At 41.0% G+C, this 72,089-nt stretch overlaps 5 protein-coding genes and 1 long non-coding RNA gene across 6 annotated transcripts in view; 4 read left to right on the top strand and 2 right to left on the bottom strand.

Annotated features, from left to right (window-relative positions):
* Positions 1–8,002: 8,002 nt before the first annotated feature.
* On the bottom strand, positions 8,003–16,020 carry LOC306736494 (DNA-directed RNA polymerase III subunit RPC8-like). Its single transcript, XM_079218139.1, has 6 exons — positions 15,780–16,020; positions 10,465–10,561; positions 10,042–10,128; positions 9,473–9,536; positions 9,108–9,342; positions 8,003–8,773 (listed from the first exon to the last, which is right to left on the bottom strand). The coding sequence occupies exons 1-6, from the start codon at positions 15,888–15,890 to the stop codon at positions 8,723–8,725; spliced, it is 645 nt and encodes a 214-aa protein (XP_079074265.1). The 5' UTR covers positions 15,891–16,020; the 3' UTR covers positions 8,003–8,722.
* LOC306737009 lies at positions 14,072–14,793 on the top strand. Its single transcript, XR_013770995.1, has 3 exons — positions 14,072–14,302; positions 14,412–14,456; positions 14,551–14,793. It is a non-coding gene; the product is annotated as an uncharacterized lncRNA (long non-coding RNA).
* A 10,981-nt stretch (positions 16,021–27,001) lies between the features above and the next one.
* Positions 27,002–32,917, top strand: rem1 (RAS (RAD and GEM)-like GTP-binding 1; the record flags this gene model as incomplete). The annotated part of the gene is made up of 5 exons (XM_079218618.1): positions 27,002–27,054; positions 29,620–30,029; positions 31,603–31,685; positions 32,325–32,532; positions 32,640–32,917. Exons 2-5 carry the CDS (start codon positions 29,654–29,656, stop codon positions 32,915–32,917), a joined length of 945 nt encoding a protein of 314 aa, XP_079074744.1. The 5' UTR covers positions 27,002–27,054; positions 29,620–29,653.
* A 4,584-nt stretch (positions 32,918–37,501) lies between these two features.
* LOC306736999 (protein SSUH2 homolog) lies at positions 37,502–48,451 on the top strand. The gene is made up of 13 exons (XM_079218704.1): positions 37,502–37,528; positions 38,270–38,358; positions 39,276–39,353; positions 39,488–39,563; positions 39,716–39,845; positions 40,687–40,747; positions 41,299–41,420; positions 42,177–42,239; positions 42,382–42,461; positions 43,321–43,413; positions 43,693–43,795; positions 44,229–44,336; positions 45,308–48,451. The coding sequence occupies exons 2-13, from the start codon at positions 38,346–38,348 to the stop codon at positions 45,446–45,448; spliced, it is 1,068 nt and encodes a 355-aa protein (XP_079074830.1). The 5' UTR covers positions 37,502–37,528; positions 38,270–38,345; the 3' UTR covers positions 45,449–48,451.
* A 12,315-nt stretch (positions 48,452–60,766) lies between these two features.
* st3gal8 (ST3 beta-galactoside alpha-2,3-sialyltransferase 8) lies at positions 60,767–65,859 on the top strand (the record flags this gene model as incomplete). Its single annotated transcript, XM_079218549.1, has 8 exons — positions 60,767–60,917; positions 61,114–61,237; positions 61,323–61,461; positions 62,400–62,593; positions 62,680–62,859; positions 63,801–63,846; positions 64,556–64,675; positions 65,221–65,859. The coding sequence occupies 8 exons, from the start codon at positions 60,767–60,769 to the stop codon at positions 65,386–65,388; spliced, it is 1,122 nt and encodes a 373-aa protein (XP_079074675.1). The 3' UTR covers positions 65,389–65,859.
* Positions 65,860–70,187: 4,328 nt separating this feature from the next.
* Positions 70,188–72,089, bottom strand: part of unm_sa1614 (un-named sa1614) — a gene marked incomplete at both ends in the record, with an annotated part of 15,397 nt that continues 13,495 nt past the window's right edge. The window contains 3 exons of the mRNA XM_079218040.1: positions 70,188–70,262; positions 70,548–70,673; positions 71,475–71,629. Coding sequence (XP_079074166.1) covers positions 70,188–70,262; positions 70,548–70,673; positions 71,475–71,629 — 356 coding nt within the window. The remainder of the gene's footprint in view (positions 70,263–70,547; positions 70,674–71,474; positions 71,630–72,089) is intronic.

Genomic DNA, 72,089 nt, shown 5'->3' with positions numbered 1-72,089 from the left:
TTGTTCGCCCCAGGTCAAACGTTCTGTTCGTGAAGTAATTTTGTTTTCACCTGTGTTTTATGTAGTTTAATATTATTTATGCAAATCTTTCCTTTATAAAATCTTCCAACGCGTCTATCTCGCCGCACATTCGCGCCGCAGCGTGTCTGTGGATTGACTTTACATGTAAACTGGTCGCGCCGCAAATTCGCGTCGCGTCCGGTGTGAACACGGCATTAGGGCCAATCTCAATCTCCACCTTTACGGACTCACGGACTTTGAGGCGCGCTCCCGCAAAGTCCTTGAGGGTTTAGGGGTGTCCCGTTGTCACATCATAGAGGGCTTGAGGGCAGACATGTTGAGCCCTTTATGATCCCTTTCCCTAAGTAAGCATTAGATGCTGACTTTGCCTAAGGGAATTACCCACAAGTCATACCAATGTGACGTTAAACACGTAGTTCCCAATGGAAGCATGAAGACGAAAAAAAAAAAAAAAAAAGAAAGGTGAACAAAGAGACATTCATCAAACATTTTATTTTGACAAAAACGAGTAAAGGAAAAAAATCTCGTCAGGAAGATGTTCAAATCAGTGAATAAAAAGTATAAAATAAATACACAATTGTACACAATATTTTTTTATGTAGTCACAGGATATGTTGCAGCAAAGCCAGCGGTGAAACTACCGAACTTCCGAAGATGGACGACAAAAAGCGCAGCTTAGATAGTTCGTACGTTTTTTTACAGTGTTGTGCCATAACGACATAAACAACCCGGTTCAAAGTATTACTTTATTAACGAGATTGGAATAGAAATGAACGAATATAAAAGTGGTATTTTTCACAGAGAGTACAAAGCTACTAAACTCTCTTTGTTTAGTTTCAAACATGCTGAATTAAATACGTTATCCCACAACGATGTGTGTCATATAAAAATATGCAGACAACAGTTTATGAAACATCACACAACTTGTGTTGACGTGATATGTTTTATTGTAATGTGACAAAATAGTTGATTAAAAAGATGATAATCAGAAACATGACTCAGACTGAAGAGCTCATCCAGTTTAACTCTTTCATTAAAGCTTCTGTAACTGAAGTCAAATACAATAAAAGAGTGAGGGCTGAAGCTGCAGTTCAACACCAGAGAGAGAATATAAAATACATCAGTTTGATCACTTTACAGCAGTTTTCAGCAACGTAACGTTCGTTTGCCAGCCGGTTTAACAGATTATTGAAAGTATCCCCAAATTATAGCAACGGTTATTTTCATGATCTGCGTTTGTCGGTCATGATCGTCTGTTCTCGTGAACGGCCGAATGATACGTCACTTTAAATGTTGCCGCCGCAAGGAATTGTGAGTCTCTCCTTTCCTTTCGTAAAGGAAGGTCCAGTGGTTCCTATGCTAAAGGAGCTAAATTAGGAAGTATTGAAGCTCCTTTCCTTTGCGTTTGGACAATTCGACCGGCATTTATCATGGCGGCCACTTAGGTACTTCCGGGTCATTTCACTCAGTTAGGAAGGTTCCTAACCAAAATGGACTATTCGACCACAGCCAAAAAACATACTTCCTCGCGTCTACTCTGCTCGCTTGGTTTCCTTGCGTCTCTCCATACATCCCTGGTGGGAGGGACTAAAACGCAAGGAAAGGACGCAAGTGAGGGATACGGGGATGCAATTTAGAGACTTACGGGACTCATGGACTTTGAGGCGCGCGCCAGCGAAGTCCTTGAGGGTTTAGGGGTGTCCCACTCTCACATCGTCGCGTGCTTGAGGGCTCTCTGGCAGACATTTTGAGCCCTTTATGATCCCTTTCCCCAAGTCAGCATTAGATGCTGACTTTGCCTAAGAGAATTACCCACAATTCATAACAATTTGACGTTAAACACGCAGTTCCCAATGGAAGCATGAAGACGTAAAAAGAAAAAAAAGGTGAACAAAGAGACGTGATGAAATAAATTTACACTACAACATTACGGATTAAAGATGCAAGATAAAAACACACGAAATCAGAGAAATGTAAGCAGAAAAAAAATATATGAATAAATATTTCGTTTCGACAAAACGAGTAAATAGATCATTTAAAATGACTTCTCATCTTGTGGGGATTACATTCAAATCAGTGAATAACACGTACAAAATAAATACACAATTGTACACTGTACAATTGTACACAATATTGTTTTATGTAGTCACGTGATATGTTGCAGCAAAGTGCTGTCCCATTCATATTCACAGCAGTTCCCTCACAGACTCTCACACTCAGCCAATTAGCAGCTGACGTCAGTGCGTCCCCGAGGGTTCAGGGTTTGAGGGTTTAGGGGGGAGATTGAGATTGAGATTGGGCCAGACTGTGCAAAGGTGTTAAAAAGGAGGAAATAACTAACTAATGGGTGGCCTTAAGCTCCGTGAATGAGACCTGTAACTAACACACACGTGAGAGCACTGCCCCTTTTCCCCCCGAGATGTGAACTGGACAGGACCTGTGGAGTCCTGCATTAGGTGTATCGTCATCATTTTTATTAAATCAACTCATGGACATTTTCTCCACACGACCTCCTAGGATTTTTGAGCATAATTATTTAGTACTGTGTAGCAGAAACCTGTGGCTTACTGGTAGTTTTGTGAGTTGACCGCTGGAGGTGGTGGAGGGACTTCCGGCTGGCGAAAGCACCCCGGCAGTTGGCTGCAGACTGATCATTGCAATGTGACGTTAAACACGCAGTTCCCAATGGAAGCATGAAGATGTAAAAAAAAAAGTAAACAGACACGTGGGCGTTCAGTCCGATAATATAATATAATACATTTACACTACAACATTACGGATTAAACATAAAAACACATGAAATCATAGGAATGCAAGCAGAAAATATATATTATAATATTAATTTATACAATGCAACCCCTCGCACAACCCATCAGATACCAGATACCTGGATACCTTTCATTTAGCTGATGCTTTTTAGTCAGCGAGATGATCAGAGTACTGCGGCGTGAGGGACGCTACTCCCAACTCTGCGTGACGCGATAAGGAGTTTATGTTGAGACCCAAGTAATCATAATACATTGCTCAGGTTCTACTCGACTCTTTCAAAAAGACATTAAAAAAACCTATTGCATCATAGGTCACTGGCTCAGGGGAGGCGCTCTGAAATGCAGGGAGATTACTTTGCAATTTATTTCGCACTGGCAGGAATTTCAGCGTGTAATTATGAGCTGGCCTGGTGATTGTAATCCTTTTGGCATTAACATGGAGCCCCTTGCAGCCCTTAATACCCCGCATGGAAGGGGTAGGCCCTTTCCATGCGTCTCAGCTGGCCGGTGATTGTAATACTTTTTAAAAAATCGGCCTAATGGGCTCTGCCTCCTGGGCTGTGACACGTAACTCACTCACCATACTTAAGAATGTGTTCTGGTAAAGAGTTGGTCAGATAATAAAGACCTTGATCTTCTTTAAATTCAAGTTGTGTCACGCCGAGGCTCGGAGAGAGGACCCAAATGCAGAGATGTAGTGAAAAAATTATAATTTCTAAACAAAACAAGGCTTCAAAAACACTACGATCTAACCGAAAGGAGGAACACACAGTCCGATCAGACAAGGGAACAGAAGAAACACAGGGTTTAAGTACACGGGGAAGGTGTGGGTGATTAGACACAGGAGGAAACAATCAGCAGACAAACAGACAGGAAGTGCAGGGCACACAGGACACACGAGACAGGACTTCAGAATAACTCAAACCGTGACAAGTTGTCTTGTTTCAGTAGAAACATATGCACTGTATTTAAGATCCAATCAGCAATGTGCCTCCCTCGGTATTTAGGAAGGCACAGCCATACTTCAGAATGTGTCCTGGGAAAATTTCGGTCAGATGTTGATCACGTTGACCTCTCTTAAATTCAAGATGCCTTGTTTCAATAGAAACATATACTCTGTAATCAAGAAACGTGCAGGTGGAGATGTCAAAAACACTCTGCATTTTAGTTTTGTTCAAGTAGTTAAAAAATCCTGAAAAAAAACTGTTACTTGTCAAAACTATGAACGTGACCTGGATTTGGTCTAATTTATGAATCTTTACGAGTGAGCAGTTTGATGAAATCAAAGCCACTCAGAGGAATCTGTGACCAGCCAAGGAGCGCGGGAGGACCGTATTACACTAAACTAGCTTGTTTGACTGAGAAAAAGGCGGCTAACGAACGTACGCTAGCTAACGTTACTTGGCGGTGCATATCGAACCAGCAGAGGAGCACGGGGGGACAGTTTTCCACTAAACCAGCTTGTTCAACTGAGAACAAAGGCAGCTAACAAACGTACGCTAGCTAACGTAACTTAAGGGGGCATTTCAGACTTGAAACCGCGGTCTTCTTTTCAGTCAAACAAGCTAGTTAGGTCAAATACCGGCCATACATGATCGGTTACTGGCAGGAAGCGCAGGCTGTAGTCATTGGCACTGAGAGGAGGATTGAAAAGATTTGCCGAGATGTCCATCAAGTCGCGGATCTCCTTCTGATGGGATTTGTTCAAATATCTTCCACAGACCTTTCCCCCATCATTTACTCCAATCAGCAATGTGCCTCGCTCGGTATTGAGGAAGGCACAGCCATACTTCAGAATGTGTTCTGGTAAAGAGTTGGTCAGATAATAAAGACCTTGACCTTCTTTAAATTCAAGTTGTCTTGTTTCAGTAGAAACATATGCACTGTAGTCAAGAGACTTGCAGGTGGAGATGTTAAAAACACGCTGCATTTTTGTTTCGTTCAAGTAGTTTCAAAAACCCAGAAAAAAAACGTAGCCTCACGTAGCTTGTGGTTCTATTCAGCAAAAAGAGCATCCTTCTGGCGCTGTCATTCTTCAACACCAGCCTCAGCTAAGGGATCCCACACACTAGCGTCCCGTCTTACGTAGACTGACCTGTTGACCTGATAGATCACAGTGGAGGCTTGAGGTGCTCTGCAATCATAGCGCTGGAGGCGCTCTGAAATGGAGGGAAATCACCTTGCGATTTATTTCCGGATGCTGTCGCACTGGCAGGAATTTTAGTGTGTAATTGTGAGGGAACAGAGATGGAGTGAACTTCTCTATGGACTTGTCCACCATCTGCTGGATGTTATCTTCCTCCTTGTGACTTACATTCGTTCCACAAATCATTCCAACTGGAGATACTCCCAGTAGCAGCGTCCCTCCCTGCTTACTCATGAAATCACAGCCGACGGTTAGAATGTCGTTACGGAAATCCATATTGACATAAATAACTTTACCGCTCTTATTTTAAGAATTTCTGCATCAATATTATCAATGTATGCTCCATATTGATAACTGCCGATGTTCTGGCTATCGATCGTTGTTCGCTGAGGACTGCGGTGTAATGGGGAGCGGCTTCTCCTCGGTAGCATTAACGTGGAGCCGCTTGCAGCCCTTGCTACCCCGCATGGAAGGGGTAGGCCCTTTCCATGCGTCTCAGCTGGCCCGGTGATTGTAATCCTTTTAAAAATCGGCCTACTGGGCTCTGCCTCCTGGGCTGTGCCTCCTGCCTCCTGGGCTGTGCCTCCTGCCTCCTGGGCTGTGCCTCCTGCCTCCTGGGCTGTGCCTCCTGCCTCCTGGGCCCTGCTTCCTGCCTCCTGAGCTGTGCCACGTAAGTCACGTGGCTCTCACGTAGCTTGTGGTTCTTTCCTGCAAAAAGAGCATCCTTCTGTCGCTGTAGTTCTATAACATCAGACTTGGATAAGGGACCCCACACACTAGCGTCCCGTCTTACGTAGACTGACCTGTTGACCTGATAGATCACAGTGGAGGCTTGAGGTGCTCTGAACTGTAGGGAGATTACCTTGAGATCAGGATAATCGGTTACTGGCAGGAAGCGCAGGCTGTAGTCATTGGCACTGAGAGGAGGATCACACCTCTTAAAGGTGGGTCAGACCTTGACTCGATAGCTACTCATTCTGTGACACAAACATCTGCCTATCTGACTATAACAAGAGTTATAAAGGCTATGTTAGACTGCACAACAGTAACTCATGGGGAGAGATCACTTAGCTGGTTTTAAGTGTGCGTTAGATTTGTGTTTCTAAAGATCCCTTGCTGTCAGTCAGTCAGCAAATCTTTCAAAATGTCAGTCTTCCAATGGTGATATTTACCGAATAATGATAATGACACGGACAATGCTTTTTCCAAATTTCTCTCAATGTATAAATCGAAAACAATCAGTACAATTATGCGAGCTGGTGAACAATGAGGATTTTATATCAGTCCTGCAGTGACTTATGAGCTCCATCACGGCTACATGCCTTGTAAACTTGTATACAACTGTTGTTATATTTAATGATATAGTATAATTCCCACATTAATAATGGTATTGTGTTTAAGTATTCTTTGCTGAATGTTCGGATACAATTTGTTTATTTGGAGTGAGTTGTATTTTGTTTAAATGTGGAATGCTCTATCAGAATAGTTTATTCTCTTGTTTACTTCAAATGCTTTCCTCTCCTGATACCAAGGTCATCATCTGCTTTACATTTGGCGAAAAGATACTATCCTCTGAGTCAGATATCTATCACAATTTTGCTCACTTAATTGTTAGCCGCAGAAAGCTATAACGCTAACAACAGTAGCCTATATTTTGGAGAAAGTGGATGCTTCACAACCTTTATAGGAAGTGATTTGTACTCAAAACTTCTCAATGCTCACCAAATAACCAAAACATGTATTTTGAATTACTTTTCTATCCTGCGTGGAAGACAGCAGACCCTCAGAATGCTATTTATTCTGACATGCGAAGTCTCCCCGTCAAGGTACCGGAACCAGGGAGAAGATACAGTCAGAGTTAGGAGCAGATGTGGGCTGTAGGCGTGTGCATCAGGCGTCATCTGACATTCACTTCACATTCACTCACAGTCATTTAGCAACAAGCCTTTCATACCCTCTCTTCTTTTTTATCCTCAATCCACATCATTCAATCTCCACACAGAACACGAGGACAGCGATTCTGTGGCGAGAGCTGCCAGCTTAAGTTAAGAAGATATTCACTTTCCCACAATGCAGCAGTACATCTCTTTCTCTTGTCACGACAAGCTGTTTGGTTCATTTGAAGTTGCTCTCAAACGCTTGACACCCACAATATTTGCACCTTCCGTGTAGGTAACGTACACCGGTTGTGAGCAGATCATCACAACATAGGATGAGCTACGATAGCAAAGCCAGGTATATTCTTTTATATTCACAATAGACATGAAGCACATTAGAGTTACTAGCACATTCAGAAATACAGTTTTTTCCTCAGTGACAAATGAAACTCCAATGTTGTCATAATGTTGTATTAATATTGTATACCTCTAAGGCAGGGATTCCCAAAGTGTGGTGCGCGAGAGGAAAAATGTAATGGTGGTCTAATGGTGTAATAATTAATATTAAACATAATTTTTAAAAAAATTAAGTAGGATTTTTTAATTATAAAATTTCCCTTTGTAAGATTTAAATTTAAAATTAAAAACGACAATTTAATAAATAGATGCACTTCCGGTCCGGCCGCCAGACTGTCTTTTACGTACACACTAGCTAGCCTAGCTTGTGCACCTAACGTCATTTCATTCATTCAGCAACATCCATGAAAATATGTTAAACTGGCTGAAATCGGGGAAGCTGTCAGGTGGGACATCTGAAGCTATCAGGGGACAAAAGAATGACTGTAAATGTCTAATACTGGCATGTGATGAAAGACACAATGTCAAGCTTTCTGTACAGAAGACATTTCTGCAAGGAGGTTCACATGCCCCGTGTTTGTGTTGATAAAAACGCCATGATGTCCCACAACAATCAACCCACCCCATGTCTGATTGTACAACAAACACGTGTGTGTGTGTGGGGGGGGGGGTGGGGGGGGGGGGCTAAACTGACACCAACATTAAAGAGTGGACAGAGCAGCTCTGCTTTAAACAAGCAGGACGGCGGCCTTCAAACTGTGGGATCGACCGGCTGGCCACTAATCCCTTTTCTGATACACTTCCTATAATCACACATGACAAATCACAACCACTCACGCTGATGATAGGCCTTTTTACTGAGAGGCAAAATAAGATAACAGAATAGTACAAGGCCGTTTCATAAACTGAGGAAGCGAGCACAAAAACCTGTTTGAGGAAACATTTCAAATAAGTTAATATTTTAAGCTTGACATTATTTTATTTTCAATCGTAGCAATGTTGTTCGGATCTTGAAGATACAAATGCGGTATAAATTGTCCCGTGGGTCTAATTTCTGAACAAAAGTATCACTCATGCTTATTTCTCTCATGTCCGTAAGCTCTCAAAGTATCATCAGGCCCCACATGTATTCATCCCTGCTGTTCATTGTTCAACAGCACCTACTTTGACCCATTAAATCAGATTCTGTGACCTGTGTATGTCTGTGATGAAATTATAACTCAAATAATTAATGTTTTCCTTCAAATTGGGGGGTTCATTTTCATGTGCAATACACTAAATGAACGGAAATGTCAATCAAATGAATCTGTTTTGAAATACATGGTCAATCCCACACGTCAGCACGGAGCTGGTATGTTCAGGGCTTTATTTACAACACAATCAGTCTCAATGTGGCAGAGCACGTCAGTCACTTCACACCAAGAGCATCTCGGTTCAGAGAGCTCTGCGTTCACTTCTGGATCCAAACTTGGGGGCTGTGGGCCTCCAGCCGACCGTCGCGCCGGTCGAGCAGCTCGTAGCCGCCAAATGTCCTCGTTCCTCCTGCTGCGGCGCTAACTGTTCCACCATGACAGCAGCCCCAGACCCGGGTCACAGATGGTCCCCTGGAACAACAGCGCAGTAGGTGAGGATGGAGCTACTTTTGTTTCCATTTTGGAAGCCTTTAGTAAACCCACACAGGTGTTTTCTGTCATTTTGATAGTCTGAATAGTTGTGAAAACAGCATCCTGTGTTTTTAGGTTAAACTACAGCACACAGGAGACAGATATTTGACAGGAGTACAAATAAATAAATAAATGTAAAAGTGTGCCCCTTAACTGATACATAATGGAGTTTGGATTACTAGTGAGAAACCCCAATTTTCACAGTTCAGACATTTTCACGTGAACAGGTCTCCTGCTGATGTAAATGTGCGTTAGTCATGAGTCGCGTTCTTACGATCAGAGTGTACGGCGGCTCTTTCTTCTCCACGCCGGCCTCTGCCGGGGGAGCCGTCGACTGCCCCGGTTGCGCAGGCGTGTCCGTCACGGCGGCGGCCGGGCCCGTTGGCGAGGTGTCCAAAAACACTTCATCCGTCACCCGAAAACGGATCTCCTCCCCTTGGTCCATGTAGAGGTCATGGGCCCCCTCGTCCGTCTCGTATTCCCAGAGCCAAACTTGCTCCGCTTCGTCACTGGAGGCCGGAGCTAAGGGTCAGTTCTGCGTGATGATCTGCAGAGTATGTGATGCGACGCACATTGCAAAACTGTTCTTAAGATCAAATCACAGCGCTTTGTTAGCAGGAACACTTTCTGTCAGGATACAATTTTGCGGGCTGCTGAAGAGACTCTGGTGGAATGAGGATGTCATCGAAGAAGCCCATCGTCACTGTGAAGCAGAAAGGTTACGGTCTTACAGGACTTCTGTGTACGCGTACGCAGAGACATGGGAACGTAGTTTATACCAGATCTCATGACCATTCCAACATTGATGTTATACTTTATAAAAAGTCACATGGGACGTCGACAGCTACACGAGAACTTTGGTACCAGAGGTGAGAAAAATATTTACACTACCGCACTACTAAATGAAGAAAATATGTCAAAAATAAATCAATAAATTACGCAGACATAAAATGTCATTTGCTACATTAGAAAGAGCTGGTAAATGAAGTCACATATTTTTAAACAGAAGCGCAGAACATTTGCTATTTCCAGCTTCTGCTATGAGAGGATTTAGTGCTTCTTTGTTTTAAAGTATTGCAAATTCAGTATCTTTGGGCTTTGGACTGTAGGCCGAACAAAACCAGATGTTACGCCACCTTGAGAATAACTCAGCGAACACATTTCTGGAGATTGAATCAAACATGCTGAGGTGGAAAGACAGAAGTTACCGTGAACTCCCTCTTGACTGCAGTACTTGATCTTGCCGAGCAGGATCTCATCGAGAAACGGGTGAAAGACAACGTACCTGAAATGAACTGAAAGAAAAACCAAAAGGAAGATGGGGAACGTTCAGAGGGCGAGAGCGAGGTGAAGTTGTTCGGAGTACAAACAGTGACAATAAGGGGGTTCCTCCATCCATATGCAAGCCTGTCAAAGTGTTTTATTATTGGATAGGAAATCTATATCAATATGTCCTACAGGAGTTTACTCTTAGCAGGACCCTGAAACACCAAACTTATCACAAAGTACTAAGAAGAACTAAGAGGAAGGACCTGCGTTGCAAACTGTGGCAATGTGTCTAAAGCTGTCGTAAAAAACACAGTCCATGACTTTGAAGAAGTGCATGAAGAAACGAGAGAGCGTCATCGTACCTTTAGTGTGTGAGGCGCCGTCTCCGGGGAATATATAGGAATCCTCCAGTTTGGTGACATCGTACAAGCAGATGCACAGGCCAACGTTGTAGACCACCTGAAGTCATGAGGAGAGGTCAGAGTAACGCAGACAGGCTGACATTACAATAGTCCACACTTCCAATAAGCAAAACTCGGAGTACAAATATGTAATACACTTTGTGGAAGACGCAGAACAGAAAAAAAAAAAAACTGAAGCTCAGTTCCAATTATCATTAGTATGGATGGAGGATTTATTCAGCATTTAATATCCGACAGTCTATATCCGCTTGTTAAGAGAGATCTGGGACTGCTTCTGATGCCATTATTGTGCTCATTTCTCCTGGTGCACTCACAAAAGAGATGACAAATAAAACAAAGTTATAATAATAAACATGACTGGTTTTATTTGTGACATGCCCCTGTTAGATGTTGAAGTAACGTCACTAGATCCTTTCCCGGACGCCGTTAGCTTCCTTTAGCCTTTTCCGGACGTAGCCGACGTGACGCAGTTTCCGGTCTTTTTGCCGGCATTTTCACCGCCGATCGCCAGAAAAGTGTAAGTAGTATTACTTTATACATATCAAAGAATCTACGTGTTAAATTTCATGAACATATATGGACGTTTACATGTCTAAATACTATAGGAAAGTAACTTTGATGAGAGAAAGCAGTAAGAACGCTCGGGCGACAATCTTTACTCTGAAAAGTATCTCTGTATTTTCATCGTACTGCTAATATGAGTTAGCATATGAGTGTATTTTAACGCTAGCTTTAAGCTACTTTGTCTAGCCAATGAAAATGCACCATCATGTGTGACGTGATCTGTAGTCGAGGGAAGGAAGGGAGGGGGGCAGACAAACATGTTTGATGTCTGAAAAAAAAGTTGCGACAGCGGGAAAAACGAACAAATAATCAGAGCTGTAAGGTGGGCAGCTGTTTGTTTGCAGATCTGAAACATAAAGGCAGACATAACCAAATGTGTTTCTTGTTTTTCATAAGCCAGGCTACATCAAGTATTTAAGATCACAATGATCTTACTAATACATGATGCAAATAATGTTGGTGTGTGTTTGAGAGTGAGGGAGAAAGAGACTGTCTGTACATTTGTTGAAAGTCAGCAGTGGCTCTTATGATTAGAAATAGTGTTTGTGGAGATACACCTCCAATATAATACAGTGCTAGGTTGTATATAAGTTTCACCAAAATGTAATATTGTTGAGTAAATTTCTCTCGTGTGATTTATGTTCCAGCCTGAAAAGATAGAACCTAGTCAGAACCAGGAGACGAGAGAGAGAGAGAGAGCGAACGAGGACAAGAGAGAGAGGACGAGTGAGAGGACGAGTGAGAGGACGAGAGAAGACAAGGACGAGAGAGAGAGGACGAGGACGAGAGAAGACAAGGACGAGAGAGAGAGGACAAGAGAGAGAGGACGAGAGAGAGAGGACAAGAGAGGACGAGTGAGAGGACGAGAGAGGACGAGAAAGGACAAGAGAGGACGAGAAAGGACAAGAGAGGACGAGAGAGAGAGGACAAGAGGACGAGAGAGAGAGGACAAGAGAGGACAAGAGAGGACGAGAGAGAGAGGACAAGAGGACGAGAGAGAGAGGACAAGAGAGGACGAGAGAGGACGAGAGAGAGAGGACAAGAGAGGACGAGTGAGAGGACGAGAGAGGACGAGAAAGGACAAGAGAGGACGAGGACGAGAGAGAGAGGACAAGAGAGGACGAGTGAGAGGACGAGAGAGGACGAGAAAGGACAAGAGAGGACGAGAGAGAGAGGACGAGGACGAGAGAGAGAGGACAAGAGAGGACAAGAGAGGACGAGAGAGAGAGGACAAGGGAGGACAAGAGAGGACGAGAGAGAGAGGACAAGGGAGGACGAGAGAGGACGAGTGAGAGGACGAGAGAGAGAGGACAAGAGAGGACGAGAGAGAGAGGACAAGAGAGAGGACAAGAGGACGAGAGAGAGAGGACGAGAGAGGACGAGAGAGGACGAGTGAGAGGACGAGAGAGAGAGGACAAGAGAGAGGACAAGAGGACGAGAGAGAGAGGACAAGAGAGGACGAGAGAGAGAGGACGAGAGAGAGGACGAGAGAGAGAACGAGAGAGAGAGGACAAGAGAGAGGACAAGAGGACGAGAGAGAGAGGACAAGAGAGGACGAGAGAGAGGACGAGGACGAGAGAGAGAGGACAAGAGAGAGGACAAGAGGACGAGAGAGAGAGGACAAGAGAGGACGAGAGAGAGGACGAGGACGAGAGAGAGGACGAGTGAGAGGATGAGAGAGAGAGGACAAGAGAGAGAGGACGAGAGAGAGAGGACGAGTGAGAGAGGACGAGGACGAGAGAGAGAGCGAGGAGACAAGAGAGACAGAAAAGAAAGGCCGCAAGGAGAATAGAAGCAGGAAAAGAGAAGAATAAGCAAAAGACTTTAAAGAAAAGAAAGGTAGGTAACATGTGTCTGTGTGAGAGTGTTTTCCTTTACAGGAGGATCAAGAAAAAAGAAAAGATGGATATAGAAATTGTAAATCTGCAATAGTTTAAGGTAAATATATAAATATGTCTATAAATGTGTCTATACATGGCAATCTGGCAATTTACATAATTCATCAACATAATTAAGACCTTTAAAACAAATTTTGAATTTAATTTCTGACTGCCAAAATGAATGTGTATTTGCAGATGCCGAGTATCCGGCAAATGAGGAAGAGGGAGAGGAAGACGAGGAAGTGGACCCCGGAGGCCATGGCCCAGGCCGGGCTGGAGGTGAAGGCAGGCAGCCCAGGAGTTTGGGGTCCCGAAGTCCAGCCTGGGTGACCGAGTCAGTGGAAGGGTGTCCTCTGACTGTGGGCCTGGTCAGAAGACATTCCTCACCCCTGCAGATGAGGATTCCCTGGTGGAGTACCTCTTGTACTCTGCCAGTCATGGGTTTCCACTGACGGAGCCTCAGGTCCTGGCCCACGCTCTGGCCATTTACAATCGCCGCCATCAGGCAGCCCCTAAGACCGGGCTTGGCCAGACGTGGTGGATCAATTTCCGGGAGCATCCAGGGGGCCCATATAACAAGGAAGGGGTTCCCAATGCCCTCTACGGGAAGTCGCCAGCAGGGTACATCGACAGTGAGCTGTTTAGGAAGTGGTACTTCCTGAAGCACTTCCTGAAGTTCGCCGCGCAGGAGCGCCCGCTGCTGCTCATTATGGATGGACATCAGTCCCATCTGGATCCAGAGCTGGTCCGGGCGGCACAGAGGGAGGGGGTCATTCTCCTGTGCCTGCCACCACATACGTCTCACATCCTTCAGCCTTTGGATGCGAGTTTCTTCAGACCCTTGAAGGCAGATTTCTCTGGTGTTACAGGAGATCTGTCGGCAGTGAGCCACTCCTTCTTGGTTTCTAAGAAGGAGTTTTCAAGGGTCCTAAGAGACTCCTACCAGAGGGTGAAGGATTGGAGAGTAGTGGTGGCTGGGTTCAGGAGGTGTGGCATCTTCCCTCTGGACTCGATGGCCATTGACTGGTCACGGGTCATGCCGTCCGGGCCGCGGCGCGCTACCTCCTCACCTCCTCCGCCAACCCCATCGCATCTTCCTGGGCTGGGCCTGATGTTGCCCTTCCCTCCCAACAACCCCTTTCCCCAGCCCAACCCCCACCATTTAGCATTTTAATTCACGTTTAAATCTGAATGTATTAACTATTGTGACAGTTGGACATTATGTGTATGAATTTTAGTATTGTTATAATAAAATCTGATTATTATTTTAGAGCCTTCAACATCGGCAGCGGGATGTGGCCTCCGTGGGTCCCAACGTCGTCCCTCCTCCCACTGTAAATGCTTTATGTAACCTGAAACAATACAATATTATAACATGATGGTGACATTAGCATGATGAAGACTAAACAAAACATGCTTATGCTTTTTCTGTTATTCATGCAGGACTATCTTCCAGCTCCTCGTCTGCTGGACCCACGACATCCACCGGTAGTGTACTTCATGTTAACTTTCTTTGTATACCAACCCATGAAAATCTGATCATTTTCTTTAATTCAAAGTTGTTGTTTTTAATTGTGAATAGGTCACACTCCTGAAGACATGCAGACTACAGATTGGGAGTGTGGCCGGTGCAGGGAACCTGAGCCTCCCGAGAGCTCAGGGGGCTTGGTGTCGTGGGTCCAGTGTGACAGCTGCCATGCGTGGCATCACACCGTGTGTGTGTGTGTGTGTGTGTGTGTGTGTGTGTGTGTGTGTGTGTGTGTGTGTGTGTGTGTGTGGGCTGGGACAAGGAGCTGGATGAGGAGGAGGATTTCAATTGTAATTTGTGTCCGTAATAATTTGTTTTGTTTTTTTTCTTCTTTTTTGTTGTATTTAAATAAATGTTCATCCTTTCAAAGATTTGCACAAGTCATTTGTCTATTGCTAACCCTCCTGTATCTTTGGGGTCAATATGACACCATTCAATGTTTAACATCTCTAAATATCTGATTGACATAATTTTTTTTGCTTCATATTTCATGACTTCCTAATTTAAGTAGGGACAACTGGATGAACATAAAATTAACACATATGTTTTCAATATCCTGTACACATCGGTGTTTGGATAAAAGATGTTAGTACACTTGCAGGTAACATGAGGGTTTTAACAATGAAGCTTTCAATCATGAATACTGGTGTTTTTAGTTGTAATATAACTGACTCTGCACTGTGTTATGATAGTAACTCTTATATACAACATATGTGTGCATAATTGTTGAATTTCATGCATCAGCTGATGTTAAGCAAGTGACTGACATGAGAAGAGTTTAACAAAACATCCAGCAGGGGGTGGTATACACTCAAATAGAAATTACGGAGCTTTTATTGCAAAGTTTGGAGTTGTTGAAGCGGGATATCTTATTGTGAAGGACAGAACTACCTAGATGTGTTGACAGCATTTTGGTGGCCCTGGAACAAGTTAATATCCCCGAAAAACCAGCAGCGCCGAGTGTTTACTACGAGGATAGAAGTGCGTCCGAGGTTGGCTGATACTAGCTTACGGCTAACTTACCGGCGTTAGCGTCTTTTCACTGGCGCCAGTAATGTCAAAACTGACTCTAAAAATGAAAACAATACTTCGCTCGAAAGGTAAGAAGTTAAAGCTTAACTTGACACCATTCAATCAGTTGAAAACGTGATACGATCATTTTTATCAATATTTTAAGTGGCATTTTATCGGGATTTAATGCCTTTCCGTTATATTTGAACAGTTCGTGTGTAGAGTTTTTTCTTTTTAAGTTGTGTAACGGTCGAAGTGTCGCTCACGCGCACCTTGTTGGCCAGTTTCTTGTTCAGCTCCTCGGCTATGGCCTCGTTGAGTTGTCTCTGGAAGTTCCACGGAGGGATCCTGACAGTGTCTACCATCTCCACCAACACGAACATGATGCAGACTGCGAGCAGGTACTCACGCGCGCGCACAGCGCTGCTGTCAGGTGAGCTCCGAGGGGTCGTCTACTCTCGGGACCGCATTTCTCGTTTTACCGCAGAGATGTGGTGCAAATAAAAATATCGACAGTTGTTCACGATCTAGCTAAAGACACCAATACATGTGTAAGAAACTACAGCACACCCAAACACATCCATGATGTCTCCCGACAATGCATTTTTACGACATGTCGCAAATCTTAAAGCTACAGTGCACAATTTCAAAGCTCCATTATATACAGTCTGTTATTATCGTATGTATGTGATTATGTGTATTTGTTTTGCCATAACGTGACATTTGGTTTCTATACTTGTTACAGATCTAAAAATAATTATTTAAAAAAAAAGCTATAGGAATTATACACTTCTATCACATAATGACATGAAACATTACATACTAGTATTATATTTACTACTGTATAAACAGTAAAAATTACAAATACATTTTTTTTTTTCCCCACAAGCTTATTTTGTATCAAGCCTAAATCTTTTCAGGGGATCGCACACATATTTCCATATGCCCTTTTAAGTGTGCAGTAGATATTGTCCATTATTGGTATGGCAATGCGCTTTATCGGAGTGAAGGACGGGGGAGATGTTTGTGGGACACAAGATCCGTCACTTGATGGACAAGTCCGCAAATCTATTCAACCCTCCTCTCACTTGCGATCAATACACCCTTCGCTTCTTGGATTTGCATGTTCATTCAAAATAAATTAGTAAATAAAAAAAACATTCAAAAACAGTTAACTATTAGTTATTACATTATTTTTGCACATACTGCACTAAACATACATTATGCAACATACTGCACTAAACATACACTACATCACATGTTGTTCATACATGTTTTACATTGAATACATTAGAATATTTTACTTAAATCAATTAGTGATTTCAATTAGTAATTTAACTTTGTAACAGATTTTTGTATTTTTTTATTGGCAGTTTGCTCCTCACTCACCATTTATGTCACATTTTGGGTCTTAAGCTGATAATAAAACAATGCAGGTAACATTTGTTATTACAATCAATACTTGAGATGATGAAGGCTCTTGACAAATGAGAAGGACGTACAAAATGTAATCTACAATCTGGTGTTTCATTTTTACCTCTTTATTAAGATTGAATTTAATTATTTTTAATAATGCATGTAAAATTACTAATAATGTACCAAAACACTGGCAACGAAGAAGATATTGGGTATATTATAAGAATAAATCTGAAGTTATGTTAACTTTGAACCTTAAGTGCTGCAGTAGACATATTCAAGTCCACATTAGTAATCTTTACTCAAAATCATTATTTCACTTTAATTATTTCTTTACTTAGTCCAAGTTTAATGAAATAAACATTTTAAGTTAAACATACTCACACATATATAATAAAATCACTAATATAACTATGTATTGCTACTTAAGATCATTAGTTTAAGTAATGTCTGGATTTTGAAATTTAATGCATTGTTTCAAGAAAATTGTACAGAAGGAAAGAAAATCAACAATAGATTTGAATGTTCCAATGAGATTTATTTTTTCAAAACATTGCATTGTAACTGTTTAACTGAAGTTGCCACTCTTGAATTTAGTAAGCATCTCTTTTTTATTGTTGTGTCCATTATTTTGGCCGTGTTCTGGCCTGTTCTGGTGCCTGTGTTCTCTCCTACTAACTGAAGGAGTTAACTTGTCAGCGATGATGATACGTGTTTTCCATTTTTTGGGCTATCATTCCAGAATGTGGCATGTGAAAAAACCTAGTTTATATACATACTGTAGGTTAACATGCCACATCTTTGATTGACAGGTTGTGTGCTTACTATATATTGATATAGTGTCTGTGCTTTACCTGTTTCAAAACAAACATATTGTTTTTCCATTAAATAAACAAAATAGCTACTTGGAATTAAAGTAAAGGGTATTTTCAGTCTGCAGAAGCAACAGATAAAGACACACTATGAGGCATAAACACACTTTGTGTGAGGAAAATTACACGCGGTTGTTTTTACAGCACACATGTCTAAGTCACCAGCTACAGCGACTGTTTCCAGACCTGCTGAGCCAATGAGCCCCTTGTGGCTTGTTTCATGAATTCACTGATTAAAAGGGAACATTGAGCGTAGATAGTCGCAGTGACCTTGTTCTGCTCCAGAGTCCGCCGGGAGAAAGCGGGCTTTAGGTGATGGATGGATCAGAGAAAAGTGACAATCATTATTGCACTAGAATAATACAAGTATTGCATTAGAATACATACTTTTACTCTACTAGAATATATACAACTATTGCACTATATATATAATTATTTCAATAAATATAATTGTCATATAGTACAATAGTCATGACATTTGAGAAGCTGAAACCAGATAATGTTGATGATTATTGCACTTCTTAAACATGTTTAGAAATACACTATCGTGTGTGTGTGTGTGTGTGTGTGTGTGTGTGTGTGTGTGCGCACACATACACACACTGTATTTAATTTACTGTTCATTGTTTTTGATTTAATTTTTTGGGAGCATTTTGATTTTGTGCATTTTAGAATTCAGCTGTGTTTTTCAATAAAATATCTTGAAATCATCACTTTGACTGTCTTCACTTTAGGGTCATTAATACACAGAACATTAAATAATCAAACATTTAGATATGATCAGCTGTATGCGTGCACATATGTGTAAAATAAAAATCTGTTGTGCCTAGAGTACAACTTTAGCATGATATTTGGAGATTAATATCTTATTATTCAATCTTGATTTTTTAATGTGAAGCGTGCTTTATGTTAGAAAGCCGCGATCCATTAAGCAGCCACGATCCATTAAGCAGGAGGAGGTAGAGAGGAGGGGCATCCCAAGGGCAGTGGGAGGAGAAAGCAGGGCCATGGCAGCTGGCAGGACCGGCTCCAGCCCAGTTGCATCAGCAGGGCCTGGAGCCTGGTTCCAGGTAGCCACAAATCCATGGAAAAAGAAAGTAGAGCGAGTAATATGTATTGAAGAGACAATCATTTATCCAGAAAGAGAGAAACCGCTTCCTGTTTCCTCTTGGTGTTGAGCTGGTGTGTGATCAGCTGCAGTTCCTCTAGTGTCCACTAGAGGCCACTGTGCTAAAACTCTGACTGTATGAAAGTAAACAGGAAGAACCGCCAACATGACTTCAGGGACAATAAGGACCAAACTAAAGACTTAGTAATAGAACAAGGAAACCAAACAGTATTTTGAAAATTGCAAATAAATAATACAATTTAATTAAATGAAAACTACAACTGAAAAACGACACTTTGAGCTAAACGTCAACAATGATAATGACACTAACACACTGATGATTTCCATATTCATTCTTCCTGTTGTTTTTATTAAGCTAACATTTGCTAATCAGCACTAAAATGAGGCTGAATGTCAATAGTTTTGCAGATATAGTACACGACAACATTACAGATGTTTGGTTTAAAGGACAGAAGATGCTCTTATCCAAGGTATTGGGGGGTTGCACTCCTGTCCTGCCTGCCGTTACTAAGCAACCAAACGCATCTACACAGACTAAAATCTATTGGATGTTGAATTTGAACGACCTCTCACTGGACTTTCTCTGGAAAAGGCAAATATTAGTTATTACATTAAGAGGCTGCCAGAAAAAGAGATTTAATGTCACAGAACATGACACAGAACATGTTGTGCACATGTTGTGGAAACAGAATGTTTTCTTTCAACTTTCTCAGGCTGTTAAAATTCTTTCTAAATAACTTCTGAACAACTGATTTACTTCAAATCACAGGATCCCAACAGGGGAGGCAGGTACGTTGAACATACACATCATTATGTGCTAGAAGAAGAATGTCTGAATGAATGCTAGTGCTGCTAGTTTCCTGTTGTGGTTTTTATTAAAGACACAACATGAACAACTTCCTGATTATTTATCTATTCTCCGTCTTCCAAAAGAGGATTTGAATGATCAGAGGGAAAAGGTTTAAAGTAAAATAATGTTAGTCTATTGAGAAAACACACTCACCTAGTCTTTATAGTAACCTATGTTCAGGAGCTTTCTACTGTATCACATGATCTTCAACACCAGAGGAAGTTCACCTTAAAGGAGTTATTGTCCATTGGCTTAAAACTTGAGGTTTAAAACGGCCTCTTTTGAAGATGATTCTGTGAAACACAGAAGTAAGCTACTAAATGTTCCTCTTGGTCAGATCTTGTTCTCAACTGCTGTTTTCCAGCTCAAGTTAATGTTGATCACTGTAATCAATCACTGTAATCAATGTTAATCTACCTTTTTTTCTCCCTAAACATGTGTAGAGGAGCAGAGCCCGTCGCTGTGCGCTGTCGTTCAGATAGTTCAATGATGATGTCCTATGAACTCGTGGTCTCCCTTGTGGTTCTGCTGCTGGTTCTGATGGTTCTGCTGGTTCTCTGCTTGATCCTCAGACACAGCAGAAGCAGGTAAGAACCAAAGACTGTAAGAGGAGGACGTAGTCGTTGTGACGTCACAAGTTTAATTAAAAAAACTATATTACGCCTGGCAAAGATAAGGCTATACTTAAATTGAAGGGTTATTGATGTTACAGAGCTGTCTGCCATTGTTGTAATGAACTTAGCCGTTACTAGCGCTTTGCATTGTGGGATATTTACGCCGGAGTACTGGCCAGTGTTTGTATACTTTGATACTTCAACGGAACTAGTCTGCAACTCGCGTACTAAAGGTTTCGTACTAATGTTGTGTACTTACTAGTGTACTAAGTAGATAAAGGTGTGACCTGGTTATGCAACAACACACTTTATCTTTTTAATATTTGGGCAGATTACATCAAACACCTTCTAAAAACTACACTGACAAACACTGAAAAATGTTAAATGTTCTGTCAGCAGGTGATCTATCGGGTCCGCTATTTTTTTGTTTCTATTAGAAGATGTTTTACATCCTTTGATGTTCAAAAAAGTCTTTACTTCCTCACCCTGTCCATCTGAATATACCTGTAGTCTGTCTGAATATACCTGTAGTCTGTCTGAATATACCTGTAGTCTGTCTGAATATACCTTTAGTCCAGGGGTGGCCAACCAGTCAGAGACTAAGAGCCACATTTTTTACTGTGTTACTGCAAAGAGCCACATCATAACCCCCCACACCCCGTGAGCCAAATTAAAATGTCTCTGTTACTACGACATAAATCCATTTAATTTAGGGTTAAGAAACCAACATTACTCTATCAAAAATCAAACTTAAAACAGATGAAAATAACAAAGTCAAAGATTAAACACACGTTATTATATTAACTTTGTTCAAAGCTTTTTTGTCACAGTTGAGAAGGACATAACTCTAAGAACATGCATGTGGTCTGGGGCAGTGGTTTAACTGATCTGGCTGCAGGACCCACCATCACCCTGAATGACAAGCCGCGACCAAAGCGAGGAACATTTTCAACTTCTCAATTTGATTTAATGAAAATATGGCACCTAGGTTTGAACCTGAGATAGTGTCATAGTATGCCAAACAGAAATATTCCCTTTCACACTCAATTAAAAACTCAAAAGTGCTTCTTAAGGATACAAGGTAATACAACACACATAATAATGTTATAACTTCAGCCTTTTTGAACATAACAAAAAAAAGGTTGGGAATGAAGCAAACTATCACAAATAGTCCGATGTGTAAACTCACGCAAGTAAAGTGTGTTGTGAATGCAGCATTGAGGAGTGTGTGAATATTCAATTCAATTCAGTTTATTTTATATAGCCCAAAATCACAAATTAAAATGTGCAATCTGTACAAATAACATCCTGTCCCGGGACCTCACATCAGATCAGGAAAAACTCCCCAAATAAAGATAGTAAAAACCATTTCACAGGGAAAACAGGAAGAACCCTTCAGGAGAGCAACAGAGGAGGATCCCTCTCCCCGGATGGACAGAAGCAATAGATGTCATGTGACCAGAATGAACAACGTAACAGAGTTACAACACATGACATCAATATGACTGAAATTGAATAAATTGCACTCTCCCGCATTAAAAAATCCCTTCAAAATAAAAGCACAGGATTTTTTATTTTTTTTTGCCCATGTAAAATGACCGTCCTGACGGACTGAAAACGTGTCCGCGAAAGACTGAAAACGGGTCCGCAAATGACTGAAAACGGGTCCGCGATTTCATGGCTTTCAAGCCGTCACGCCTTGATTTCGACACCAGTGGTCTAAAGTATTTGCAAAATCAATAAAAAGATTAAAAAAAAAAATTAAAAAAAGACTTCGATATGAACGCAAGAGCCGCATGAAACCAGGCAAAGAGCCGCATGCGGCTCGGGAGCCGCGGGTTGGCCAGGCCTGCTTTAGTCTGTCTGAATATACCTTTAGTCTGTCTGAATATACCTGTAGTCTGTCTGAATATACTGAAACGCTTCAACAGAATGTAATGCTAGAGGCAACAAGCTTGGTTCCATGTTTACTTCCTGTCAGCTGATGACATTCACACTGAAACCAGAAATAAACTGTGACACTCAAAAGGTTTAGGTTTTAAGGGCCTATATGGTGTAAAGTTGTGACATCATAACCGTAGTTTCTGAATACCATCTGTTCTGGCTTTCAATACGTTCACAGTATTTATATCGCACTTAGATCTGCTATACAGTAAATATTCAAACCTCACAGGTGTGAACGTGTGTTGGGTTTAGAGTCGTGAAAAGCATCTCTTCTGGTTCCTCAGGAACTTCACGGTGCTGCAGATCTCAACACGAAAACCCGCTCGTGGCCTGACCATCAGAACCGAGTCAAAACACGCCCAGCAGATGCTGGACCACCTTCTGGACCGAGTCTTTCTCCTGGTGGAAACTGAGGAAGAACGTGTAGCAGAATCCGGAGAGGAACTTGAGCAGGAACGTGTAGGAGAACCTGGTGAGGAACTCGGAGAAGAACGAGGAATTTTTCCGATTTTTACCGTCCTTTTGACTGAAGCTTGATATCGATTTGTTTCCCTCCTGCAGCCATGGACAGTCTTCCCAACAAGCTGCGGACATGGATGACTCCTGTGGCAGAACCTGGAGAGGAACCTGGGGAGGAGCGTGTAGCAGAACCTGGAGAGAAACTCGGAGAAGAACGAGGTTCAGATTCTGCATCAAACCCGGAGTCAACAGAAGCTTCTCCTCCCAGCAAAGGTGTTGTTGAACCAAACCGTCTCTAAATATATTCACACTCAAAAAGATTTGAAAGAAAAACTGCAGTAAAAAGATTTGAAATTGTTAAATTATCTCAAATGTCTTCGCTGTAGGAATACATTTGACTTGATATTTAAGTTATTCAACTTTTTAGATGTTCAAACATTAATTAAACTCTTACTGTTAACTTTTATTTAGTCATGTAAAGTCATTCTCTTCCTTTTAGCCCTTTGGAGTCGGGGGTCATTTTCTTGATTTTACATAATTTCTTAAATTCACTTTTTAAAGTCACTTGCATATGATAGATACCCATGTGTTTTACATCTAAAATTGCAGAACAATCTCAGCTCTCTATATAATGAGGCACCATTGTCATAAGGCAAAAGTGTAAAGAGAAATATTACTCTAAAGCTGAAAAATGTAATCTAGATTTTGGAAAATCTTCATATCTCTTGTGAAAACATAGCTTTACTCAGGAGGTCGTTTTGGTGCTTGAAATTAGTTTACCAAAAGGTTTTAGGTTCACAAAAGCAGTGAAATATATGAATACAAAAATGGTAGAAACATGTAAATAAATGTCTAAAATCAAATTTATTATTATATGGTGAGGTGATGAGCTGTGGCTGGCGTTGTGGCCTGCAGTGATGATTTGGCAGAGACGGACTGGAGGCGGCTAAAGCGATGCTGCATGTTGCCCTATGGACCCTGGCAGCTGCAAATCCTCTCTGTAAAATACATTACTAATAGTTAGTATAAGTTCACTGAAAGAAAGTAACAGGATAGTGACAATATTTGATTACGCCCCGTTCAGTCTCATAACTACCATGTGCCCATTTAGCTACTGCACAGCTACTTCCGGTTAGCGCGCAGCTAACCTAACAACATGGTCATTTCAGTCTCACAAACACATAACAGAGATCCCACACTACTAAGCGTACTACGTTCGCTGAACGACAGTTAACAGGGATCGTGACAATATTTGAACACCCATCGTTCAGTTTTTTATCCACCCTGTAGCCATATATAACCACGTTAGCAATCGTTAGCTCGCTCGGTAGCTCCGTGTGAGCAGTAGCTAATGTAAACACTAAGGCAGTAACAATTAACAGAGCTATAACACTACTAAGCGTACTACGTTCACTGAACGAAAGTTAACAGGGATCGTGACAATATTTGAACACCCACCGTTCTGTCTTATAGTCAGCCTGTAGACATATATAACCCTGTTAGCGATCGTTAGCTCGCTACCCGCTAGCTTCGTGTTAGCAGCAGCTCTATCTGGCTACAGGTCCCATTACTAACGTAAATATGCTATTGCAAAGTTCAGTAAATACACTTGCCCATCTTCCAATGGATCCCTTTGCTTGGCGTTGTCTGAAGCTGCGCTGTTCTCCAGGATAGCTTCACTCAGCCCGCCTGCCTGCTCTTTTTCTCTCTCTCCCAGTGAAGCTGTCTACGCATCACATGACACGTCTGGGTGTGTAGAATGCTCTATCTTGCTGTGTGAATCTCATATGATCTCATGGACAAAAGGCAGAGGAAGCAGAAGTTTAACTAAATCTTGGAGACGTGGAACCATATTTTTGTGCAGAATTATCGTGACTGAGTGAATATTTTCAAAACGGCAGTATCGTATAGCGCGTGCGCGCGCTCGAAGATCTCGAAGGGTTAGAGACTCTGGACCATCAGTTCAGTCAGCAGCAGCTCCTCCTGCTGGCGATGACATGAACTGCAGCCGCTGCTGACACTGAACCTTTTGTATCAAACTGTGATAAAACTGTGAAAATCTGAATTATTCAGGTTTTTCCGCCCTTTTGACTGAAGCTTGATATCGATTTGTTTCCCTTCTGCAGAACATCTTCCCAACAAGCTGTGGGCATGGATGACTGCTGGAAATGAAAAGAAACGTAGGTATGGATCAAAGCTCAATATACATCAATACATTTCTGCAGTACAAGCATAGTCATTTTCTTATCTGTGTATAACGTCTGTATGTCCTTCACTCCAGCCCCAACTCCTCCTTCTCCTCCTCCTCCTCCTCTTCTTCCTCCTTCTGACACTTAGGTGTAAACTGACGACCTCGGCCCTCAGTGGTCTCTCCTCTCAGGGCATCGGGAGAAGAGGAGAAACTTGAATAAAGGAATTGATTGTAGGATAAAGGGCCTTCATTTGAATATGAATAACATTTAATTGCACGCTGACTCAGTCAGTATATCAGTCCGCCTGCAGAGGGAGTGACGGAGCCGCTGGTGGAGCAGCAAGCGGCTGATTGGACTCCATGAAGTGCTCGAGGATCAGCGATTGGTTTCTGTCCTTTGGGCTCACTGGATTGGATGAAGAAACTCCTCCTCCTGGATGTTAAACTTTTAAACTGAGGGGGTGGATCAAATCTAAACATCTGTGATGTGTTGAGTTTCAGTAAGAGAGACTCACGCCGACACAGAGGAAGTGATGTGTGTATTTCTCTATAATCTAATTTTCCATGCCAGCTCATGCCAGAAAAAAATGGAGGGAGTTTTTTTTTGGGGGGGGGCATGAAAAAGAATGAACAATGATGCTCACGTTAAATCCAAAATATGAGATGCTGCCTTCACATTTTGACTTCCTAAGTATCTCATAATAACTTTCTAAATCCAAGTGACGTGATACTAAGGGAAGGTTTTGACTCACTGTCTCATTATTTGTTGACACTATGAGGTGCTTGTGGAGGTAAAGAGTTACTGTAGCAATGAAGTATGAAGTTGGATGATTCACACGAAGATTATGATGATAAGTGCTCAAGCTCTGTGCAGCAGGAGCACAGACATCCTGACGTGTAGTCCCTGATATGGGTCAAGCTCCAAAAGCACTGGAGCTGCATCAGCCATAACAACAGTCTCTCATTGACCCTCAAACTCCACACTTTCGGTTCGTAAAGCAGGATTTCTGTTCTGAAATGTTATTTTCTCAGACTTGACAAAGATCCAGAGAAAGAAGACTGAATAAAACTGAATAAAACTGAATAAAACTGTTGTCACGGGCTGATTGGGACAAAAACCACAACCAGGAAACTGACGTGTACAAAACTTCATGTGTACAAATGTGTGTAATGCACCTTTAATATTGTTCAGCCGCACACACCTGCTACTTTAAGTCTGTGTGGAGATTCTGAGAATCATTCTTGTATTTTAAACCATTAAAAATTGTTTAAAAAGTTGCCACTAATCTTTGTGTCAAATTGTGTTGACTTTGTATTTTAAGAATGACAAAATTGGGGGTTTCAATTCCCTTAATAGCAGCTGAACACACTTGAACTGACTTTAACAGCTGGTCGATAATCAATACTCTGGAAATACTGGATTTAAATGTTGATCAGGTAAAGGGGCCCGACGTAAACTGGCATGTTTGTCTCATTATTATGAATCACATAAACGTGTTCTTCATGAGCCAGCTGGACGTATCTTTTTAAACATGTAAATAAAAGACTTTTCTCTAATCGTGTAGTTAGTGAAATAACTGAATATTTAAAGCTTGGTTGGTGAAGCTCATCCTTAACCTCAGATGGGGACTTTAAAAACATGTTTAATCAAGTTGTGTTTTATACATGTTAACTCTTCTTTCTTAACTAAACGGTTTCATGGAGACAAACTGTGTCTTTTGGTTCAAACAGGAAGTGTCCAAAATGTTCCATAAACTAACACACACACACACTCACTCCCTCCTCAGTTATCTGTTTCTCCTCTGCTGTCGCTCTGACACACACACACACACTCTCTCTCTCTCTCTCTCTCTCACACACACACACACACACACACACACAGAGGGAGCTAGATAACTCTGTGATTCCACTGCTGAATTTTTAACGCTGTTGTGGAACTTTTTATTTTCCAGGCGGGTTACTGTGGCACCAGGGTACTGTTACACCGCCAGAGACAGAGAGACAGTGTTCAGTTCAGTTCTGTTGTTTACTGAGGCGGACGGTCCACAACAGGACTGTTGATGGGGTGTACGGTAAGTTATCTATCTATCTATCTATCTATCTATCTGTCTATCTATCCATCTGGTTATTTATTGCCTGTTATTCTCTGTTGATGTTTTTATTGCTTTGTTTTTTTTAGCTGTCTGATACAAAAACAGCATTTGGGTTTTCACACATTCATTTGATCTTACTTGTGAAATGTCCATTGACAAATTCACATTATGCTAGCACATCATTTCCAGATAGTTTGCATGCAAAAACAAGAACAAAATCACATTATGCTAGCACATCATTTCCAGATAGTTTGCATGCAAAAACAAGAACAAAATCACATTATGCGAGCACATCATTTCCAGATAGTTTGCATGCAAAAACAAGAACAAAATCACATTTTATATTAAAAAATAATAACATTATTACATAACATTAATATTTACATCTCGGGCACATTTCCCATTAGAGGTGTAATTTGGAAATGTGAAAACCTTTATTTCTTTATATTTTTTTATATGGAGTTTCTGTTTGATCTCATTTTCCTAAAAGCACATGGTGACCTTAATTAACTTTTTCATGTACTGCATGACCTTTGACCTCCTGAGTGTCTGGTGCTTCACTCTGTTGTGAAAAGCAAAGAAGGGAATATATTAAAGCTACGTTTATGAGATGTTACACACAGAATAGGTTACAGTAACTAGTTCACTAACTACCTCAAACACAGGAGCTCTGACTTGGTCTAACTTGCCCTCACTATCCCTGACTCGTCGTTCTTGGCACCTTTGAATACCTGAATTATTTATTGTAGGAGGTTTGTTTGTGTGTCTGTGCTCTCTTATGCATACCAGAGGTCCTAATGGGTGCACACGGTTTCTAGTTCAACCAAATTCAACATCTAAATCAATTTTTATTTCTTTAAATGTTTAGTTATTTCAACTGATTCTGACACAGTTTCCTTTATTTATTTTAAACCGTAAGTAATGTATGTGATAATGTGTTAAAAAGCATGAACACACATACATACGCTTTACAACATGAAGCTCAGCTCAGTGTCACCATGAATGGATGTAGTCCGTCACAGGAAATGTGTTCCAAATGTAAATATATCGGGTGGAAAAGTCCTCTGGTACTCTTCTATCATTCATCTCTCTTATCTCTCGAACATTTTCCATTGAACTCACAATGAGAACATAACTTAAACCTGCTCCGAAAGGTTTATTCTATCTAAACGTTACGTCGCAGCTGTCGTGAATCTGTCCTGTTTCTACTCCCATTCAAACTAAAGCGAAGCCGTTTGACCTTAAAGGAGCTTTATTTAACATTCTGAGCTCTAATATAGCAGCAAACTATGTTTATCTATGTAAACAGATAGTGGAGTGATGTCTACCTGAGCAGAGTGTGGTGTTATCACAGATTCTTACATAGCTAGACCGGTAGAACGTGCTTTTAGTTAATTAGTGAGTGCATGTCAGAGCATGTAAAGAATAGTTTCTACTCCTTGCAGCGAAGCGTGAGCGCCAGAAAATGTCGTAATTACGTCCGGAGCGTGGCGCGAGGAAGCGGCAACCATAAGTGTCTTTCAGATTCATCACGGTTCATTTTGTGTGTGCTCCTTCTGGCGTTTCAGAGTATAAACGCCCCAAAACGAGTTTAAACAAAGCTTTAAGCCCCACTAGCTCACAGCTACTAATGACAATATGTTGAGAGTTCACACAAACGTCTACAAGGACAAGAAGATGAAGCGATGACATGTTGGACAGACATGGATGGAAACTGCAACAAGACTCTTGTTTCTATAACCCTTGATTGTCTTGTACCAAACGCCCCTGAAGTAGTCCGCTCAAGGCCACTCACTCCTATTGAAATCACACTGAATGGGATCTTTACAGAATAATGCCGTTTTCACACGAAACACGCAATTGAAGGCACAGTTAGTGCGAGGTCGTGTGTCGAATGAAGAGCAGTACATTATCCTACAAATGATACACATATTCTGTCTTGGTATCCCGACCCCTCCGATATTTTCTGTCAGGCTTGATTATTTTTTTTTTTTACTACAGTCCCTGAAGGATGAGAGAGTAGATTTAGAGAAGTCTGAGAATTCAGCCATGAACAAAACATACTTTTCTTCCAGTCCAGTAAAATTGTTTTCACGATAACAACGTTGTTGCACAGTCAGCGCATTCTGGGTGAAATTATGACCCTGGAACCAGGCAACTAATTTGATTTATTCTTATTTGTCCAACCTCATTTAAACAAGAAGTCTCTTGAGACGAAGACATGGCTGAAATAGCAGTGGAGTGTTGTACCTTCACTGTTGGCGTGCAAACCCTGTGAGCTGTCAGTGTTTCAGCGCCCCCTCTGGTTGCACCCTGTAGTACACTTCTACGTCACTGCAGCGTCCGGAGGGGTTAAAATATGTCATGTTCCATCTTTTCAGAAAGACTGAGATTATACTTGAGAGGGGGCGGGACTTTTGCTCTCTATGCCAAAGTAAAATGCTCTGTGATTGGTCATTGTGAAAGTCAACCAGAAGACCTTCAAAGAATCCTAAAGGCTAGGTAACCAGACCTTGTTTCTTCTGATACCGTCCCCTCGCTCAGGTCTGTCCTGCCCTGATGCCGTCACCCTAGCAGCATGACCCTCAACACCCAGAGAGAGAAGGCGCCCCTGCGGCGGCGAGGCAGCACGCCGATGCCTCCCGCCCACTTGCACCAGCACCCGTTCTGGACTCGGGACTTTCAGGACCCCCGGCTCCCCGGCAGCACCGAGCCGGACCCCGAGCGGCCGCGCCCCCAGCGCAGCCACCCTCCTCTGGGACAGTCGGCGTCCTACCACCCCGGAGACAAGTCCCTCCACTACCGCGCCCAGTGGAGCTCGGACGACGACGACGACTCGCAGAGCGACTCGGACTGTGTTTACAGAGTGGTGCTGCTGGGCGACCACGCCGTCGGAAAGACCAGCCTGGCGGGAATCTTTGCCGGGATCACGGAGAAAGATGAACAGCCTGGAGGTGGAGTTTAGTCGTTTGATTCATTTATCTAGTTTAGCTCAATGTTCTCACTTTAAACAAGAAAAAAAGGTACAAACTAAAAAGAAAGATAAAAAAGAAAACATGTTTTTGAATTCATAATTATAAAACACACTTGTGTTTAGTTCAACACACACTTTCTTGGTCCGTTAGCTCGTGGTGGCTAATGTTAGCGAACTAGATGGCTACATGCTGCTGTCTGTTTGTCGGCTCATACAAAGAGAACTAAGAACTGATATTGTTTGCAGTTGTTGGTTTTCTTTGGGGGAAATGTTTTCTGGGCAGCAGGAGATGGTCTGACCAACCTGATAAGATGTGTTAAAGGAAAAGTCTACCATTTCAGGAACTATGCTTAGCAGCTCTCTTGACAGGAAGATTGATCCTACTCTACTGTGTAGGAGATATAAAGCTACCGGCTAACTTAGCTTAGCATGAAAACAACACTATTGACAAATAAAGCATCTTTACACTATTGATGAATTAAGATCTTTACACTATTGATGAATAAAGCATCTTCACACTATTGATGAATAAAGATCTTTAAACTATTGATGAATAAAGCATCTTCACACTATTGAAGAATAAAGCATCTTTAAACTATTGAAGAATAAAGATCTTTAAACTATTGATGAATAAAGCATCTTCACACTATTGAAGAATAAAGATCTTTACACTATTGAAGAATAAAGATCTTTAAACTATTGATGAATAAAGCATCTTTACACTATTGATGAATAAAGATCTTTACACTATTGAAGAATAAAGATCTTTAAACTATTGATGAATAAAGCATCTTTACACTATTGATGAATAAAGCATCTTTACACTATTGATGAATAAAGCATCTTCACACTATTGATGAATAAAGCATCTTTACACTATTGATGAATAAAGATCTTTAAACTATTGAAGAATAAAGATCTTTACACTATTGAAGAATAAAGATCTTTAAACTATTGATGAATAAAGCATCTTTACACTATTGATGAATAAAGCATCTTTACACTATTGTTCAGGTGAAACGAATGACATTGATGTTGATGAGTGATCTTTAGTTGGATTGATTCATATTCAGCCACAGACCTGAAGAACCTCGTCAATGTCTTCATGTTTCTTGTAGCTTTCACACTCGGTCCTCAGCAGCTCGGTGCTCAGCTTCTGTCTCTGACTTTGTCCCGACTGCGCGACCTTGACTGACCCGACATCATTGATCGCCATCTCCCGTGTCACGTGTTGATTGGCCTGAGGCCGTGATTGACGATCTGTATCGATCTGACAGTCTGACATGGAGCGGGGGGGGGGGCGTTAGTTTTCAGGTCAACGGAGCTCAATGTTTGGTTTACTTTCTGCTTTGGTTTTACGTGCTTTCACATTGTTGTTGACCAGGTCGTTGTCTACGATCAGAGATATAAGTTGTTGTCGGTCCACCGTGTTGTTTATTGTTTTTATTCATCTAGAGACGAAGATGTTGGTCGTTACTCCGGACTGAAATATCTCAACAGCTACTGGATAGATCGCCATCTGTAAATGTCTGCGTGTTTATTGTTTGTTGCAGAAGACACATACGAGCGAACACTGACGGTGGATGGAGAGGAGTCCACACTCATCGTCATGGATACCTGGGAGCACGACAAACTGGTACTGTGCGTGTGCGTGTGCGTGTGTGTGTATGCGTGTTGATGAAGTACAGCTGTGGAGCAGTAGATTTTGGGTACATGGCGTCCTGCAAAGGGATCTGATGTGATGGATTTCAATGAGATTTCTCTCACTTTTGTTCTTTTTGCGTTTGAATAATTATTTTGAGGTCATGAAATAAAAAGCCAAATAATCTTTCATGTTATTTTGGGATCTCTCAGGAACATAAGCTTGATTTGTTGAGATCACAAAATAAAATTTTACAAGGAGAACTTTTGTTATTTGAAACATTTGACAGAATACTGTCTAGAAAACCACCAAAGTTGTATATCAATAAGTCAGAGTTCTGCTGTTTCTTTGCAGAAAAGTAAAAAAAAAAAAAAAAGTAGATACATGGGATGCATTTGCTCAAGTGTTGAATGTTCATACAGCTGGATTACATCACCGAACCACCAACAAAAAACGTGTCCAAAATCTTGAAGAGTATCGCTATTGACGAGTTTGCTCGGTTGCTAACCGGTTTCATTAACTTCCTGTTGCTCCTTCACAATAAAAGCCTTCTAAGAGCAGGATCACATGAGAAGAATCTGGATTTTAAAACTCAGATGTTTCTTTCCCTCCATCTTCGTGTCCACCTGTCAGGAGGAGGTCGACGACTCCTCTCCGGACGACCGCCTGAAGGTCGGGAGTGCTTACGTCATCGTCTACTCCGTCACCGACCGCGACAGCTTCGACGCCGCCGCCGAGCTCCGCATCACGCTGCGACGCACCCGCCAGGCCGAGAACCTTCCCATCATCCTCGTGGGCAACAAGAGCGACCTGGTGCGGTCCAGAGAAGTCGCCGTGGAAGGTGCGGGGGGGGGGGGGGGGTCAAAGGTCACGCTTTATACACAAATACAAAATACAGGTAACATTTGATGGATTCTATTCAGGTTAATTTGCGTCTTTGTCTCCCAGAGGGCCGAGCGTGCGCGGTGGTGTTTGACTGTAAGTTCATCGAGACGTCGGCGTCTTTGCAGCACAACGTGACCGAGCTGTTCGAGGGCGTGATCCGACAGATCCGCCTCCGCCGAGACGACGCCGAGGTCGTTCGGCGCCGAGGCTCCTCGTACAAGCGCAAAGAGAGCCTTACCCAGAAGGCCCGGCGCTTCCTGGACCGGCTGGTGGCGCGCAACAACCAGCGCATGGCGGTCAAGGTGCGCTCCAAGAGCTGCCACGACCTGGCCGTGCTCTGAAGACACGTGTCCGCCATGCAGCGGCGGGTCGGGCCTTCTTGGGCGCGCTGAAGTCTTCTCTGGTTGTAATGTTGTGGACGATGGCGTCCGCGGGTAATTCTCTCGTTCAGAGAGTCGACAACAAAAAGGATCAACGGCGAGCGGAGTCAGCGGACAGTTACGCACGTCGCCGTGGACAACTCCGCTTCCTGTTTGGTCTGAAGGTCTTTGTGAACTTTTTCTGCAGATGACTTATAAGAACCAGACTGTGAGGGATCATCACTGATGGGTTAGAGGGTGTGTGTGTGTGTGTGTGTGTGTGTGTGTGTGTGTGTGTGTGTGTGTGTGTGTAAGAACAGGTGATGTCCTGTAGTTTCCACTGTGTACACTGTGCTGTTCTTCTGAGGTTTCTACTGTTTTCTCTTGCAGAATAAAGTCTTAAAGGCACAGACTCTAAATCCTCTTTTAGCAGACGTCTAATACAGATGACCATCGTTCATCATTTCGGTTCTTTTTATTACTTATTATTTACAACTGAACACTCAATAAACCCCTCCCCCAAACAGTGATTGTCCAATCAAATCATGGCACTGGCACATGGTGACTGACCCTCTCCTTCCTGAACTCTTTGTTTTTATCTCCAACAAACGCTACTAGTGTTAGCATATCTTGCTAACCAAGCATTGTCTTATCTTTAGCTCACTACATTATTACGTCTGGCTGCAGGTTACGTTACAAAAAGACCCACTGAAGACCATAACTTGAGTCCGGATACATTTCAGAGTTCAGGCTCAAAATCAGCTCGCGGCTAGGTTAGCGTTAGGATTAGGATTAGGGTTATGGTTATGGTTAGCTTTAGGATTAGGGTTCAACCTGTGTTATACTGAAAGCTTGACAAACGTAGCAACAGAAGCTAAGAGGGGCGGTAAATGATCAACTTTATTAACGTCAGATGTTTCCCTATATTATCTGTTATTTTACGTTACATTTCCCCTGTTTGATATTTTTCCGGGTAGTTTTTTATTGGATTAACTATCAAATTGTTTGTTTATCAGGTAAAACTAGGAATCAAAACTTCTCCTGTGGGTTTTTCTTTTTCATTGCAATCCGTCCTGCAGGAGCTGCAGGCATCAAACATCAAACTCTTCCACCAAACACAAACATCGGCTGTTGATGGTTGTTTACTGTTGCCGTGGTGACGCGCAGCCACAGTTGACGAAGAGGCGGTTTTACTGCGCGGTCGCTATGGTGTCAGGGTTGCATGCTGAACACTATGTAGGGTTGACAAAAAACAGGCCGAGTGTTTGGCTAATGGATGAGGCCGTTTTACGTTGGGACTTTCCTGCCCTGAGTTTAGCCTCTCAGGCGGTTCACGCCACAGAGGGCTGCAGGAATGAGTCCTAAAACATGGAATAAGTAACATGTTATAAGTTACATGTTTGCACCACCAGTCCCCTCTTCTTGAAGTCAATTATTTTTTATTATGAGTTATTGGTCTAATGCCTGAAATAGGGTATGTGGCTACCACAAGATATTTTCACGTTTCGTTCTATATTATATCAAAGTAAATTAGTAAATAACCTCTTTGTGAATTGTTCAGCTTTTATGAGTCTTAAAAAGCCCCATGCTAACAAGTGTCTAAATGAGACGTCATCATGCCGAACATTCGTTCGCTTTTAGCTTCGTGAAGTCATGGGACGTGGTCAATGTTTGGCTTTTTACTTGATTGCATTCACGCTTCAAAAGTCATAAAAAGTTGTGTTCATTTGTGTTATTATGTTCAACAAAACATGCAAGTATAAACCTGTGTTTATTTTTATGCAATTATCCATAATCCAATGGAAAAATGTCTTTGGCAGCGACTCTATTGGCTCAAATATGAGATATTTCTGGAAGTTTCATTTGAGCCAGACTAAATGTCTTGGTCCAAAGTATTGGACTAATTCCTAAATATTAAAAAAAAGAATGACAATTTGAATCGCTGTTTTAAATTTGGTGCTATTTCACTGAAAGCCACAAATGTCAACTTGTTGGTGGCGTCAGAGGAAACGTCGGGAGAAGTGAACCGAATCTGAGCCGTGAAATGACAACAAAATGGCTTAAAATCAGCAGCAGTTTATCTGGAAACCACATCAGGCAGACTGGTTGTCCCAGTTTTTACTGATCAAATATCCTATCTGCTTATCGATCAGGCGTTTTGGTGACACACACACACACACACACCACACACACACAGTGGTTGTGCAGGGACAGATGGAGGAGGAGTGTTTAACATTGATTTGATGAGGGTAATGGAAAAAATGCATGACTCTGCTCGACCCGGATGACACACACACACACACACACACACACACACACACACACACACACACACACACACACACACACACACACACACACACACACACACACATGTGTAAACATCCTCTCGGTGGAGGAGGACCAGAGGCTCAGAGCTGTGAGTTCAACTCCCTCCTGAATCTGTTAAGAATAGAAACATCAGAAAATCCTCCTCAGTGTTTCTTCTCTGTGGTGTAAAAGTTTTGATTTGATGACACAGATTTTTTTTTCACAAGACCTGATTGGACCTGCGTCTTGCTCTTCATCTCTTGTTTTTTTATTTATTTCCAATGCGTGTGAGGAAGCGACCGCATTTGACTATTGAGCTGATTTTGTTGAAAAGCAGTTCCAGAAAGCAGCTTTTGACTGAACTCACAGCTAGTATGAACTTAGCATGGACCGCTAAAGAAAATGACTCCTTTACTTAATTTGAGTTTGACTGGACTGTTAAAAGCTGCTCAAGTGGCAAGAAATCTGGCTGCAGATACAAATAAAAACGATGAACCTTTATATATACGACGAACCACTTTAAATCTGTCACACAACAACAGAAGCAAAATGGGGATTCATTTCTACAAGTTTAGCAGTAGAGTATCTATTTTAGCGTTTTAGCTAACGGGACTCAAGGCCCATTCGGGCGGGATTCATTTACCGGAGGAGTTGCGTGGGCCTTTTCCACAAACGACGTCTTGACTTGTCAGAGCAGGAAATGCACAGGCGTCACAAACAACGCAACAACAACAATGATTCACGTGTTGAAGTGAAATAAGGAAGAAATCCATCTGAAAATGTTTCGCCACAACGAGGCGATGAATGACTGTGTGCAATAACAGGTGATGTCAGGCATTGCGAACAGAGGATGTTATATTGGATTCACTAACACAAAATGTTACTTCACAGTAATAAGTTACAAAATCCATTAGAGACGTCTTACGACAGGTCCAGACCAGGTACATTGTGTTCGAACCGCAGAGAAAATTCTCAATTGTTGAGCTGTAAAGAAAACCCGACAGCTTCAGACGGACCGAGAGAAACACTGTCCTGAACATCATTCAAAAGGACATTTTAAACATTTCAAACCCTTTGAATCGCCTTTGATTTACAAGCGAGAGAGCAGGGAACACAGATCATCAAACACCCGTCAGTGTTTACTTAAACTGCACCGTTTCCTCTCTGTCTGTCTCTGGTTCGGTGTAAAAACCTCGGCTCTGTAACTCGGCCTCTTTACTCACACACTTACACACTCTGACGCTGCCAAGACAAACAGGAATGTAAATGGAGGCCTCTTAGTGTGTTTGAGATGTGAGAGACTCTGGCTCCCCCTGCTGGCTGGAGGCTACCTTTTTTTTTTAATGATTATTCAAAATACAAACAATGATAAAACAATACAACAAAAATAGCAGGTGAATGTAAATGAAGAAAAAGTCAAACAAAATGAGTGAATGAGTTTTATAAGTGCAGGTTTTCCATATAGTATGTGTTTTCTAACAACAAATAAGAAGGTTCTCTGAAGAGTTTTCACCCTTAAACAATGCATGCTTAGAAGTCTGCTAATGTTCTAATTACGTCACTATTACGTCACTAACAACTGAATTTGATAAGTTAAATAAATACTTATCAGTACATCCATTCAACGCATCATTTTCAAGTCAAAGGATGGTGGAAAGATTTGCATAGCTGTCACTTATCAAAACAAAAAAATACAGTTACTTACTGTGAAAGCAATGTAACTAGTATCCAGTAACATGTGTTGCTCGTGTGCAAAATGGCACAGATTGAGGTTTGGGTGCCTTCAGGGTCTTGAATCTGACACCCAAACCTGATATAACATGCCTGACTCTGCACCCACGCTTTGAAGAATGCTGTCAGCAGACGTGAGTATACCTTCAGGGCAGAAATAACAGAGCAGCTGCATCCCGGTGACCTGAGAAATATTTACCTCCAGGAGACACAAACCGCCCAAACATGTCACAGGCAGACAGAGCACATCGGGACCTGTTCTGAAGGAACGTTGTAACATTGCATTTAAACAACATGTTTAAATTTCAGAGAGTTCAGAGAGGCTGCTGATGAAACGCCACAACACATCTCTTCTTAACATTTATGCAGCAGCAGTTCAATAATTAAAAAATTAAAAATTCAGTCAAATTCTCTAATGTTCATCTTGTAGGTGTTCATGTTATTTTGTCCACCACCATGTGCGCTCACACTCTGTTATCCACTCCAGATGGGACGTGGTCGACATTCCTGCAGATCTGTGGCATCGAGTTACCGGAGCAAAGACCACACAGGGTACGTCCGGATCCTTCAAAATAAAAGCCTGTAGTCATTTTTAAAGATTGACTCAGAAAACTGTATTTACAGAAAGTGGTCCAGTGTGCATTGTGTGTTCCCAAGACCGCCGTTTTAAAAAATAACATAAAAGTGAGCTTGATTAAATTTAGTAGCTCATTGCAGTTAACATGTTACATTTTGGCCATTTTCCAGAACTAATATTATCAATCAATATGTATTTATTTCATTTTTTTCCAGCTTTTCCTTAGTTTTATTTGTATGTATTGCATTGGTTGTTTTTATTGTGTTGTCTATTGAACTGTTTTATCAGTGTCTAAATCTTAAATTGGTCTTGCTTTTGTTGGACCTCACTGTTGGTCCTTACTTTGTAAAGTAGTTTTTAAATGTGCTCTATAAATAACGTTATAAGCATTGTTATTATAGATATATGCATGTAATTTGTAACATTGGTGGTAATACTGATGCACCTTTTTGTAAATTGTTGTCCCTGCTTGTAATGTGGAACGCAAACTGATATCCTGCTTTATATATTTAGTTTAGGAAATATATGGTAAGATATAAGCATTCGTATAACATGTGTTTGTCGTGCATATTGAGTACAAAATAATCATTCTGGATGCTTAAACATCTTGGAAAAAGTTAGAAAAAAAATCTGGTCAAGTGAGTTAGTCTTTTATTTTTTAAAGGATTCACCGGATGTTGTATTTTATTGTATAATTGGACACTTTCGGACTGCAGCTCTTTCTGGGCGGTGTGAAGCTCACGGATATATTTTCTGGATCAATTGATACGACACAAATCAAACAGCGGCAGGATGAACAGCGCAGGTAGGACCAGACACACACAGACACACACAATACTACACGGGTCACCAAACGGACCACAACACCACACTGCTGCAGGACCCAGACATGCACAGCTGTCGGCGTCCTGCAAGCAGCTTTCTAAATACATATATAGAAATGTTTAGTCTCTCAGAGTACATTTAAAACCAGGATTTAACGAGTCTGAGTGCATGCAACATGTTTTTCTTTAGACCTGAGACGTAGAAACCAGAATCTAGTAATCTACTCTAAACTGGAGTTCCCCCTCCTCTTTTTTTAAAGTAATTACATTTTTGCAGAATGGAAGCAGCCATCTTCATACTTCATCTTCAAACTGTCAGAGTGAGTTGATTTTAAAGGGGTTTGTGATAAATCTTTATGTTTATTCATTCATTCAGATGATAGATAGATAGATAAAGTGCAAAAATGCAAAGTATGTGTAGTGTATATGAAGCGTAAACATGCAGTGAGTAACAAACAACAAAAGCGGTCCCTCCTCAGGGAGTGGCTGCTCATGTTTCTCCTTCACCCCTCCTTTACTGTCTCCACTCCTTCTCTACCTCCTATCTAACCTTACTACTTCTCCACACCTCCTCTACCTCCTCTTCTCCATCTCTCCTTCTCTGCATCCTCTTTTCCTTTCCTAATCTCCTCCTTTTCTGCTTTTATTATACTTTTTTTTTGTGGTGAAATACAGGCAGAGCACAACTTTATTCAATATGTCCAGTGATGATGAAACAATAAAATAGGAGGAAATAAAACGAGAAAAGTAAAGAAATCAATCTCATCTCTGCCATGAAGCGTATATATGTATTCAACAAAATGTTTACTATTCCTTTCAAAGGCGCTGCACAGCGTAGCTCCAACTACACTGGTGTTTCACGTATTCATTAATGGTTTCCTCTTGTGTATTCCTGCAGTGCATCCTCCTCCCGCCGCCCCTGAAGCCAACATGTTTGGCAGTGTGCCCGGCTATGAAGGCATCACGGCCGGAGGAGGTAAGAGGAATCCAACCCCAACCACATTTCACATGACAACATGATGTTGGAACTGCTTAGATAGTCGATGTTGCAACTGCTTATTAAAAGTAGTCGATGTTACAATTGCTTATTAATAAAGATTGTTGTTGTAGGCGGTTTCCTGCCCCCTCCGATGCCCATGGAGCCTGTAGCTCCGCCCCAACCCGGCCCGACTCCCAGCGAGTGGAAGTGAGACCTCACATGACCTTCAGTATCCAGCCGACCACGTGACGCTCATGCTGGATGTGGCTGAAAGGCTGCATTCAGAGAATAATCTAATTTAACTGTGTGTGTGTGTGTGTGTGTGTGTGTGTGTGTGTGTGTGTGTGTGTGTGTTGTAGCATCCCCACTCTGTCGGAGGATGCGGCTCGTGAGGCGTTCAAGAGCTATGTGTCGTCTCAATGCTGCTACAATGAAAACCCCGCGAAGGACGGAGTCATCACCAACATGGAGCCGTTCAACACCTTCAGGGTGACCTGACGTACACACACACACACACACACACACACACACACACACACACACACCTTAGGATGCTGTTAACTGGTGCTGTTACTGGCGTGTTTGTTACTTAAAGTCGCAAACTCAAAGAGTGTGTTAATTCCCTCTGTAGCAGGGGAGGTAACACGATGGGGACTGAGCCTCAGGCCCACTGATGAAAGGAATACAATATTTATATATTTGCAGTATTTCTATGTTGGCATTGACAGAAAAATATGCTGTTTTTTCCTCGTATTAAAAGCCGGACGCAGTCAAACTCTCAAATGAGAAAATCTAAATCTGTGGTTCTTTCACTGCGCAGTCCGTATTGTTTTAAACCAAAGTTGTCTAAGTGTGACAGTAATCTGCACCAACGCCCCTCTATAATACCCTCCCACATGTTATTCTTTGACTTACTTCTATTTGAGGGATAATCAAGCTCTAAATTCTGAATTTACATTCCTGAAAATGCTTTTGCATTGAGTTAGTTCTCACTGAGCCACAACTTGAGTTATGAATACATTCTCTGTGATCTATGTGCATTTGTAGACATTTATACTGAGATCCTAAACAAGTTTAAGTCACACTGAATAAAACACATTGGAGTGAAAAGTGATTGGAGCATCAGTCTTCTTCTGCTTCAGTCTGAATCCTTCAATTTTAATAAAACCAACGCTTGATTATTACTAATTCATTAGTGTCACTTTGACTGTGATTTTTATTTGTTTATTTTAAAGTTATATTATTGCTGTGAGTCTTTTATATTCAAACCACAGTTGTCTCTGTCAGCTGACATGATATTAACACTGCAATTGTTTTTCCTGCTCTGTAGTATCGACTGGAGACGTTCACTGAGTCCAGGCAAACTGAGCCGGCTGAAAAACCTTATGAAGGTAAACAAACACAGATGTTTGTGCAGCCTGAACCTAATTCTGAGTTTAAAAGGTCCACTGTTTCAATCATGCTATTGAATTCATGTCCTTTTAAAAAAGCCCTTTTGTTTGTCTGAATTTTAATTGTTTCTTGTAATAAAAAGGTTCCCTTCAATAACCGGATCATCACCAAACCGGTTGCCAGAGTGTCCTTGAACACACCGACCGGGGTTACAGCTCTCAATCGCATTACATGAGTCCTCCTCCAGGGATTCAGTATTAAATTTCCATTATAGTAGGAAACGTGAGATATCCTCACTGTTTGTCCTCAAAAACTCCAAAACCATGCCTCCTACATTTCCCATAATGCAGCTGGGTGGTGTCTTCTATTCGACCCTCCCAGCCTGTTCAACACCCACCTCTTTGTAAACTTCACACCTGCTTTGGAGTGCAAGTTTTCCGTTTCATTCAAGCCCAAACTGAGATAACCCTACGACATCACTAAGGCAGCAGGTGTCAGGTGTTTTTTTGATTGACAGGTCGGTGTGACGTCTCTTTTGTGTGACTGACAGGTGAGCAGGCCGACTTCTACACCCAGCCGGCCCCCCAGCCCTGGGAGGTCCAGGCCAAGTCTCCCAGCCTCTTCACCAAACACTCGGAGGAGATCCGCGTGCCCTTCACCTCCTCCATCAAGGTGACTGGTTGTCCTTCAAAGAACGCCTTCTACCTCCTACTTTACAAACACAGAGCTGACAGCCAATCAGAGAGCAGGATTCTCTGAGTTTAGAGTATGAATAGATCTTTGAGAAAGTTCCAGAGATTCAGGGCTTCCCTTGTATAGGATCCACACGTTCTTAAAGCTGTGCCTGGCATGAAGAACATATACTCTGATTTGTTCCTGGAAGATGTTGCCGTGGTCCTTAAGTGGGTTCTATCCTCACTGGAGTCTTTCCTTTTAGTTTTGCCGCCAACTGACACAGTGATGTAATCATGACAGCTGGTAAAGGGTCTATAGGAACGCCTTCTCTCTGAAATGGATCTGTGATTTTCTAAAGTCTGAAAAACCCGCCAAGAGGAGGTGCAGAAGTCTAGTTATCTAACTTTGACCACTTGAATTACAAAAATGCTGAAAAGTTATTTTATAATTTGTGCACATTGACGTAAAAGATAGCTTTATGTGACTTTCACCCACCTGCTGGTCCCCAGTGGCTTTACTGGTGTTCTCCTGCAAACCGACTGACCCAACAGTTGTCGTCCTGCCTTGTGTAACGTTATAGGACTTAAATAGAAATGTGTAGAACACCAACTGTGGCGTTGGCATTTTAAAACAAGCAACCGAAGCGCGTGTCAAATGAGGGCCGTCAATTATCACTTTGAGTGCGTTTGCCACTTCAGTGTGACTCCAACAGACACTGAAGTTATGTTTAACTTTGTGTATTTGTGTGTTTAGGAATGCCAAAGCTGCCGTGGCAGAGGGACGACGCCGTGTGAGGACTGCACTGGAAATGGAAATGTAAGAAGTGTCAATTAATCAATCAGTAATAAGAAGCTAAATAATATTTGCATTTTACAGATAATTTTACATGGATTTACAATGAAAATGTTAATATCATTCGTGTGTGTGTGTGTGTGTGTGTGTGTGTGTGTGTGTGTAGAAACCATGCGGGGTGTGTAACGGCTCTGGGAGCAAGGATAATGGGCGCTGCACTGACTGTGATGGTACAGGCAAAAACAGGTGAGGGGGTGAGGGAGTGAGGGAGTGAGGGAGTGAGGGGGTGAGGGGGTGAGAAGGTGAAGCGTTCCCCAGGGCCGTGACTCACAACCTTTTTTGGCTCGTGCTAAAAAAGGTTGTGAACCACCGACCAAGAGGTTTAACGCTGAAATCCTTCAGCAGTTGGGCAGCTGGTGTGTCTGTTGCACCAGAGCAGCTGAACAACATGCGTCGTTTTAATAAAGATGACAAGTAATAAATCATGTTCGGCGCAAAATACTCGGAAGTAACTAATTTCACAGACGATATTGATTTTTTAATGATTGTATTTCTTCTTATAAAAACAAACAGAGATCAAAACTGCAGCCAGAGCAACAGTCTGTTATTCATAGCAGCGGTGTGCTATGAAGAAATAACAGACTGTAGAGACGCTGTAATCCACCAATCAGAATCGAGTATTCAACAAATCCGTGTAACAACCAATAATAATTGCAGCTGCAATATGATTTCATGCCGCATGTGGAGAGAGACATTTTAATATACATGGAGTTCCTTTTTATTTAGTTAAACGACAGAAAAACGCCATACAACATAACCAAAACATAACATTGATGTTGAATTAAAGGAATGGTTGAATCAATTATAATTAATGACTTTGAGAGGAAGGAAATCAATATGAAAAGTGATTGATAATTTGTTAACTGTTTAGCAGAATATGAAGATAATGAACGAGCTAACACTAAGATCATCAGTATGGTCCTTTTAAATCACACTGTACAGTCGTGAAACATGTCTGACTGTGTGTGTGTGTGTGTGTGTGTGTGTGTGTGTGTGTGTGTGAGTGTGTGTGTGTGTGTGTGCGTGTGTGTGTGTGTGTGTGTAGCTGTACAACATGTAAATCTCGGGGAACGAAGGACTGTACAACCTGTGAAGGAAAAGGAAAACTGCTGGCGTACATCAAGCTCACAGTGGAGTGGTGAGACATCAAAACAATTTTGATATGATTTAATGATGTTAAAAGTTATTTCTGGCTTTATTAATGTAGTTTTCCTATTAAACGGATTCAGTGGACAGTAGTGTTGTCTCAACGTTGACCCCTGGTGGCAAAAAGATAAACTGCATGATGGGAATTTAAATTCATACAAATACGTCTGTACACTGTTTTAGAAATTAAATAACTGTGTGTGTGTGTGTGTGTGTGTGTGTGTGTGTGTGTGTGTGTGTGTGTGTGTGTGTGTGTGTGTGTGTGTTTTAGGACTAACAATGTGGAGGACCACATAGTGCAGGAGAACTCTGGTCTGAAGGTTGATCTTCAGGCAGTGAGCGGGAAGGAGCTGTTCAAGAACAGCCATAACCTGGTACACACACACACACACACACACACACACACACACACACACACACACACTAGAAAATACTAGTTACTAGAAAATCAGATAGCGGTGGTTGTAAAGACTAATTAAATATATTATTTTTTGGCTGTGTGGTTTTGCTCCACTGTCTGTTTTCCCTTAATTTAAAGACGTATATGATATATATATATATATATATATATATATATATATATATATATATATTATATAAAAGGGTAGTAATTTATTCCAATGTACATGGAGGCACTATTTATTTCAGGTGAGGTGCTCCATTATAATCTTCTGCAGGACTCTCCTCCGTTCCTTATGTTCCTTAATTAAAACTTGGGTTTCGGGGGAATTAAAGGACGTTGCTAACGTTAGCCATGAGTTTTATTGTCAGTGCTCTGTGTTAGACTCTCTGTCTGTCTCCTCTCAGCTCTACCCGCTGATCGGGTTCCCAAACCCGGCCATCTCCGAGGCCTCTGAGCGTCTGATCAAAGATCACCAAAGCAAGTACGCCAAGACCTCCAGGATCCTGCAGCAGGTGAGTCATCAAGATTCAAGAGAAACTCAAAGATGAAAGGATGAGCATCACTGGAGCATCCATTAAGGCCCTTTCTTCTTCTCTTTACATTTTTAGAAATGAAAGCGATTTTTGTAGATTAAGTAACTTAACTAATCATTTTAAGTGCTGGTGGAGAAACGCAGATATCAAGTCATGGAACATGACTAGTAAAGTCACGATATGACATTTTTATATCACGATTATTGTCAGAGGAAATATCACAGTTTTGCGGTTTTCACAATTATTAACCAGAGTATTTTGAATAGGCCTGTAGCTTATGTACTGAAATATTTATCATTATCATCAACTGTATCCTTTTACTTTAGTATTAGTCATCTATAGTGGTTATTTGTATAAAAACACAGTTTTAATTAAGTATTTCAAGTCAAACAGGTTATATTCCCTCTATAACATCTATTTTATAATCTTGTGAAAACATTTCCTTCAAACCACTGGACTTACTCAAGTTTTTCACCAAATCTATTTCAGAAGATTACATTTGAACACAATCCTCAACACAAAGAGTGTGTTGATGATACTGAGAGAATATAAGCAAAACATCTAACATCCCTTTCTCTATTCGGTATTTGTTTTTGACTTTGAGTCTTTCTGGCATAACTTGAGCTTTCCGGCTCGTAGTTGAGCCGAAGGGTTCAACGAGCCGAGCAGAATATAAATATCTGTAAGTCGTATCGAAGCTGCGTCCTTTTTACTGAGCCAGTGAACAACGTTTCCATTGCATAAGAGATCGTTCCAGGTATTAGCAAATCCAAAAGCCAAAGATTTGGGTTTCAAAACGCAATGAAAATATAAATAATTATCATTTTTTCTTGTGAGAATCATAGAAGAGAGATGGGCCAGAAAAGCTCTCTTTGATGCAATAAATATGGTGTTTGTATGTGTGAATCCCAAAATGTTTAAACTATTTGTTTTATCTCTCTCTCTCTCAGAGGCAGACGGTCGAGTTGATCCCAGTCACTAAAGTGATCTACAAGTGGAAGGGAGACTCTCACCTCTACATCGTCTACGGCAACGAGCAACAAGTCAGCGCCGACAATTACCCAGCAACCTGCTGCTGTATTGTCCAGTAGACACACACACACACACACACACACACACACACACACACACACACACACACACACACACACACACGGAAACTGACCTAAACTGTCATTCTGTTTGTTTTTTGATACCCTCCCTCCAGGATAACTTTTAACAACAACTGCAAAAATTAAGAGTTTTCCACAAATTGCATCCAAGTGGACGGAGAGTGGGACACTTTAATTTAGAATGTTGTATGAAATTAATATAAAACTGAAACTTTCATGGAACAAATTACTTTCTTACTACTGGCATTCAAATATTTGTTTTCATTAGTTAGCAGTTCAAATTTAAGATTTAAAAATCCCCAAACAATCCTGGAGGGACTCGATTTATCTGCTTTGTCTTTTTGTTTCCAAACCCGTCCTCAGTTTGGATTCTACTTCCTGTCAGGACGCCGTGATGCTCCACCGGGAGAAAATAATAGACAACAAATAATATCAAGAGTTACATTTGATCGAGATACATTTTTAATCTTCCACATCAATACCTGAATATTTGATGTCCAAATTTATGATTTAAAATAAATATATTTATATGTTTGGTATGGTTAAATCGGCCGGTTTTATTCCATTATTGACACCTGTCTCATGATAACTTGACCACTTAACGGAGATACAAAACACTTTTACTGAACACACATTATGCAAGTATATGACATTTAATCATAAAATGAAAACCTCATTTGTCCATAACTTGTCATGAAAGCCAGGAAAAGTGATGACAAAATAAAAAGTCAATCAAATGTGCGGGGCAGCTAAAAATTAAGAACTGCGTTTTTTATCTGACAGAGGTTATGCTATATTATATTTATAGTTTGTAATTGGATGATGAGAGTCGGTGAATTGCTGCTCTGTGTGGGGAAACAGTTCAATAACAATATATTCTGGTTTACCTGGTGAAATAATCACATCAATTTTGTACCTCTGTTTTTTTTTTGTTTTTTTTAAGAAATTATCCTTAAAAAATCCTAACATTTTGATGAATGTTAAGCTGTGCATGCATGAAGTCCGTTAATGCCTCTTTGCTGCTTCACTGTCGCTCAGACTCGCAGCCACCAGCTTGGCATTCTGGGTAGGGAACTTTACCGACAGTACTTCCCTGAAGCAACCAGAAACGGATGTCAAGTTAAAAACATTGTACCTCCAAGGTTATGTTAACACCTTTTAATGAGCTAAGATACTGTTCTTTTTTTGCTTTATCTAAAAGCTCTTTGACGCTTAATCGAGGTGATTTTTATTATATCTTAAAATGTTTTGGCGATGCACGTTTTCTACCTGACAACCGCAATAATAAACCGTTTTAATAATAGAACTCAGTAGAATGTAAACGTAGATTACAGCCTATTATACAATATCCCCAAAAGCTGAAGATACTTCTGCACAGCAGTGCTTCCCACTTGGGTGCCAGCTGTTAACCAAAATAATTTCAGAAGCCACAGCACTGAGCAGGATGTCTTCTGTTCAATGACTTCATGAGATCAGGGGCGAGAAAGCAGCATGATTTAGTTTTAGTTTTCTGTGCAGGATTTATGCTGAATTGAGCAGGTTTTGGGTTCAGACGTGTGTGCAGCGGCTTTAATGCTTGAACTGTGTTTCGACACTAGAAGGGTGTTATGAGTGAGACTGTGACGCACACACACCTCCCCACTACGCATTGTGCAGCCCTGCAAAGATTGGTTAATCCATCCTCTTGAGTTTTTCTTTGTGTCTTTTGTCCATCAGAAATACCAAAAACAATAATCTGTATCGGCTTGTACATAATCACAACATTGCTTAGCATATTCTTTTTTTTTTTACTTTTGTTATTCAGTTTAGAACAGATGTCGTGTTTACAGACCGTACTACAACATTTAACGTCAAGACAAAAAGAAACAATCCTGGGCCTTTTAAAGCCCTCCTGCAGTACAGTACACCTCCTGTAGAGGGCGCTGTGGTGTTTCACACTCTGCTGACGGCCTTCAGTACAACATGGGTATCAGTGACAAACAGTACAAAGCCACTTCAGATTTGAAGGTTTTACTGCTTGTGTGTAAATGACCCATATATATGTATATTAATCCATCTATATGACATTCTTTTCACTCTGTGTTTCATAATATCCATGTTTTATATTTCATGCTTACTGTTCATCTTCGGGGTTTATTACCAGACACTGGGACTGTTTTCCACCTTGTGAGTCTGCGTGTGTCATCGTGGTAAAATGTAGTCATCTGTGTTGGGAAGCTGACGTTTTCGACAGCGTTGTTTATGTTTCTGTCTGTGCACAGATTTAGCTAGATGCAGTCATGAAACTTTCCAGGTGTTTAGCTGAGATCAAAAGGGAGGTTGAGTTTAAAGAGGGGCGAGCAGGGGCAGCTGGTGTGAGCCCATCGCAAGGTGGTCTCTAGTTTTTTAAGTTAATTTTTTTTCCTCAACAAGAGTAAAACATTTTTCAGCAGTCAACTGTTGGTTTGCTGAGTGTTCTTGAAAACCAAAATAATGTGAATGTTCCTTGCTATTGTCTCAAACTAAAGTCACGTATGCTGGAATGTGAGGAACTTTTATTGATTGGTCGCTTCATCTGCAATGTAAATGCCTTAAAACTGGGTTTTCAAAGTCTGAGACTGTGGGCCTCTCCTCAAACAAAGCTTGGAGTAAGTTTACTTTGCTCACATAGACGATGGCCTCAAATGTGTTGTTTGAGAACTTTAGACAACACCAAATACATTTTAAAAGTTTGTCCTAAAGAATTTATTAGTTTCTGACTCTAGCAATGTGGGAAAAACAGATAAGTCCCCCAACTCTTTAACTAAATCCAACACATTTAGGCTGTTCTTTGATCTTCTTTTAAAGCCTCGTTAGGACGCCCCGCCTCCCACTCTGAAAACCTCTGCCTTTCAACAGACCATCTCTGCTACTAACCGGACGGACCTGATGGTGATATTACTCTGCAATACTCGGTGGATTATTAACCACATGTTACTGTTGAAAATGAAAATAAACTCTGAGACTCAACTGCTTCTGTCACATCTCGTCTGTTTACAACTACACAAGTGAAACTGTAACAAATATCACTAAATACAGGAACAAAGTATATGAAATGCAAACCTTTTTACTTTTTCTGTAATCTCATTCAGGTAGTAAAAAATAGCAAATAGCTTCAACTGTTTTCCTTTTACGACCATTCATTTGAAGAAATGCCCCTTAATTATCTATTCAGTGAACTTCCCAGTAGCATTAGCTAACGTTGTTAAGAAGAACATGATGTTTTATTTGATTTAACTGATTGGTGGAAAAGATATTTGGAAAATAAATACAGACATTTGCTTTTTTTAACCATCTGACTGTAGGTTAAAGAGAAAGTAACAAGCCTTATATATAGCGTTTTAATTTTTTATGTTTATGTTATGTCGAAATAATGGAATCCAAATCTACTATTTCATCAGTTTTTATGTTATTGTTTTGCCATTATTGCTATATTTTGAAACGGAAGTGGCATGTATACATGTTATATTGGTATCATTGACACATATACTGTGTATTTTAAACATACGGCCATAGAAACACAGACGGGTAGGAAATATGTAAACAGAAAATAAGCTATGATACTGAGGTGTTATGTTGATGAGAGAGAGAGTTCACCCTGACCTGACCTTTCTCAGAAAGCTGAACAAAAAGTGCAGAATGCAGATATGTTAGAGACTCAAGGAGGAAGTGGTTATCGGCCGTCTGTAATGAGGAAGTGCAGAGGCGCCAGAAAAGACGAACTTTCAACGTTGTAGCATTAGGGGTGACTATGGATCAGTGGTAGAGCGTGGGCGGTTCAATCCCCTGGCTCTGCTAGTCCATGTCGTCTTAACCCCAAATTGCTCCTTAATGTTGAATGAATGTTATTTATTCCTGATGGGCAGGTGGCACCTTGCATGCTAGCCCCTGTCATCAGTGTGTGAATGATGACAAGTAGTGTTAAAGCGCTTTGAGTGGTAGGAAAACTAGGAAAGCGCTGTAAAAGTACAGTCCATTTACCATATATTATCAGCAAAATATGCTAAAGATGCTAAATTCAGAGTGTTAATATAGCAGCAAACATTTTAGTCTGAGTAAATATATAGTTGGGTGATGTCTACCAGAGCAGAGAATTAAGTCACTCTCCCTCTTGTGTGTGTTGTTATCCGAGCTTCTCTATGCTTTGTTGACAGTCAGGACATGCTAGCATGTTAGCGTGTTAGCGTGTTAGCGTGCCCCGTAAGCTAGCTCAGCTGCCACCATGTTGAGAGCCGTGTGGAGGCAATTGATATGCTGTGAATTCCCATTTAGCCCCTTTAAAGTATCAAATGTAAAAGTGCTCATTTTGCAGAATGGCTCCTTTAATATTATACGAAATAATGCTATTATATTGTCTCTGGTTTGTTGTATTGAACATACAGAACATGTAGCGCATGAGGCTGAAAGGTGAGCTGATTCTCATCGCTGTGTGTCTCTGTTATCTCTTCTTCTCTTCCTGTTTCCATGCGGTCTGACATTCTGCGAATGTCACTATCAGATCAACTGTGAGATGTCCTTTGTGTCCACGACCCATCCCAGAATGCACTGCAGCAACAGTTTGTTAGCGATTAACTGCATTATGGCCCTCTTCTCTTACGGTAATGTTCTGCCTGTGTTGTATTTCCTTAAGACGAGCGGACGAGTCGCTATCGCGTCCTGTCGGATAACGAAGACGTGTGTCTCAACTGATCTCTGAGGCTTTTATCGTGTTTACATTTGTCAAATTAAAGAATTACTCTTCATCCATCCCGCGCTTAACGAGGCAAGAAATATTTTTTTTCATGACATTCACTCACATTAACTTTTGTATTTATGATTTCAAATAAAACGAACGTTGATCTGCTTGGAGAAATATCGTCTTTTTCTTTAATTTCACAGTTGACAGTGAAGACAGACAGGAAATGTGTCATATTGTATCAGAAGGCAGCAGCTGTGCTTTAACAGTAGATTTGGGGAAGTTTACGCTTCTGCGATCCAATGTTACCCAAGACAACTTTACTTTGAGGCAACATTAAAAGTGAAATACACTGTAAATCAGACCGACGTTCAAACAAAATAACGTTCAAATTGTTCCTTATCATGCAACAATACTCGGACAAACTAACTTTTTGCTTGAGGCCTGTTAGTTTTAGCTTTTAGCTTCTTATATTTATGTATTCATGTATCCATGTGCATATATATTCCCTTTTACAGGGTTCTTGTTTTGAAACAAGCCGGCTGGAAATATTAAAAAGTGAATAAAACCAGTCGTCAGCCATCAACTCCTAGATGTGAAAAGATTGTTGTGAGTTCAGGGGCGTATAGGTTCTGTCTCAACTTTGGTGGGGACGCATATTAAGAACATTTTTGTTGTCAAAAACTTCCTGCATTTCCTGCATTCTGGTGAATTTTTCTGCATCAATTTACGGTGGAAAGTCTTTATTTATGAAAAAGAAAGCACTTAATTTAGGTGCCAGGTGACAATTAAAAAAGTAATGGAACATAATGCAGTCAGGCTCTTAAATCGCTTAAATAAATATGGATTCTCCTTCAACTTTTATCATTTATTGTTATATTTATTGTTGTTGAGCCAACACACCTTTTGTTTTCTATTCTTTCCTCTTTGTGTCTTTTATCCTCTTTAAATATGCACGTGGCACCTTTTCACCTCAATGATAAACTAAATCAATTTTACTTCATTTTTCTGGAAGTTAATAGCTCACGTGTGTTTCAGTGAGATTCGAGGTCATGTTCAAACCTTTGTTCACATTCCGAAAACATATGCCCTCTTATCTGTGTGGTTTATGGGAAGGTTCAGGAAATAGTTTAACCATGTTGAGGGAAAAGCTTTGTTAATATAACGAGAATAAAGTCAGAATATTTCAAGTTATATTATCCCCCCCTCGCCACACACAATAACTAACATCTGCCTTGAATCAGGACTCGGTGACGTCATAGCTGGCTACTCGGCCATGATGATTGCACCGGTGCGTCTTTAAGATGATGCAAATGTGAGAAGTTTGTTCAAGTATTGCAATAGGGACAATTGTGCCCTTCCAAATTATTTGTGCGACACACGTCCATGAAGATATGCAAACCTCTCATCTGAAGGCGAGGCTCAAGAAGTACAGAACAGTGGGTTCAGATTGAGTTTCAAAAATGTCGTATGTGATCCAGGTTTTGTTTTAAGGTGGGATCCCAGTTGATTTATAGTTTTGTGTGATTTATTGTTACACATCTGCCACGGACACACACAGGCACACACACACACACACACACACACACTCCCCTCCCTTTCCTCTCCCCCGGTGGGCGGGGCCTGTTGGCTCCGCATCATCGTGCCCCAATACTACTCTGCAGCTTCACAAAGAGAAGAAGAAGAAAAACCATCCGGACGTCGCTCCTTCATGTGAGTCCTCCTTCTGAACGGAGATTTGTGCCGTTTAACCGGCTGTTTACCAGGTCAGTGCGCGTGTGTGTGTGTGTGTCGGGAGCCGGGCACAGCCCACAATGTGTGTGTGTGTATATGTATGTGTGTGTGGTGGAAACTTAAAACTTGCAAACTTCGGGGGAAGTTGTCCACCAAACTTCATGCATGTTCCTGCTGGTCTGTGCAGCGCGCGCCTCTCGGGCGGCTCCTTTGCGCGTTATTTTTTGCGGTTTGTTGCGCGTAAAAAAAAAGGTGGTGGAGACGATAAGAAAAGAGAGAGAGAGAGAGAGGAGGAAAGAGGGTGGAGGGGAGGGGGGCACATTGTCGTCACATTTCTGTCTCTCCGACTTTCTCAACTTCTCGTCATGATGTTTTGTGTTTCTATAACGTTAGTTGTGTCTCTGGTGACCTGAATGTTCCGCCTACAGACACACACTGTCCTGCTCTCCTTTAATTATCTGTTGCGGCTCTCTGGCTCCTAAAATACCCGTTAGTCGTGTAGTTATCTTATGGGTCAGACGTCGTTTCAACACGTGAGGCTACAGTTAGTTGGAGCCCACTCACTTTATTTTAACTTCCATTTAACCCCTGTCATAATTAGCCAGTTAGTTTACATAGCATTCGTTACAAGTTTACAGTTTTATTCTGTTTTTATTTATCATTTGTTTTATTATTATTGACAGAAATCATTATCATCAATCGTCATCATTGGAGGAAAAAGCTTTGAAATAATACTTTGAAATGTATCCACGTCACGTGACGTGAATAAACCTTTTCTAAAAGATTATGAACATTTTATTTAAGAATAACTTAACATAAATCTATTCAAATGTTGTCTCCCTTTTTAAAAGTGTGTGCTTTGTGCAACAATGGCTCAGCCTCTTGTCTAACATCAGGCTGTTATCTTTAATATCACGATGCAACTCATGTCCATATCTATGGCTGAACTGACATTCACGTTATAATTATTATTGATAATTTGCAGGAACATGTGCGTGCAATAAGCGGGTCCACCTGGTCTCTTTTAAATAGTATCCTCGTTCATGACGACTTGTTGTATGAAATGATGATTAAGGACGTCGCTCTTTTCTTATTGCATTGTCAGATTTCAGGATTGGGGTTCAATGACTTCACTATTTTCCAGAGTTTTGCAGGATTAATATCCTTTTACATTGTGTAAAAGTTTGCTTTCCTGATCCAGAACGAACATGTATTTCTCTGCTGAGTCCAAATGTTTCAGTTCGGTTGGTTCACATAAATGTTTGACATTCCTTTTAGTGATAAAACAAGATAAAGCCTGAGTTGTTTTTCATTCCTCAAAAACAAGGAAACAGGGCAATGGTCACTATTGCCGAGTGGGAGAACCTCGCTAGAACCGGCTATACGTAGGTGGCCTGATGGTTGACATCAATCAGTGTGGACAGTGTTTTTTTTTAATTAGGTAGAAGATTAGTGAGTCAGAGGGTTGGACATTAGCAATAAGACACAAGGCAAATGCTGGCTTCTCGATTTGCTTCAATCGCCAGCCCAGAAAGCAAAAAGGTCATCTATTGAGCGTCTGGAAGATGTTTGAGCTCGAGATCAGAGTTGTCCCTTAAAACTGTAATTCGTTCCTAAACGGGAAATCATAGACGAGGTGATTTCCCCTCGTCTATTTTTTTGCATTCTTGAGCAGACGTGAAGGCCCTTTCAGGAACAACAACAAACATTTCACAAGACTCACAATTCAAAGCTTTTCCGCCAAGAGAATATATTTATAATGTTGCACATTGTTTGTATAGAAATGATGTATACGCTTATTATTGTGGGTTCAAGTTTGACCGAACTCTACTCGACTTTGAGTGCCTTCAATGTATTATTATTATTAATAAAATAATACATGTATATATAGATGTACTGTATTCTCTCGTATCAAATTCTTTAATATTTACTGCGACTGTGATGCCCTTTAGTTTAGTATTTACTGCTCTACTGTATTATCATCTCTCATAATATCCCTATAATATTCCTCTTTGGGAAGCCTGTAGTTATCTCGTGGAAGGACTCTTTCATTAAAACAACCACAGTTTGTTGTATTGCTCCCTTTCAGTATTTTATCTTCTACACTTCTCCTACAGAAACACTTAAGATAAGATCAAATTATTGATTAAGGAATAGTTCAGTGTTACTACAACAGCACAAGAAAAAGCCGTTGTAGTAAATCTTTACAGACATTTCTAGAATATATCTGTTGTACCCATCTGCTCTGCTGACAATGGTTAGCCTGTACTTCAATGTTTTATCTACTTATATAATCTTTTTGTACGTTTATTTATATTTATATATATATTTATATTTCAGTTTGTCTGTGCTCCTCAGCTGCTCCTTTTAGATCTATTGTATGTTATTGTAATTTAATCTCCGACACATTTCCTACAAAAACACTTAAAATGAAATGTATTGATTCACAGTTTAGATCAAACTTCATTGATCCCGATGCGGAAGCAGTTTAGCATCACAGCTGCACAACAAACAGAGCAGAGAGGTAATAAATATTTACAGTATGTAGAAAATAATTCACATACTGTAAAATACTAATAATAAAACTGGTAATATTTCCTCATATTATTAATTTGACGGTAGCTTATACTTATTTTATTTGAGGGCTTCTTTATTTTAACTTAGCTGGTAGCAGCATGTATAGTTACCTCCTAATGTTTACTGATATATTTACAGTTTCAGATGAATCTGTCAATTACTTTCTTTAATTAAACGACACATCTTTTTGTCTATAAAATATGAAAACATAGAGAAAAATGACCAACACCAAGATGACATCCTCTTGTCTTGTCCAAAACTATAAATATATTCACTTTTCAGTCGTATACAAAGAAAAGAAAAACACAAAGCGTCACATTGGTTGAAATCTGAATGTTTGCTTGAAAAAATACTTTAATGATTACCAGAGTTAAAAATATAATGTTTTAATCCATCCAAGGTGATCAATTAATTATCTAAAACAATCATTGCAGCTCTAGTCTGACACAAGACTACATGTTATTGTATTTGACGATATCATAATACTTTTATTGTACTCCTATAATATATTAATCTCTGTTGTGTATGTTTTGACCTTAATGACCCCATTTTCCTCCTCTGTATTCAAGAAGGTTTTCTATCAGACATGATGCAGTTCTCTCCAAACAATAGTGACCTTGTTGTGTATTTAATGGTATTTTATTGCTTCATAATGAATATTTCATTACTTCTATTAAATGTTCTGTGGTATTCTTGTTGAGACAAGTTGAGTATCATTCTGGTCCTCGTGATGAATTTAGACTCTGTATATATATATATCTCTTTATATTTAGCTGTGAGTCTGTAATATTCTCTTGTCGAGCTCGATGTGAGTTGTGACTCTGCGTTTATGATATTTAGGTTGATGGATTAGTGTTACAACGGAAACCGGATACATGACATAATTATAGACACAGAGGCTGTGTGGTCTGCGAGTCAAACCTCCGTCTCTATTTGGAAAGAAGTATAATCATAGAGGCCTGGCTCTAAATCTGAACTACAGAAGCAGATTGTTAAAGACTCCAGTCAGTTTTTCTTTCTCACAATCAGAGCTCTTTTTTTTTATCTTTAGAGCCTCGATTCCCGTAAAGAAAAAGCCCATTAAAAACCTTTTTAATAAGGGCGGAAAAAAAACGTGTGAAACGTTGATGAGGGATCCCTCAGACAGGAAATGGGTGTCGTCTTTACAGAGTAGACAGCTGCACCCCGAGGACTCTCTCTACACGGAGAGTACAAATAAAGGAGACGGCGTACGAGTCTGGCTGTCTGTCTGAGTCAGTAATGTAACTGGAAGAGGAGTGTGTTTCTGAGCAGTTTCATTTTTGAGCGGTTGCTGGAAAACCCTATTTAAAAGTGTGTGTGTGCGCGTCTGTGTGTGTGTGTGTGTTACTTTTAGCCTTCGCAGCTCCACTTGAGGCTTCAGCTCGACACATTTTCCACTCGGCTTCGGGTCAGTGACACTTGACAGAAATAACAATGTCCTGTTTCTGCCGTCTTCATGGAAACTGAGACATTCAACCGTGCAGAGTGAGTTAAGCATCACACCTGAGCCGAAGGAGAGAAGTTCACTGTTGAACAGCGTTGAGCTACGTGATAATGTACATGTATTGTTCATAATCAGAGATTTGGTCAACACCTTTACGTCACTTCCTTTTTTATATTCACTTCAATTTAAAGGGGCTTTATTGACATTTATGGAAAACAAAGTCGACAACCGATGTGGCTTTCCACTTATTTACCTTCATATATAACCTGTAGCTGCACAGTAGACGGTAAACCTTTTTTTTTATGAAGTCATTGTTTTTGTGGAGCTTCATCTCTGCGGTTCAAACTTGTTTTAAACATATTTTCTGTCTGTTGTTGTTCTTCTTTTTTTTCAAGGCCATGTTTGACTGTTCTGTGTTTTCACAGCTCACCAACCCCACTGAACCATGAAGTTATCTGTGTTTACTCTGACGACTCCTTGGAGAGACGGCGCTGGCCTTTTTTCTGCACACTCAGCTGCAAAGTGTTTTCTGACAACTTTAGGTTGTTATAACATAACACATGTTGTTTTATGTGTAGGTCTAGATGCGTGTAACTTGACTAAAAGACGTTGAGTTGTTTATCTGTAGTTTGTCTCCTCGGGTGTTTTCGGTGATTACGTCCTTCATCCATGAACTATGTGATCAGAGAACAAATCAACTAAATCATGAATCTTACCTTTCAGGACTTGACAAGTATTAACTTGGTGTCAAAAAAGTGCTGAAGTTTGAGATCCCCTGGTGTTATGGGAAAAAAAGCTATGGGACTTCTTGTCATTGCGTGAAAAAATACAGAACGTACATGGAGGTATCTTCAATCCTGGACAAATAAAACCACAACTACGACGTCAGATACCATTAGAGGCAGAGCGAGAGAACATGTTTTATGTTATTTGATCAAACTGAGCCTTTTAATATGTTTTATTAAACCGCTTTTGAATTTAAATATAGTGAATGAGAGAATTTTAAAGACAAGGAACTTTTGTTACAAGTTATCCGTTCCCATGCTTCTTTGTCTCCACTCAAGGCAAAGGAAGAATCATTAAACTAACACACTGTGTGAACAGATAAAACTAAGTAAGTTGATAAAAATAAGATCTTCGTCACCGAGGCAGATGGTGTGAGAATTCACACCATTCTTCTTCTGTGGTGTCGGTGTTTTTTTCCAGCTCGTTGCTGTACTCCCATCAGCGGAGCAGCTGGTTTCCATTCTGGTGTCAACACAGAGGTCAGACGTCACGGAGAAAAAGAGAGAGGAAGAAGGGAGTCTTTGGTCCATGGCTTTCTCTGTACAGGATACCATGTGACCTTTAACCTCCCCTCCTCCTCCTAACCCTGAAATAACACACACACTCAGCAGACAGATAAACCTCCTCTGTCCCTAAACTCCTCGTCTCTCTGACGCCGTTCAGATTGACACTGACTGCGTCTACAAACACTTAATATTCTGATATTATTCCATGTGTGATTATTCCAATATTCCAAACTTGACATGGTTCATGTAAAAACAAACATATTCCCTTTAGATATTGCAAATAAATCTATTTCTAATGGATTATATCTTGATTAAGACATGTAGGATTTGCCGATTTTATTACAGCACATTTGGAAAATGCATCTCAATTCTGGTTTCGCAAACGCCAACTTTTTCAAAAAGGTGGTTGCAGCAATAAAAGCGGTCGACCACCTGTGGAAAACAACAAAAAAACACAAAAAAACTATTCTGACGCAAAGAAGCGAAATGGCACAGGGACAGTCGTTCTTTTTCAAAGAACTACGTATATCCTGACACGATTGTTTATCCTTTGTTCTCATGATTCATGTCCACCTGAGCTTTAAAGTCCTCGGCAGTCCCATTAACTGTTCTTTTAACTCCCTTTATACCCATGTGCCAAATGTTTCATGCTATTTAAGTGCATTTTTATAGCCTGAGAGTCCATTTTGTTTATCTTTCTTTCTTTCTTTTTTACAATTTGAAGAGAAGAAATGAAGGTCTGTTGCTTTTTAAAAGGGTGTACATTCATTGTATGCTTTTATAGTATCATTATATCAGTGGCATACAATTCAAATGATCATTATTGTGTCTTAGTTACTCCTGGGGCCATGTACCGTCCAACAAGAGGTCACAGGGATGATCTGACAACATCTCTGTCACCCTGTCAAACATACACGATGTTATTTATAATATATTGCACAGTAGAATCATATGGTGACGCCTCGTGAAAGAAGCAGCTTGAACTGAAAACTGTAAATAACTAAATAAAAAACGGAGAACACGTCTGGGCGTTGGGCTGATGACGTTCCCGGTGTTACAGCTTAGCTCAAAGAAAATAAAAATCAGTTTAATAAACAAGGAAACACTGAACGTAACGTGTACACCAGAATATATGAATCAGACTAGCCGTCCTCCATATTTTAAACCTTCCTTCAAGCCACCTGCATGGATGAACACATGAATATTCAGCTATACGCTGCCGATGTAGGGTGTTATCTGAATCCTTGAGTTACGGACTTCAGTCCATGAATTTTCAACAGAGATATCGATCCATGTGTCCCTGTGTTCTGTTTGGACTTTCACAGCCAAACCAAACACTGCCGGTCACTTAGTTCTGACTTGCTTCAGTGTTGAAGCCCTTTGTACCAGCTCAGGTCTCGTCTATGCAGGAGTTTAGTTAACTGTCAGATAATTGTTCCATCTTTTCTTCAGAGAGCATTGAACTTTCCCGCTTGGGGAGGATACACCGTAGGTAACGGGAACACGTATGTGTCGGTGTTCAGCCGTCAGAATCTGTCCGGACTCGTCTGCTCTGGTCTTGTTGCTCCATATCACAGTTACAGTAGCTGTAGAGGTGGGATCGGATTTTCAGTACTTTCAGTTAAGTTGAACCTGTTCCTCACACAATCATTTTTGCCACTTAGACAGAGGTGTATTAGGTGATGGTTGTCAGCGGGGTTTTGATTTCTTCCTTTTTTTTTTATACCTCTTTTGTCCCAATCGAAAAGAGAAATCTTAAACTGAGAACCGTCTGAAGGGAAAGCGCATTAAAAAAAATACGTGGCAGGTGATTGGATGAAACATCTGACACACAAACTCATGTGCAAAAACATATTTTCACATGAGAAAAGCCTTCATTGTCGTTTACTGTTGTTAAGAGAATCGTGTTGTATCTTGCTTGACTTTATATTAATATGATGATTTAAAGAGCTGCATATAATTAGATTGTTAGATATTAGGGTCTTAGCGGTAAGCTAACAAAAAAGACCACAAATGTTAAATCACCCAAGGTGAAAATTAATCTGCATCAAAATATAAAATGAGTCCTCAGAACTCGACACACTCGTGGTGTTGCTGTTTGGATGGCGATGGCGTCATTCATGTGTCCCTCAGGACGAACTGGAGCAACTTCTGTTGACTTTTCAAGATCAACAAACAAGATATAACATGCTAATTGTTGAACTTTAATCGGTGCTGTTATTGAACTGAAATATATGACAGTCTTGTTCTCTCATGTAGCTCTTGGGCAATAAAGTGATGACGTGTATTTCCCCAAAAACTACTTATCAGAGTGAGATCTGTAACAACACCAGAAACGCCGTCATTTCCTGAAATTGAACTCCCCTCTGTTTGCTGTACGGTTTATGAAAGTGATGCGTTCAATGTTCACACTTGGGGTCGTTTTAAAGTGTTGCAGAAATGCTGCGGGTCCAACCTCGTCAAATGACATCACATTTATGCAACAATGTGCAGGTTTGAAAGGAGCTTTAGAGCTGCTAGTTAAAGGGAAAGTAAGGCTATTAGCTGTGTGTGTGTGTGTGTGTGTGTGTGTGTGCGTGCGCATGAAGCCGTTACAACATGCATTATGAAATAAATATCAGTTACACAACAGAGTAAATAAGAAACACACACAAACACATTGGTCAGCTGATTAGGACTGCACACACACACACACACGCACACACACACACACACACACACACTGTGAGCGAGAGACATTGAAGCAGACAGGAGGAGAGCGAGAGCTGAAACGGGAGAAGCTGAACTGAATCCAGATCTGATTGGTATTCAGAGAGCGAGTTTGTCTGCAGGGAAACATTCCTGCAGGAGGAGAGGGGAGGTGGGCTGTGGGAGGAAGAGGAAGAGGAAGAGGGGGACGCCATTAACTGGCAAAAGTTAAATGCTTGACCTCTCCCTTCCTCTTCCTGTGTTATTCAAGGTAGAAAGCAGTGTATTGCATTCAGTTTTTATGGATACTAAGTCATGGTTATATTTCTTTAAGGATAATAAATGTGTCAAATAGTCTGATATAGATAATTAATTTGTCATTTGGTTTATTATAAATAGTTTGGATAATGTTTGCTATAACTAGTTTGTTATTACTTTGTTATGTGCCCAAGAGTTTGGAGGTAAACTAGCACCAAAAGTCTGCAGCTACAGATTTCACACAAATCTATTCATGTTACGTCTTACAATGCGAATAATTTATTTTAAGCAAACAAATGTAGTTTCCACGTATTGTTGATGACGCTGATGACGCTGTTTCTCTCTGCCTGAACCAGGTGTGACCAGAATCTCCGTCTCCACCAATCGGACAGCAGCGAAGTGGTTCAGGCTTCATGGAGATGAAGCGGAGCGAAGAGACGTCGGAACGGGCCAAGATGTCCAGATGACAACAGATGGCACAGTCCAAACATGCTCACATAGCAGGCTGAACGTTTGATTGACAGCTCCACAACAACAACAACAACAACAACAACGCGCCCGTCCTCCTGCCGCTCGTCATCCGTCCAGCCATGTTGTTGAGGAGGAAGATGTGCGTTGGCGTGGTGATCGCAGCCATCCTCTTCCTCATGCTCGCCAGTCAGAGCATCCAGAAGAGGCACTTCCTGCCTCTGTCTTTAGCCCCGCCCATCAGCCGGGCCACGCCCACTGGCAGGGAGACAGGTGAGGAGCTGACGTCGTCATCACTGGGGTCAAAAGATCTCAAACCAAACGTGTGACGAAACTTTTTGAATTGTTCTTATTCTTGTACTAGCAGAAAAGCAGCATTACAGTGTTGGGATTGATTCATGTAGATGCTAATTGTGTTAGCAGAGCTCCCATGATGCAGTGTTCTCTGACGCTCAGTTTGGGTTTGCAGTAGTTGAAGCCACGGCGCCCCCTGCTGACCTGACCCCTGAGCCTCCCAGGACGCCTCCTCCTCCCCGCACCACCAAACCAGAAGCCAAGGAGAAGCCCGAGGAGAACTCCCAGCACGACCTGCGGTAACTTCCAGGAAGTCGTGGGCTCCGTTTCCGGTGATTCCCCTCTTCCGTCCACGTGTCACTCCTCTGTGTCGTCCTCTTTCAGGTCGTGTGGTTGTGCCGAGTCGTGTATTTCTGACTTGGGGAAGTCGGACTGGTTCAGCCGACGCTACGACCCCAAACAGCAGCCGGTCCTCCAAGACGCCAACAACAACTTTGACCCCGAGGCGCTCAGATGGTGGCTGGTAAGGAACAAAGAGCAAGAATTTTACAATTTATAATAATGTTACTATGGTTCCTATCAAAGTGGAAATTACCTTTTTTTTATGATTGTTTTTGATAACATGCTCTTTTAGGATTTCTCATTCTTTTATGAGACAGTATTTTATTGACTACGGCTTTTTCTTTTACATACTTTGCCATAACTTTTTTATAAAAACCTATACTCTGACTTTTTAAATGTTTTAATGGAATGGCAAAATTACTTTTTTACGACATACTATATAACATTATTTTTTTATGCCATACGCTCCCCACCGGCCACGCCAAAATATGTTTTACCAAGGGTTAGTAAATAAAGATTTGTATTTTTTTGCTTTCTTTAGTAACATGGTGTTTTGTAGTCAGAGCCCCGATACACACTGGAAGTGACTTGTCAGGATTTAATTAATGTGACAGCTTGAATTGTTAAATCAGCTGAATCACACATATTTTTATTAGAAGACAAAAGATAAAAAATGTTATATCCTGCGTGATGGTCATCTAATGTGTTTCTGTAAATCAAGGCCATTGATGAAAATCTGTCTGTCAGAAAATAGAAATGTTAAAAGTCTTAAATTTGGTTTTGTAACTGTCAGCTGTCTGGATGAAGAGCCAAATGTCTGAGTTCTTTTCCTGCATTTATAGATTACGTCCTGCTGCAGGAACCATTAGTAGATTAAAGGGGCAGAGGGGGAAATGCTGCTAACATCATCAGTTTGGTCCTCGGTAGACTTTATGCTCTGCGACGTAAAACAAAAAGAACATCCAGAGCTGAAGTTATACTGTTTGTATGAAACATTTACAACTTAAAATAAAAAATATATAGTTTTTCTCCCCAGGCTGTTGGAAAGTGTATTTTAATGGATCTCTACTTAATTACGCTGTATTCCAAAATAATGTGCTATGCTCCATTTCTCCACAGAGTCTTCAGCAGTCCGGTAACGGCCAGTCTCTAGAGGACGTGATGTCAGAGATGTTCAAGGTCATTTCCCCGCCCACTGTGGACTTCAGGCCCCTCCCCTCCACTTGCCGAAGTTGCGCGGTGGTCGGCAACTCCGGCAACCTGCGACAGTCGGGAAACGGCAAGCTGATCGACTCCCATGACTCTGTAATCCGGTGCGTGTTTACTGTCCACACACACACACACACATGTTACTCCTCATCCTCTTCCTCTTCCTCATTCGTGTCTTTCTCCTCCACAGGATGAACAAGGCGGTGACTGAAGGGTTTCAGAAAGATGTTGGGAATCGGACCACGCATCACTTCCTGTACCCGGAGAGCGCGGTGGACGTGGCTCGCGACGTCAGCCTCGTCCTGCTGCCGTTCAAACTCAGAGACCTGGAGTGGCTGACCAGCGCGCTGTCCACCGGACAAGTCAAGATGTATACAATACACACTAATGTACTCAAAGTCAAGCGAGTAGAGGGAGGAATGCGCTCAGTGAGGTGTTTCTAATAAACTAATGCGGCCTAATGCAACAGACCTGCACTTTAATGAAGGTTATAATGATAGTTTAGTTAATACTGTATATTCAAAACCCCCAAAACATTAGCAAAACTATATGTAAAATCTAGCAAATCAGACAAGGCCAAAAGATAGATAATACTAGATAATGTGTGAGCATTACATCTTTTTTATATTATTTATATATTGAAATATACATTAAGAACATAAGAAATGTTGAAATATACATATGAAGCATCAGACTCAGCAATATTTTATATGATATATATATATATATATATATATATATAGGTAAAAAAGTCATATTGTAGCAATTATTGAGAGAATGTTTTTAAAGGTCATAGGGAATATACATATAGAAAAAAGTACTACAAGTCTAAGACACGTATACAAAATATATAGTGTACATAAATGTTGTATGTTACTATGAACACAAATATGTGTTACATAAATGTGTATTTAAAAATATACTATATGAATTTGAACCAGATAGAAAACCTGTTGTGTATTGTTGCATTAAAATACTAATCTGCTACAGAAATAGAACTGGACAGTTTATTCAGGTAAAATACAAAAACAATATATGTTTTATATAGTATATGTTCTATATACTAACAATATGCCTGAATACTAACAAGTTCAATGTTTACATCAGGCAGGACAAAACGGGAACCTTTTTGTTCATATATATATATATATATATATATATATATATATATATATATATATATATATATATATATATATATATATATATATATATATATATATATATATATATATATATATATTTATTTATAAAGAGAAACAAACAAAGCTTGAACTATATTATGAGCTGTTATTATTTCTGTGTGTTCAGGACCTACATGAGGGTTAAAGACCGAGTGGAGGCGGATAAAGACAAGGTAAAATAAACGCTTCATCATGTTCTCTGTTTACTTGTGTTTATAACTCTCTGCCTCCATTTTCCCTCAGTCGAGTCTCTAGTTTCAGTTCTGGTTTAAATGTGTCGTCATTGATTCATTTAAAGGTGTAATGAGTCACTTTGACGAGGTTTGATGTCTTAAGGGTACAATGTCTGAAACATCCAAATAAATCAACAGCGAGACAAAAGCTTCATTTTACATGATTCTGCAGGATCATAAAAAGTAAAAAATCCGGATTTTTTTACCTGCAAATATCCTCAACACAGTTATTGTTTTACAAATGATCTTTCTTTCCTTAAAAAAATATAGTCAAAACCCAAATTATTTAAATAATAGAAAAATATAGTGCTTCAGTTAAATAAATCTGATTATCTTCCACAATATTTTTTTTCTGTCACTTCAGCCGTTTTCAGATTATGAATTTATAATCGTGAAATCAAACTGCAGGCATATAATAATAAACCACATGTTTACTTAAACACTTGAGAGCCGATGGACATGAACACGTGGAACATCCATGGTAACGCTATCCTCTTTTTTCCTGTTTTTTTGGGCGTTTTTCCTGATCCGATGTGAGGTCCTGGGACAGGGATGTGTACAGACTTTAAAGCCCTCCGAGGCTATTTTGTGATTTTGGGCTATACAAAATAAACTGAATTGAAAATGGAATTGCATTATGTGTGTGCAGGTCCTGGTGGTGAACCCGGTGTTCTTTAAGTACGCTAACGACCGATGGACAGAGGGTCACGGTCGCTACCCGTCCACTGGCATGCTGGCCATCATCTTCGCTCTGCACACCTGTGACCAGGTAGGTGGGAAAGGGGCGGAGCCTGTGTCTTCATCTCCGACACCAGCATACTTCATTTTTCCGTAATTAATGAATAAAATACAGCAGGGAGCAAACGACACTGTTGAACAAACTCACTCTGCTGGTGCATTTAGGGACATTTAGGGAGACTGCCCCTGAATGCACCACGGAGAGGGAGAGTTTTTGCTCTTGAATGCATCATCGTGAGAATAGAAATGAAAGTCTGCACACGTCACTTTATCGTATCTAAGTATATTAGATATATATTGGTTTTAACCTTTCAGATGTGATGGACGTCCTGTAATTTAATATCCTGTGAAAGTGTTTCTTGTAATAAATGTTATAATCTTGGGGTAATCCTTGGTCTCATTAAGTCATCCACTGCCACATGGATCCTTTTAAACTGCGAGCTCTTCAGTGGTTTTGAGCTATATTTAAAGGTGCAGTGCGAAGTATAATTTGAACCCGATCAGGGCCTTGTGGTCACATTCTGGCCCAGTGGCGTCTTGCGGTACGTCACTGCATCACTTCCTGTCTGCGTTCAGGTGTCGGTGTTCGGTTACGGCGCCGACCAGCAGGGGAACTGGCACCACTACTGGGAGGAGAACCGCTATGCCGGAGCCTTCAGGAAGACCGGAGTCCACAGCGCCGACTTCGAGACGCAGATCATCCACCAGCTCGCCAAGGAGGGCAAAATCAGTCTGCACCTGTGACGCAACCACTGGCCCGCTGACCCCCAACAGGCCGACGGCGATGATGATCTACTGATGGGCGGAGCCACATATAGACCAGCATGCCGGCCCAAAGACAGACCTGCTGACGATGGACTGACCCTACAGACATTGTGAACCACAGACAGAAGGACTGACCCACTTATAGACGTACTGACGTGCTTACTATCCTTACTGACCGATAGACCTCCGAACTGATTAACAGACCTGCTGACTGATGAACTGACCTACTTACTGACCAGCAGATCATTCACCACTTAATTGTTGAGACCAAGAACCGGCTACATCTCTACTGGTATCCAGCTGAGTCTGGTTGATTGGCCAGCAGTGGATCGCGTACAACTGCCAGCTTGTTTTGGGGAAATCAGACCTGTGTAAAAAAAAAAAAAAAAAAATCATCCTATCTGCCTTAAGTCAGACATCCAGCCACAGCGGACTGAAGACGCTGTTGGGCAGCGACACTTTTACCCTCCTTAATTACCTGTGGGTGGGGCCTTTTGAGGGGTGGGAGGAGCTAAACCGAGCACCTCCACCTGGTGGGCGGAGCTTGGATATCCTTCCTGAGTAAACTCCTGCTGGTTTAAATGAATTCCGGCTCCACTTGAACATACAGATGTGTTTTTTTCGGGACCCTCCACTATTTAAACAGACAAGACCGTCTGCGACTGAAAGGATTTACCACAACATTTTTGGTTCAAAGCGGGACACAACCACAGACTTTTTAAATATTTTCTATTGAATTTATAGACATACAGGTATAACCTCTTTTTTAAACTATGAAAGCACTTTGCCCTGAAGAAGAAAATGGCATAAAGAGGCCACTTTGTTGCTTCTCTTGTCCAACCACCTTACAAGACATTTTATATCGTATATCATTTATAATCCCTTCATTTATTCTAACGGACACTTAACGCTAACCGTCCTGATCTGTAAGACGGTCTTTGCCCTGACGGAGTTGAACCGGTTTAAGGGACGATGTCTTATACATTTCTCTCACGTCTACATTTTTGGAACGTGAGCCAATTCTGTCTCGACCGTATATCGAGCTGGAGGATCCTGTTCGAGGTTCGTTTGAGTTTCTACATGCGGTCCATGAGGATTCATCAGTCTGCAGGTTTGCAGCAGGGGCGATTGTTGTATTGTGTGTATTGGTTTTTCAGCACTAGTAGCGGTAAAAGTTCAACTCTACGAGAAGAACTTGAGATGGGATTCGCTGCTGCAGACTGTTGAACTTCATGGAAGGTCGTGACGTGACTCTGAGTCACAGCTGATGGGAGCGAAGGAGACCCTGCACGACTTTGAACTAAAGATTTATTTAACAAAAATGAACAAGGACAAACAATCAGTAACACCACCAGCATGTGTGTGTGTGTGTGTGTGTGTGTCTGTGTGTGTGTGTGTGTGTTGCATGGATGAACGGATAATGTAGTGCAATGTAAGTCCGACCAAAAATAACAACTTGAATGAAGAGAGACTGAGCAGTCGGTCAGCTGTCTGCTGGACTTCCTGTTTCCTGTTCAGGAGCCGGCTGTACTGTGAATGTACGACAGCGTTCGCTGATTGTCGATCACAGTCGTCTGAATGTCTGTGGCTCCGTTCACACTGAGAAAGATGAGTCTGAATCTGAGTTCGGTGGTCCGTCTGAGACCACTTCTATGGTTTCTTTCAGCCGGGCTTTTTGCTTTACGCGATGGCGACTTTGGAGGAGAAACATATCGGCGTGTCGGTGAATGTTGTCAGCGCGTACCCTCATGGTAGTTCATCTTTTAGGACACGTTAAAACAATAATTAGTTCATTCAACCATCTTTCCCACAATTACGTTTTTTTTTAATTTTTTTTTATGCATTTCGGCTTTTTTTTTAAATTTTTAAATGGTTTTCATCTCATTTTCGTCATTAGGAATATTTTGTGGTGAATTAAAATAGATATTTATTTGGAGCCAAATGTTAAATTTTGAAGAAAGATATCGCACACTTTCGTTTCTGATTTTGTCGGCGCTATCCTGCAATGCAATAAGTGACCTTTTCTTCAGCTGTTTGACCTGTTGCACTAAGTAAGCAGCCTTTTTGTACATTAATGACGTGTTTGTGCCGGTAACAGCTACCGACTGAACGCAGCTACGATCTCACTGCAAATTCAGTTTGAGATTAACTTTGCACAAAGAGTACAACTAAATTCCCACGTTTGTAGAAAGGGAGATTTACATCTCCTTTGTTGCTTTTTAAAGAAATATAAATACTGTGAAAGCATCAAAACAGTCAATCCACAGAGAAATAAAAAGAAAACTGTGCCTTTTTTTAAACGAGCCATCATGACTTCAGGGAGGTCTTGACGTCATTACTATACAGTCACCGGTAGAAGTGCCACTAAACTCTGTACAGCTCACACACACACACACACACACACACTGAGTGCCCGGCTGCACGGGAGGGGGCCTTAAAGAGACGGAATACTGGTATATTCAGACGGACAGTATGAGAAGTGTTTTTTGCAACATGTTCGAATAGAAACCCAAAATACAAGTATGACACCTAGTTTATTGGTCGTTTACTGTTCTGATCTCTTATCTCGCTTGTTTTTCTTGCTAAAAATGCCACAAATGTGGTCGAGGTTTCCGGTGGGATTACTAGTTGCAATTGTGTTTTAACTGAGCAGACTACCACATTTTGACGCTTTTATTCCAGATTCAGACCAACTTTCCAGTGTGAAATCGCTCTGTCTGCTTCAAACCATCTTGTTGGAACAGCGTCAGATATGAATCCATAATGGCTGTCGAACAGATTGAAAAGCCTGTCGTCGTTGACTCCTCCTGGCTGCATCCCAGCGCCTCCCTGAGCTCCGTCCAACAAATCGTCTTTATGGTGGCAAAAAGGATTGGATGCAGCTGTTGGAAAGGGAGCTTTAGACGGTCCAACAAGCACTTAGTTTGGAGCAGACCATCTCCTCTATAAATAATCATAAATGCTGAATTATCATCTGGAGGCTGTTGCTCTGGCGTTATCGCGGCTGCAGTTTAGAGTCTAACCCGGTTTGTCTGGAACAAGTCCAATGGTCTCTTTAAACTGCTGAGTCAACAGAATCAGAAATTGTTTGTATAGTTTCTTTGGCTGAGATGTTACACTTTGTTGGCTTCTCCAGAAAAAACACTTCCTGCTGGTAAACTGAAATGATCCTCTTGATGAAGAGCGTTAGGCGGCAGCTGGACTCAACATCCAGATGAACGTGTTGGAGTAAAAATGATTTACTTCTTCACACTGAAGAAGAACAAAATCAAGTGTTACGTGAGTATGAATCCAAAGTTGTGCTTATTAGATTCCCTGCAGTCTGGAAATGTAGAGATAATTTCCGTTAGGAATGCAGGAAGTTGCAGATTAAAAAATGAAATCAACCAATCATGAAGTATGTTCAGTTATTATAGCTTTAATTCAGCTCATCATATTTAAACTGTGACTGTTGATTAAAGAGAAAGAAATGACATTTTCACTTAAACAACCTGCTGATTGGTTCCTTCATTCAGTTACCAAACAGACAGAAACGCTGTGATATTTTAACACAAACACGAACCACCGCTGTCACTTTGAATGGAATAAAAAAAGATCTAACAAAATTGAAGGTGTTTTCTTTTCTCTGGAGGTAAATGTTGAAACAATCAAACCCAGATGAGAAATATTGACGTCTATAAAAGTAAAAAGTTCCCCATGGCAGTGTTTTGCTGCCATAATAAAACATTCAGCTCAGTTTTAAGTGTAACATGTTGTGTTATTATCACTTTTTTTCTTTAGATCCCAAATTATTCCGTTTTGTTAACGGCACAAATAGATTTATGTTTCTATCATGAAACTTCTCGTTGTGTTATAACAAACATTTCTTAAAAACAAGAAAATAATTGTACGGTGATAAGTTACAGAAAGTTTTTTTTTGTAAAGACGGTATTATTTGGAACGTAGTGATAACAAAACATGTCATGATAGCATTTTATGCTATCATGGGAAAAAAATATCTTGTTAAATGAGAAACTGAGCAATTACATTGTGTAGCAGTGGCAGTAAGTTGCTGCTGTATTTACTCGCTGAGGCTCGGTGAAATCTTTAAGGCAGCTGGGAGCGTCAGCTGTGTCTCATTTCAGGCTCCGCCTCCTCTGATGCTACCTGAGTGACAGGTGTGCATCCTTTGGTATCCCACAATCCTTTGTGCTCTGATCACTTTAAGGACCTTGTTAGCCCCGCCCCTCCAAGGAGGCGGAGCCTGAGATGGGACATAAGTGCTGATTGGTCTCCATCAATAACATTGAATACATTACAATAAATTAGAACGGAAGAAAATGATTTTTCTTCAAACATAATAACTTCATAAGTACATTGGATTGTTTTATTTTGAAGTGAAGTGTCTCCACTGGAGTGAGAGTGCTCTTAATAAAATATAATATTTAATTAAAAATAAATAAATAAATAAAAGTTTTGTCAACATCAGACTTGAATTGTCGGCGATCGGTTTGTGCGAGGCGGTACCCATGGCGACGTTATCAAATGGCCCGGCGACAAAGATCTCAACTGGTCATTTGCAACGTTTCCATGGTAACGGAAGGCGTGAGAAACGCCGTGGCTGGACCGTTGATCACGTGACCTCACTGGGAGGAGGGGTGGGACGAAAACCTGAACCTCAGTACCGATCTGGTTCGGTTCTCCTGAGCTGCAGGTTCTGGTTCTCCAGGCTGACTGATGTGGTCTGGATCTGTACTGGTCCAGTGTCTGCACCGGTCCTGGTCTGGTCCAGGTTCATGTCAGTCTGAGAGATGCTGGACGAAGGAAGACGGAAACAGACCTCTCTGGTCCGGTTCGTCCTCTATGTAGCCGTGCTGCACACACACACACACACACACACAAAATGTTAATTTTAACACCAGATTCTGATTTAGTTTTAGACTTTTCGACAAAAATATCTTTCGGGTTTAAGTCACATTTTGTATTTTTTTACTTTTATCCATTTTTCTTCAAAGCCTTCTTCATCCTCTTTGTTTTCGTGCTAAGCTAAGGCTAGCAGAAAAAGCCCCGTTACCTGTTACCTGCATTTGCTCCGCAGCCTGTGTGAACAGCCCACATCAGTGGGAGCACCAATCAGAGAGCAGGACGAGGATACGTACCCACCAATCACAGTCCTCCTGTCCCACGACCACCAGCACCTGCCCCTCGCAGAAGCTCAGCTCGTCGTGGTGGTCGGCCTGGCAGTCGTACAGCGCCTCCACCCGGCGGCTCGTCGCGCCCCGAGGCTGATGGACGTAAGCAAATACGTTGTGAATCTTTACATTGCGTAAATAAACTTAAACATAACATACAGTGGAAGAAGAGACGGACAACATTCAAAGATTTATATAGCGCTTTATAAGCTCAGCCCCCCGTTTCACCTCTTTTTTGAAGAATTTCTTTTTTTGTCCTAGCATGCCACAGTGAGACAATGTTTTGCCATAAAAAAAAGTATTTTTTCCCATTTTTGAACCGAACGACAGTTTTTTGACTGAAAATCGTTGGCAACACCCTAATGCTTTGTTTTATTGTGATTCTTTAGGTCCTAATCTTTCCAAAAAATGTGTGTTTATTAGTACGTGGGATGTTGGTAAGGGCCTGAACCAAACAGTTTGAACAAGTCGGCGACTGCTCCAAAAGACATTTTTGGGAAATCTTGCTTAGATCATGCTGGATATTCAGTTCTGATAAATATATAAATATATATATATATATATATATATATATATATATATATATATATATATATATATTTTAAATATACAGTTGTTTCACAAATAAATTCACAAAAAAATGATATAAAATAACACAAGTAATAGAACTCACTTTGGGTTCATACGACTGAACACAGGGAACAGAAGGAAAAACGACCCCCATAGGGGTCTATCGAGCTTAAAGGGTTAAAGAGCCTTGAGTATCTTGTAAAGCGCTATACAAATAACACTTACTATTATTTATTAGGTGCTGCTAGCTACATGGTTGGATGTTGGGCTGTTGAGGCATTTTGAGGTTAGTTAAATGGAGTTAAACGTTTTTGAAGATCTCACCAATGATCGGCGAGGAAGCGGCTGGGGGGCGGGGCGCCGGCTGTCATTCTCAAAGCTCTGAGAGCGCCGATTGGTGGGAGAGCCGTTGGGCGGGGCTTTTCTGGCAGGGTGCAGGAAGTGGGAGGAGCAACCGTCACTGTCTGCTCTCCGAAAACCTCAAAGAGAAAGAGAGAGAATGTAAACATACTGAATGTCAATGTTATTTAAAGTATTCAGTAGAGGAACCATATAATTATTTATTTCAAGCAAACAGTAATACTTTAGCAGATTTGTCATTCATTTCATAAGTTACATTGCTGAGATGTTTAAGTTTGCTACAATGTAACGTCTCTGTTCTATGTTCTTTAATGGGCTGTAGCGTTACCCAGCATGCCGTTCAGCGGTGTAACAGTTCAAACAGTGTGAACACGATGCACTACTAATACAAACGTCCTGTAGATCTCAAGAGTTCACACTCAACACCGTGTCCTTGTGTCGACAGCAAAACACCTGCCAAGCGTTACGTCTGGAAAGTTATTTTCTCTACAATATATATATATATGAAGCCAGATTTCATTTCATATTTGCTTAATAGAACAGAAAAAAAAGAAAATGTAATAAGAATTTTGTAGGAAT

This window comes from Taurulus bubalis (genome assembly GCF_910589615.1).
Source record: "Taurulus bubalis genome assembly, chromosome: 5".
NCBI classification, from domain to species: Eukaryota; Metazoa; Chordata; class Actinopteri; order Perciformes; family Cottidae; genus Taurulus; species Taurulus bubalis.
The sequence above is the reverse complement of the archived record's forward strand: the minus strand, read 5'-3'. Positions and strand labels throughout refer to the sequence as shown.

Coding starts and splice junctions, on each gene's coding strand:
- LOC306736999 (XM_079218704.1), top strand. Junction 41,421..42,176: donor CCTTCACCTCCTCCATCAAG/GTGACTGGTTGT, acceptor TTGTGTGTTTAG/GAATGCCAAAGCTGCCGTGG. Junction 42,462..43,320: donor GATGGTACAGGCAAAAACAG/GTGAGGGGGTGA, acceptor GTGTGTGTGTAG/CTGTACAACATGTAAATCTC.
- LOC306736494 (XM_079218139.1), bottom strand. CDS start 15,890: ATGTTCGTGTTGGTGGAGATGGTAGACACTGTCAGGATCCCTCCGTGG. Junction 10,562..15,779: donor ACAAGAAACTGGCCAACAAG/GTGCGCGTGAGC, acceptor TCATGACTTCAG/GTGGTCTACAACGTTGGCCT. Junction 9,537..10,041: donor CAGTCAAGAGGGAGTTCACG/GTAACTTCTGTC, acceptor TCTGCTTCACAG/TGACGATGGGCTTCTTCGAT.